This window comes from Carassius carassius, chromosome 10 (assembly GCF_963082965.1).
Source record: "Carassius carassius chromosome 10, fCarCar2.1, whole genome shotgun sequence".
NCBI classification, from domain to species: domain Eukaryota; kingdom Metazoa; phylum Chordata; class Actinopteri; order Cypriniformes; family Cyprinidae; genus Carassius; species Carassius carassius.
The window spans coordinates 23070320-23142408 of record NC_081764.1 but is presented as its reverse complement, the minus strand read 5'-3'; the positions used below and the strand labels follow the sequence as shown (position 1 = coordinate 23142408).

The 72089-nt window shown below is 36.8% G+C and overlaps 3 protein-coding genes and 1 long non-coding RNA gene across 4 annotated transcripts in view; 2 read left to right on the top strand and 2 right to left on the bottom strand.

Moving 5' to 3' along the window:
* Positions 1-8506, top strand: part of ten1 (TEN1 subunit of CST complex) — a 21765-nt gene extending 13259 nt beyond the window's left edge. Inside the window, exons 2-3 of the mRNA XM_059559434.1 lie at positions 8016-8173; positions 8338-8506. Of these exons, the coding sequence (XP_059415417.1) occupies positions 8016-8173; positions 8338-8465 (286 nt within the window). The 3' untranslated portion in view covers positions 8466-8506. The remainder of the gene's footprint in view (positions 1-8015; positions 8174-8337) is intronic.
* Positions 8507-15616: 7110 nt separating this feature from the next.
* On the top strand, positions 15617-16939 carry LOC132151332 (uncharacterized). Its single transcript, XR_009436384.1, has 3 exons — positions 15617-15666; positions 16448-16481; positions 16848-16939. It is a non-coding gene; the product is annotated as an uncharacterized LOC132151332 (long non-coding RNA).
* A 15990-nt stretch (positions 16940-32929) lies between these two features.
* Positions 32930-53382, bottom strand: evpla (envoplakin a). Its single transcript, XM_059560550.1, has 22 exons — positions 53175-53382; positions 49325-49424; positions 49074-49228; positions 48760-48883; positions 47697-47828; positions 46215-46256; positions 45849-46010; positions 43601-43708; positions 43291-43386; positions 43104-43214; positions 42804-42950; positions 42527-42681; positions 42353-42450; positions 40054-40226; positions 39426-39604; positions 39205-39343; positions 38433-38626; positions 38089-38239; positions 37912-37995; positions 36834-36941; positions 36659-36751; positions 32930-36499 (listed from the first exon to the last, which is right to left on the bottom strand). Exons 1-22 carry the CDS (start codon positions 53222-53224, stop codon positions 33158-33160), a joined length of 5943 nt encoding a protein of 1980 aa, XP_059416533.1. The 5' UTR covers positions 53225-53382; the 3' UTR covers positions 32930-33157.
* Positions 53383-58365: 4983 nt separating this feature from the next.
* Positions 58366-72089, bottom strand: part of srp68 (signal recognition particle 68) — an 87131-nt gene continuing 73407 nt past the window's right edge. Inside the window, exons 12-16 of the mRNA XM_059560548.1 lie at positions 65353-65447; positions 64974-65103; positions 63453-63528; positions 62558-62610; positions 58366-59449 (exon numbers count right to left, since the gene is read on the bottom strand). Of these exons, the coding sequence (XP_059416531.1) occupies positions 59222-59449; positions 62558-62610; positions 63453-63528; positions 64974-65103; positions 65353-65447 (582 nt within the window). The 3' untranslated portion in view covers positions 58366-59221. The remainder of the gene's footprint in view (positions 59450-62557; positions 62611-63452; positions 63529-64973; positions 65104-65352; positions 65448-72089) is intronic.

Below are 72089 nucleotides of genomic sequence, written 5' to 3'. Positions count from 1 at the left end.
AACTTGGTGTGTGTTATAGTAACCATGACCTGAGACTACCTGCAGCGTTTTGACGCAGCGCCACCTAGTGGTCAGGAGATATGAAAAAGGCATATTTTGGCTTATAACTTCTGAATGGTTTGGCCAAAAATCTCAAAACTGGTCTCTTTAGATTCAGTGAGTCATGTCGAGTCGTATGATATCCAATTTTCCCGTGTCGGCCATTTTAGGCGTCGGCCATTTTGAATGATGTTTTAAAATGCTGTATTTTTTTAACGCAGCATCGTATCGTTACGAAAATAATTACAAAAATATTCGTCTCCGTGCCCTGAAGGTACTCAAAAAGTTTGGTGGCAGCGCCACCTTGTGGTCAAGAGTTATAATGAAATATCACAAAAATGCTAATAACATTTGAATAATTTAGACTATTTAAATGAAAATCGTCTCTCTATATTCTGTGGGTCATGCCGAGAGCATCGATACCAATTATGCAAAAATTGGCCATACTTCCTGTCCGCCATTTTGATCAATGTTGAAAACCTACTTTTTCGAACTCCTCCTAGACCGTTAGTCCGATTTTCACCAAATTTGACGTTGATCATCTTCAGACCATGTTGACAAAAAGATATGGATTTCGTGTCGATATACGAAACGGTTCTCATTTAGCGCATCAACGAATTTGCTGGAAGGGTCCCAAAATGCATTTGAGGCTGTATCTCAGCAACGCTTTGACATATTTGCACCAAACTTTGTATGTGTCATCGGCACCTCACTTTGACCATGCCACATAAATTTGATAACAGCGCCACCTATTGGTCAAGAGTAATGAACCATTCATTAACTATGAATAATTACACTTATAAAAATGCTAATAACTTTTTAGTGCATTAGCCTATTGTAATGAAACTGGATTCAAAATATTCCCTGGCTTATGCCGACAACATAGATACCTAATATGCCAGTTTAAGCAGAACTTCCTGTCCGCCATTTTGATTTATGTTGAAAACCTACTTTTTCAAACTCCTCATCAACCATAGGTCCGATTTTCACCAAATTTGAATCAAATGATCTTCAGACTGTGCTGACAAAATGTTATGGATTTTGTGTCGATAGACAAAACCGTTTTTGCATACAACAGCGACGAATTTGAGGCACAATATCCAAAATGACACTTGAGGCTGCATCTCTGCAATGCTTTGGCATATTGACACCAAACTTTGTGTGTGTCATTGACAAGTCACACAGAGTGCACCAAATTGATTTGATAACAGCGCCACTTATTGGTCAAACTTGATAAGCCAAGTAATCATGCTAGTAGAGATTGTATTAATGTTTTTAGCCATTTTAATTACAATAATCCTAAAATTGCTTTAATTGCTCATTGTTACACTTCGTGTGATGCTTCAAGCGACGCTTAGCTACTTAACTTTCTGCTGGAGTGCTTGGCCCCGTAATTGCTGCTTGCAGCTATATTTATTATTATTATTCTTCCTTTTTCCGACTAGGAGTCTATGGCAGCCCATAGAACCGATTGCGGGAAAGTTGTTTTGGTTTGACATTCTGATAGAGGACAGTGTCAACATTAATTACACCAATTTTGGTGTGTCTAAGACATTCCCTCTAGCGCCACCAACTGTCCAAAGTTTCACTTTAATTTTTTTAATAACTTTTAACCGTAAGGCCAATCAACAAAATTCTTTTTCCCTCTGATTTCTGAGCTCATGCCGATTCGAATGCACCCTATTTAGTCCTTTTCCGTCATAGAAATATGGCCGCCATTTTGAATTTTTTGAAAAACCTACATTTTCGTCCTTACTTTTTGAACCAGATCATCTTCAGTCAGTGCTGACCAAAAGTTATGCAAATCAAATTGATTCGTCAAACCGTTTTCGATAAACGCTCAAACAAATTTTACGTAACGCTTACAAAAACGGTTGTAAAGCTGTATCTCTGCAACGATTTATCATATTCAGACCAAACTTGGTACATGTCATAACAAGCATGACCTGAGGCTACTTGCTGCGTTTCAGCGCAGCGCCACCTACTGGTCCGGAGATATGAAAAATTGCATTTTTTGCTCATAACTTCTAAAATTGGTCTTGTTAGATTCAGGGCAACATGCCGAGTCGACTGATATCCAATTTTACCATTTTGGCCATTTTTAATTTTGTGCTAAAATGCTGTATTTTCAGAACGCATCAACGGATTGTTACGAAACATGGTATGGGTCATCAGCACAATGTCCTGAAGGAGCGTGAGAAGTTTCGAAACAGCGCCACCTAGTGGTGATCATTTTTTTTAAATGCTTATAACTTTGAGTGTGGTTGACTTATTTTCACGAGACTCATCAAATTGGACTCCTGAAACCTTACCGAGTCCTACGATACCAAACATGCTAGGTTTTGCCTTATGGTTTGTGTAGCGTTGTGATTTAGCGCTTAAAAAACATTTGGCTATATCTTCGAAACCGCTTGTCTGATCGAGACGAAACCACCGTCAGAAGTTCGGAAACATAGGTCGATAGCCATGTGCCAATGTCCTAGTGCGAAAATATTGATAGTAAGGGGTAGTAAAATTCAATCAAAGTCAAGAGTCAGTAATTTTTTACGTGATTTTTCATATAAATGTCTATAACTCTGAAATGAATTGAGATATTTTCACCAAAATTGACACACATATGTATGGGCTCACTCTGAGGACACATTTAAAAAATGGTGGGACTGAGCCTCTTGTTGGCGCTATAATAGAAAAAACATGAAATTCCCATTGATTTCAATGCAGTTTTATGAAATAGAATGCTATACTAAACAAATGCATTGGTGTAATATTACGAAACTCAGAATGTCCCAACAACACCATTCCCTGAAGGTACTCAAAATATTTCGAAACAGCGCCACCTAGTGGTCAAAGTAATAACAACATCTCCAAAAAGGCTAATAACTTTTGAATAAATCTGGCTATTGAAATGTCGCTGTTTTTTTTTAGATTCCTTGGGTCAAGCCGAGAACATAGATACCAAGTTTTCCTTATTTGGCAAAACTTCCTGTCCGCCATCTTGAATTTCAGTCAAAACCTACTTTTTCGAACTCCTCATCAACCGTTGGTCCGATTTTCACCAAAATTGAATCATATCATCTTCAGACTGAGCCACCTAAAAGATATGGATTTCGTGTCGATATACGAAACGTTTCTCATTTAGCGCATCAACGAATTTGCTGGAAGGATGCCAACATGCATTTGAGGCTGTATCTCAGCAAAGCTTTGACATTTTTGCACCAAACTTTGTATGTGTCATTGTCACCTCACACTGACCATTCCAAACTAATTTGGTAACAGCGCCACCTATTGGTTACACGTGATAAGCCAATAAATCCTATTACTAGTTGTTGTGTTTATTGTTTTCAAGCCATTTTGCCTACAATAATCTTAAAACGGTTTTAATTTCTCATTCCTGCCGTACGTCTGAAGCTTGCTTCTGTAGTGCTTGGCCCCGTTATTGCTGCTTGCAGCTATATTTATTGTTGTTTTACTTCCTCCTTTCATCTCCATTAACAAACCAACATTTTACAATTACATTCAGTTCGCAATCCTTCCCTTTGTGCCACCTGGCGGTAGTTTCGCAAATTATTTTAACATGCGACTGACTTGCAGTTAAAGCCGCGACCCTGCAGCGGCTGTACATGTGGCAGTATTACCCATTCTGGTTGTCCACCTACTGTATAGATGCTCTGGCCCACGAATGGCCCAGGACCAATCTTTATGATTTTCCCCATGTATGGTTGCTCCCAATAATTCTGTTCGGAGTAAAATCAGACAGGGTGAAGCACTTGCTGCTGGTAGCCCCATGGTGGCCCACTCAATTGTTGTTCTCGGACCTGGTCAGTCTGCTACCCGGCCCTCCATAGGAGATTCCCCTCAGACACAATCTGTTAACACAGGCTTGGGGAATGATTTGGCATCCTCGACCGGAGTTATGGAGATTATGGTTGTGGCCCCTGAGTGGATTATGCTAATGTGTTCAGTTCTCTCGACACTATTGTAAATTGAAGGGCTCCCTCCACGAGACGCTTATATGCTTTCATGTGGAGGCTTTTTGCATCTTGGTGTAGACAATGCTTTCTAGATCCAGTTTACTGACCCATCAGTTCAGTACTGGAATTACTTCAAAGTGTTTTTTTTTTTTTTTTTTCAGGAGTTACCCCCTCCACTCTTAAGGTGTATGTAGTGGCCATATCTGCGGAACATGCACTTGTGGGAGGTGTTTCAGTCGGTTGTCACCGCTTAGTCTTCCGTTTTATGCTGGGTTCAAGGTGGCTTAGGCCTTTCCGCCCAGCACGAGTTACTTCTTGGGACTTATCGATTGTCTTGGGAGGCCTGACAGGCCATCCTTTTGAGCCATTGGAATCTGTGTCAGAGAAACTATTGACTCTCAAGATGGTTCTTTTGGTGGCTTTATCCTCCCTTAAGAGAGTAGGGGATCTGCAGGCTCTCTCCATCAGTCCTATGTGTATGGACTTTGCCCCAGGGCTGGTTAAAGTCTTTTTGTGACCTAGGCCTGATAACAGCAGGTGGTCTCAGAGGCCTTCTCCCCTGCTAATGCAGGGTCAGATAGCCCATATAGTCTCTGCCCAGTAAGGACTCTTACTAGGGGTACGTGCTCAGTCTACAGGAGTAGTTGCTTCTTCTCAGGCCTTCTTTAAAGGGTCCTCATTGGAAGATGTTTGTGCAGCAGCAGGATAGTCCTCTCCTAGCACCTTTATCAATTTCTACAGTTTGGACATGAGATCAACTCCTGGCTCCTGGGTCTTATCCGCTTGAGCAGATGCTTTCCTCGGTCTTCCAGCTACCTAAAGGTACACCAGGCGTTATGGTATAGCTTTCTTAAAGCAATGACGTCATCGCACCATTGAAATTAACCTATGAGAGGGATTGAGATGATGCAATGTGGGCCATTCCGTACATTCAATAGCGCTTCCTTCGTAAAGAAGTGGAAATCTGATTAAATGGGGCGCAGCACGCTGCTCACCTACGTGCGTATCGGGGCAGTGCTAAACGCTATTTTGCCAATGAATTGGTTATGATGGTATAAGGGCTTCAGACATTCGTCACACCGAATTTGTTCCCAAATCGATGACATCACAGCATCTCATTCCCTATTCAGGGAACCAAGGTTAAATATGTAACTGAGATGTTGCTGTGATTTATGGGTTATATTTTTGTTTACACATTTTTGCAAAATCAGACAATATTGTGTAATATATACCACAATATTAACTTTTTCTTATTGAATTGTTTTAAATAACATTTACATTTACACATTAAGCAGGTGTTTTTATCCAAAGCGACTCGAGAGTGCATTCAGGCCATACATTTTATTTTATTTAACCAGTATGTGGGTTCCTTGGGAATCCTTTGCACTGCTAACGCAATGCTCTACCACTGAGCCACAGGAACACATTTTCAACTGGTCAGTGTTTAAAAAATGCTGTGAAATCACTTAAAACAATAGTTCACCAGAAAAAAAACCATTGACACTCCTAATTGAGCTTGTTGATAGTAGTGTCAATGGTTCATTTGAGAGATAGGTGGCGGTAATGCACTTATAAGTCTGCGATCCACCATAAAGCAAGAAGACGATGCGCCTGGTGCTGAAAATGTGCACAGGAGGACACGCTCAGGAGAGTTCTAATAGTTCGAACATTGCGTGAATCAGAGGGAACAAATTATATAAATACTGTTCGGTTTGTTCAGTTTGTATTTTTTTTATTGTATGTTTTAGTCATGATTCCAATCAACCTATATTATAAGAGTGATAGACTGCAACAGAGTTAAAAATCTTGGTTTGTGTTCTGCTGAAGAAACAAAGTTGCCTACATCTTAATGCCCTGTGGGTAAGCAGATAAACATCAAATTTTCATTTTCGGGTGAACTGTCCCTTTAACATAACCCTACAAGAGTGATTACTGATAGGCTGCTTTAAAAAAAGGTCACATTTCAGAGAAGAAAAAAAATCACCCACTGACTTTCAAAGCTGCTACATAGTAACAACATCCAAGGTCCTTGATAGAAATGTAGTGGAGTGAAAGTATGATGTTTGTCTTTCAAATGTATTGAAGTTAAGGTCATACGTTTCCAGAAAAAAAAAAAAAAATTATACTCAATTGAAGTGCAGATACTCAAAAAGTGTACTTAGTATAGTACTCAAGTACTTCATTACTGTCCACCTCTGATTTTTGCAGATTCTCCAGAGGTCACAGCCAGCTAGATGATTAGCTAGACCAGGGGTTTTCAACCTGTGGGGTTGTGGGGTACTAGTGGGGCACTTCAGCATTCAAGCAGCAACCACACACTTAATATACTAGTCTTCTTTCTGTTTACGAACATGACAAAACCACACAAAGACAAATAACCAGTGTAAAACTGACATTTCCTACAGAAGCCAACTGACAACTCAAATTGTAAATCATTTTAGAGTGCAACAGTGCCTGCCCACTTTTTTACTGGCCTTGGTTCCAGAAGTGTTTTTACATTTTTTTCATAGGGATTTAATAAGTCTAGTTAAAGCTTAATAATCCATGAACCAAACCAGCTACGAGGTGAATCACAACATTACAAACTTTTATTTGAAGTAAAAAAGTATTTTCAATTTGTACCAAAAGACAAATGTGCAACACTGTGTACTTAACAGCCTTAATAAGGATTTAATTAATAATTCTCCAGATTGTATTTAATAATTATGTTATTGTTTATATGTATGCTATAAACATTGTATGTAGTGTTCCTGTAGCTCAGTGGTAGAGCATTAGGTTGTGCAAAAGGGGTTGCGGGTTCAATTCCCAGGGAACACACATGCTGGTAAAAATGCATAGCCTGAATGCACTGTATGTTGCTTTGGATAGAAGCGTCTGCTAAATGCATGAATGTAAATATATAACCGATTATTGTGCTGATGCTAGTAAACTTATGTGTGTTAAATAATGTTTTTAGTCTTTCCTTCCTTTGATCGGCAGCACAGCACAGACAAAAGCTACCTTACTGTATGTTTACATTGAATTAAATGCCAGTTTTGGACAACTTTGTTATAGCCCATTTGAAGTTTAATATACCATTAGCTGTTTAAATATTCCTGTTATTACATCCTTAAATGTAATTACCCAGATGAAAAAGAAATATATTTAATTGTGCTTTTTCAGACACTCTTACTATATTTGAATTACGCTATACTAGACAGCCAGCTGTTCAGCCTCCCTTCTGTATGCAGACTTGCAGCCATCCTGAATGAGGCTGATAACTTTAGTGTTCTCTGCAAACTTCAAAAACTTGACAGAAGGATCTTTTGAATGCAGTTGTTGGTATACAGGGGAAAAGGCAGTGGGGAGAGAATACATCACTGGGGGGCACCTGCACATTGTGCAGATGTTGGATGTGAATTTTCCCAGTCTCATGCCTGTCTGTCAGATGGTTGGTGATTCACTGACAGATAGAGCTAGGCAAAGAGGCTGGGTTAGTTTGGTCTTTTGTCTTAGACACTTTTGTTTTATAGTAATTTTCTAACTTCTAATATTGACAGACAATGCATTAGAAGATGCTGAAATTAATTATTCTGGTTATATTCCCACTTATAATTGTGTGCTATCAAATTAAGGTGGCTGAAACAAGTTCTGTTTTAGACTTTTACTTTATATAGTAGAAAGAAATTGCTTTCATGGTTTCCTAATTCCCCTTATTCTTGATATTCCTCTTGTTCCTTTGTTACCAGTTTTCATTGTCAAGTCCTTTCTGTTTGTTTTTGTAATGTAGGTGAGCTTGGTTCTGTTTCCTTGTTTCTTGGTTTTGTGTACTTTTATTCCTTTGTTATTATATTAAACCAGTGCATTTGGATTAAACTCTTTCTTGTTCCTGAGCCTTTCTTTTTACAATTTCCTAGTAAATATCAATTAATGGTCTTAATTATTTGACTTTTTAATTATCATTTATGTATTTCTTTCAGCTGAAAAAAACAAAAACAAATGTAGCTTGTTTATCTTTCTATCTAGACTTACAAGTTACAAGCCAGAAGGATCCAAAGCCATTCTAAGTGGTCAGCCATCTTCTGCACAGTGCCATGTGTCTGTACAAACAACGCTTGTTGAACCATTCCACCTCACACTCGGAGCTCAGTATTTTGTTCTTGGTGAAATTGAAAAAACTGATGGTGAGTTTATGATATACAGTAATATGAATAAACTGTAGTTGCCGCCTACTATAAGTCTAAATCTAGAAGTATTTTGATTCTGTTTGTATTCAGAATATGTGTTTTTATCTGTTGTTTTTTATGTTTGTTTTTTAACCAGAATTTCCTCTTGCTTCTTCTTCCAGGATTAAGTGGAGCTATTCTACATGCTCGTGCTTTGAGTAATATTGATGGTGTAGACCTCATACTAATGCAAAAGGCCATTATGGAACAGAGATGTTTCTTTAAGGAGAGAATGAGCCCTCATATGTAAAAAAATAAATAAATAAAAAAAATAAAAACTGTGAAATGTGATTGTGACAAATATTTTTACAATACAGAATAGTTTTTGTACAATTTGAGATTATATGACTGTGTGTCAACGTCTCAAAAGTAATGTTTATTTACAGCAAGGAGATGTGAATCATCAAATAATATATTTTTAATACAATAAGTGGAAAAAAAATCTACTTTTAAATGTTTGAAAATAAATACATTTATGTAAAATATGAAGTGTTTTTAGCAGAGGTGAATAGATTTTCAGTTATTCTGTGTTGCTGTATTCTGAATAGTATTTGTTCCAGACTTTGGCCACGTTCACACAGCAGCAGAAAAAAGTTATCAGTCCTGTATTTAAGTCCTTAATATGGTTACGTTCACACACAGTACAGTTATTTTCAGGCATGACGACCGCATTCTTTAACTGAGCTCACACCAGCAAATTTTTAGAACTCACAACTGCATTCTTGGCAAACCCACGCTGTGTGAAGTGAACAGGACAGGACAGCTAGTAGTCTGTTATGTCATACAGTGAGAGAGAGCCACTGATGTTTTCATGTGTGGTTTCAGTAATATATAGTGACAGAGAAATTAACTGTGTGTCAGTTGAAAGTTTGGAAGTTCAGTTGTGTTCTGTGTGCAACTCAAATACTCCTCTCTCCACCCAAATACAGGGTTTCTGGGTCTTAAAAAATTTACCTCTTCAGGTTTTGTTTATTTAAAAGAAAAATAATAAAATTATATATTTTGTGCTATTATAAAGTAGGGCTGTGTATTGCCAAGAATCCGGCTATACGATACGTATCATGATACCAGGGTTGCGATAAAGTATGTTGTGATACATTGCGATACTATAAGAAGGCGATATATATTGGGATATTTCTTATTTAAGGAATAGTATGTATTGTAAAGAAAGCTGTCATTAAGAACACACCACCATAAGCAAACCTTAGCAATTAATAAATAAAAATGGTTTAACCAGAACACTTCATTAATCAGTCCCTGTAACATTCAACGTTATTGAACAACTTTTTCTGCAGTGTAAGTGAAGGGGGAAAATTAAAGTGCTTGCAGGATCCTTTAGGTAAATGTATAATACGTATAAAATGTATTTTATAAAAAGACCATATATATTTTAGACCATGCTTTAAAAGTTCAGTTACAGTTTACAATTGTGACATTCAGTGTCATAACATTTTGATCTGAACAAAAGAATTATATCTGCTTAACCCTTGTGCATTGTTCAAATTCACTACCATTTCGTTATGTTCGGGATGAAAACATCCTCTCTATTAAACTGTTGTAAAAATGTATCAAAATGTACACCTCCGCTCTCAGAACTACATGGAGTAAACAAAAGTGTATTTATGCACCTGTTGCCTTTTAATGGTGGTGATAAGTAAGACTAAACAAAAGCGATTTAAAGTGTAACTAAACCCTTGCTCAGAGCCTGACTCCACCCACTGACAATATTTGAAAAATGCTGAAAAGTGGGCAGATCACAGCGGAGATAGAGGGGATGAACCTAGGGCGGGGCTGAGCGAGTGCGGCGTGATCCTGAGACTCGCAGTGACGGATTGATTGACTGCTGCTGTCAGAGACGCTAAAATGGAGAGTGACTGTAATGACGCAAGTAGCTTTGCAACAGAGCGATCATTTGAAGTAGAGGACTTTTCTCCCCCACTTTTACCTGAAGTGGAGGATGTCGAGGTGTCTGTTCATATCAATTCGAGCCGCTGCCTCAAACTGCGGTCTTAACTCCCGCACCGCGTCGCTTTTTAGCGGGACCTGTGTGGAGAAGCCCATTTCCACCTCCATTGCGTTGGAGAAGCAATCCCATGTAAAACGCAGTTTGCACACTCAAGCTCTAGGCGGGAACTTGCGGTCTTCCAGGCCAAATGCATGCAACCACTGGCGCTTAATTTTAAAGTCTGCTGGTAAACTATGCAGTCCAGCAGTGCTGTCGTAACCAGCAATACACCTCCGTACCATCCTGACCACTGTACTAAATGCAGATAAATCTACGCTAACTCGAAGATCTAAATAACTATATAATTGCTATGCTAAATAGATGCTATATTAGTCTATCCTGGTCGTTACCAATACTCGCAATTCCAGCTCCTGACTCACTACAGTGATTTTGATGGTTTTATACTGCCAAGGGCGTGGTAGCTCGTACCAAGGGGCGTGGTGAGCTGGAAACTGCTTACGTCACCTGCCATCGCTTACGTCACTTGCCACCGCAACATCCAATAGGAAAAATCAACTGCAGTAGCCACCGTTCAACCTTAAGAGGGCAGCACTCACACGGTTTACACCATATATTGTAGAATTAAAACACTTTATACTCAAATGTCAAAAAAGTTACTCGAATCAATGAACAGCACTAATAAAGCCCCATTCTTATAGATCATTAACTAAAAAAAGTTGGTTTAGGGTTTAGTTACTCTTTAAACACTTGCATGCCATCGTGCTGGTCATGTAATGGTGAGAAGAGCAGCAAGCAACATGAGAAAGGGCTGGACTTGTACTGAAGTTTTAGAAATGATTATGCAGCTTGACCCCTCCAGCGAGCTGCAGCTTATTTGAAGTTGGTATGGCATTTTGGTTCATAATACATTGTTCATAAATTTGATGCAAAGAAGATTTTTTTACAGGATTTTAAGGTTTTAAACTGGCTTTACCATCAAGAAAAGACGAGCATTTCACACATAGACCATCCGTACTTTTCACCATCAAACTTCAATTTCAACTTCAATTTATTTGTATAGCACATTTAAACACAACTTTGTTGCCCAAAGTGCTTCACAGTGTAAAATAAAAACAAAGTAGACATACAAAATTTAAAATACAGAATTAAACAAGAACTAGTTAAAAAGCCAACCTAAACAGATAAGTCCTAAAGACCTCCACTGATGGAGCTTGTCGAATATAAAGATGGAGATTGTTCCACAGTTTTGTGCCTGCTACTGAGAAAGCACAATCACCTTTTGACATCTTTTTGGACTGAGGAGTAACTAGCAATAGTTGATTTGACGATCGTAAACTCCTAACTGAAATGTAGGGCTCTATAAGATTGGAAATATAGTTTGGAGACAAATTATGTAAAGCTTTAAAAACAACCAGTAAAATCTTGAAATCAATCCTAAACTTGACTGGCAACCAGTGAAGAGAACGCAGCACCGGAGTGATGTGCTCTCTTTTTTTGGTGCCCGTCAGAAGTCTAGCTGCAGCATTCTGTACAAGCTGCAGACGTGACAGTTGTCGGTGGCTGATCCCTACATAGAGGGAGTTACAGTAGTCCAGTCGCAAAGAAATAAATGCATGAACAATGGTCTCCAAATCATTAAAACTAAGAAAAGGTTTAAGCTTAGCAATAATTTTAAGATGATAAAAACTACTTCTTACAACTGAATTAATCTGTTTATCAATAATGACCCCAAGATTTCTCACATTGTCCTTCAGTCATCTCCAAAGGACCACGCACTCTTTAAAATGTGATGGCCCAAATATTATGATTTCAGATTTTCTTTCATTAAGCTGAAGAAAATTATTAGAGAGCCAAATTTTAATTTCATTCAGACAGAGTAACAAAGATTGCAAAGACTGTTCATCTCCAACTTTAAGGGGAAAATAAATCTGTGTGTCATCTGCATACATATGGTACAAGATGTCATAATGATGACAGATGGATCCCAAAGGGCGCTATACAAAGAAAACAATATAGGACTATAAATAGAGCCCTGAGGGAGACCATATTTTAAAGGAACCACAGAAGAAGAGACATTTGCAAAATTAACAGAATGTTCTATCCTTAAGGTATGAATGAAACCATTTCAGAGCAGTACCCCTAAACCCAACCTCGCACTCCAACCTTTTTAAAAGAATTGAATGATCCACAGTGTCAAATGCGGCACTGAGATCTAACATAATTAAAACCACAGCCCTCCCAGAGTCAGATGCTAAAAACAAATCATTCAAAACTTTTATCAGAGCAGTCTCTGCACTGTGACCAGCTCTGAAACCAGATTGAAATTCATCTAAAAGAGCATTAATAGATAAAAAAGGAGTAATTTGTGATAAAACAACTTTTTCTTTGACTTTAGATAAGAACGGTAGTAAACAGGTTAGAGCTTGCAGACTGCCTGCGAAGCGTGTCTCAGTTGAGCTCGAGCCGCGCGGAAAACGCGTGCATGCTAGAAATAGAACCGACGCCTATTTTTCACGCGACACGCTAGCGTGTTGGAAGCGTTTCCAGGCAAAATATAATAGGAAAATATGTTTGTCATTTTGTACACGAATACATATTAATTCATGACATTTTGATGTTTGAAAGTGTCTAGGTTGACATAAATTCAGATATAAATGTAATTTAAAAAATAAATAATTATCGATTTTCAAATATTGCACCTGTCAAACATAGTATATTTTGCCGTCAAGTTTTGACGGTGTCCTTTATCAGTAGGCGTAGTTGTAGGTGTGTAAAAAAAAGTTTATATTGTTGTCATGAAGACAAGATCCTGGTCTGTCGGTGGCCTCCCTCTATGTCACCTACAGCAGCAGCAGCGCCGCCGCGTCAGGCACGCTTCTGGTGTGTAAAGACCATAGACTGTATGGTAAAGACACTGCAGAGCGGGCCGTCGCCATCTTGGCAGCGCGTCACCGACGGCAGTGTCAGCAGCGGCAATCCACCTGTCACTCAAGTGGCCACGCCCTTAATTATGCAGTGGGAGGTTGGGGCTCGGTATGATAAAAAAAATGCGAAGCAGCCGCCACGCAACTGATACGCAGCAGAAACGCCACGCTCACACCACATAGCCAGTGTGTCACCGGCCTTAGATAGAGAGCTGTTCACAATTGACAGTATATTAGGGCCCATAGCTTTGAACCCAGCTTTTAGAAACTGTGGAGGAACGGCATCCAGTGAAGTGGACGATGATTTTATATGCTTGACTAAATTTGCAAGAAATGGAAGGGAGACATGATCAAAAGAACTTAACATGGGGACTTCCAGAACAAAATTGGAGGGAACAATATCTTTTCTAATATGTTCAATCTTACTTACAAAAAAGTTCAAGAAATCCTCCAAGTATATAAAGTGGAATCTAACAAAGGTGCTAGCGGTGGGTTTAGCAAAATGTTTATTGTGCTAAACAAAACTTTTGGGCAATGGGCCGTTCTATTAATTAGGTCTGAAAAGTATTTTGTTCTTGCAGCTTTGACTGCATGCTGGTAAGTTCTAAGCGTATCTTTTAGCAATTCATAAGAGATCTGCAATGGGTCTCTCCTCCATCTGCGTTCAGCCTTCCTACAAGCCCTTCTAAACCCACAAATTTCATTGTTCAACCATGGCTGAGACTGAGGTTTATACCTTTTATATCTAAGTGGAGCAATATCATTCAAAATGTCCAAGCAAACAGAATTAAAAACAGCAGTCAACTCCTCTGTGTCTAAAGAGGGTCCAGATACCTCAATGGTAGAAGACATTGAATTTGCCGCATAGGCCTCAGCAAAACAATTTGCTGTAGTCTCATTTACTGGTCGGACACAACGGACTACAGGTTTGCTTTTTGAGATAACAGATGGAAGATCAAAGTGAAATAAAACAGAACTATGATCAGATATACAATTGTCAACTACAGACACATTACTAACAGATAACCCCCAGGACAGAACTAAATCAAGGGTATGAGCATGCCTGTGACTAGCATCACATACTGACTGTATTAAGTTAAAAGAGTCAACACGGTCAGAAAACTGCTTTACTAAAGGTTTAGACGGGCAGCAAATATGAATGTTAAAGTCCCCGAGAATTAAAATATTATCAGCAGTTGGCACAATAAAAGAAAGAAAATCTGAGAAATCCTGGATGAAATCCTTGTCATACTTTGGAGGGCGATAAATAAGAGCACAATAAACTGTGAATGATAGCTCCACTTTAAAGAGCTGAAGTATAAAGCTTGTAAATTTCTCCAGTGGAATTAAGGTGCATTTGAAGCTGTCCTTAAAAAGTGTGGCGACACCCCCGCCACGACCAGAGGATCTGGGAGTTTTGGTACCATTCTTTATTCATGGCTGTGTTTTTGGGCAGAATTGTGAGTGAGCCCACTCCCTTGGATGAGAAGCAACCCCACACATGAATGGTGTCAGGATGCTTTACTGTTGGCATGACACAGGACTGATGGTAGCGCTCACCTTTTCTTCTCCGGACAAGCCTTTTTCCAGATGCCCCAAACAATCGGAAAGGGGCTTCATCTGAGAATATGACTTTGCCCCAGTCCTCAGCAGTCCATTCACTATACTTTCTGCAGAAGATCAATCTGTCCCTGATGTTTTTTTTTTGGAGAGAAGTGGCTTCTTTGCTGCCCTTCTTGACACCAGGCCATCTTCCAAAAGTCTTCGCCTCACTGTGCGTGCAAATGCGCTCACACCTGCCTGCTGCCATTCCTGAGCAAGCTCTGCACTGGTGGCACTCCGATCCCGCAGCTGAATCCTCTTTAGGAGACGATCCTGGCGCTTGCTGGACTTTCTTGGACGCCCTGAAGCCTTCTTTACAAGAATTGAACCTCTTTCCTTGAAGTTCTTGATGATCCTATAAATTGTTGATTTAGGTGCAATCTTAGTAACCACAATATCCTTGCCTGTGAAGCCATTTTTATGCAACGCAATGATGGCTGCACGCGTTTCTTTGCAGGTCACCATGGTTAACAATGGAAGAACAATGATTTCAAGCATCACCCTTCTTTTAACATGTCAAGTCTGCCATTCTAACCCAATCAGCATGAAATAATGATCTCCAGCCTTGTGCTCATCAACATTCTCACCTGAGTTAACAAGACGATTACTGAAATGATCTCAGCAGGTCCTTTAATGACAGCAATGAAATGCAGTGGAAAGTTTTTTTGGGATTAAGTTAATTTTCATGGCAAAGAAGGACTATGCAATTCATCTGATCACTCTTCATAACATTCTGGAGTATATGCAAATTGCTATTATAAAAACTTAAGCAGCAACTTTTCCAATTTCCAATATTTATGTAATTCTCAAAACTTTTGGCCACGACTGTACGTTTTAGTAGGAAAACTTATTATCTGATCTACACTCCGGAACAGAAGAGGGCGGTAATGCAAGCTGGATGTCAACCGCCGTTAAACTGGAAAGAAGACGAATATGACAGCTTGCTGTGAGAGACAACGGTGAGAATATATTTTTTTTCCCGAAATAATTATTTAAATTGAAGTGTATAAGTCATTTTCATACATGGTATTGTTTTTGGAGTTAATAATTTATTAAAACTAAGGCGTAAAGTAAGAAACATATAAGCAAAAGGTCTAAAGGCGCTATCCCCAGGTTTCACAGTCTTAATCTAAACCCTGTCTGTGACCTAAATAATATAGCATATTTGTAATTTTGCTGTAAACATGTTTTATAATGCATAACTAACAGGGGAGCTCCATTAAGTACACGGCTCAATAGTGGCTCTACATAAACCATATATACAAATGTCTATTTATCATCTGACAGGATATTGTTTGATAAGTATTGTAGATGAGCACATCTAACAGACATGAAACAGGAATCTGACTGATGTGTGTGTGATATTGTTTATAATTTACTTTTGTCAACACTGCTTTAGATGAGTGTAAGTCATGTAAACAAACAAATCTACGTAATGTAACTAAACATAAGTTATCTATTTTATTTGTCCATTTGCAATTTGATAATATAAGGAACATTTGTGTTGGATAAAAAGCGAGTTACATCAGTTACTAACTCAGCATGTAAATGCAGCATATCACAGATATCTGGTTAAGAGTGACTGATGAAGGAATGCTGCCATCAAAGGATTTGTATAAGTGCACTACAAAAATAAATGAAACATTTTAATTCTTAAGTTTTAGTTTATTTTAATTAATGTAATTTTAAACAACTATTACAGCTCTTTTCTTATTCTTGATTTCTGTGCATTTGCTGCAGATCTTTTGTGGTGGAGCAGGACCTGCAAGGAAAGGTAAAACCTGAAGCAAAAGAATAATGTAATGACTTTTTGTATTGTGTATGTGTATTTTTGTAGGACATGAAAATGTCTGTAGACTGGTGTGTGCACTGAGGATGGAGAAGACCACAGCATCATCCTGGAAATGATCGAGAGTCCCAGATGCTGCTGTGGTGTCTTCATCCTCAGTTCGAATACCAGGGAACACGTTAGATAAAAACTGTTAGTCTGAATGCAATGTAAGTAGCTTTGGATAAATGTATAATTTATTTATAAATTTGAACCACTTCAGTGGTTTAGCCCACTACAAAAGTAAGAAATTAATGCATGTACTTGTAAACTCTAAATGTAAACTCTAAAGTACTTGTAAATGTTTTTCAGGTAGTCGTGCTCATGGGGTGCAGGCACACGAAAGTTTGGAGCAGACACAGCAGTCAGATTGTCCTGCACGTGTTCTTCTGCTCTCACTTCAACAGGGTTCCCACGCGTCCTGGAAAACCTGGAAATCCTGGAATATTAATGACCAATTTTCCAGTCCTGGAAAACACATGGAAAATGAGAGAAAACATAGATTGTTCTGGAAAAAATCTTGTTGTCCTTGAAAATTATTATTTTTAAAATTTCTTGATCATTAAAGAATTGGCCGACAACTGGTTGAAACAATTAACGTAATACAGAAAGTGCTCTGTTCAGGGATGCTGAGTTTTGACACGTGAGCTCACGCTTTTTAAGCTCCCTGTGACGTATGACGCCGTCTCGTGTTGCCGGTTTTCAGGTGCTAGAAATTAAGTGCTCGAATGTTTGCAGCAAATGTTCACTGGTATGGAGGTAATATTTAATTACATGTTAATATTATTGTTAAGTAATTATTTTGATACGCATGTGCAAGGGGTCTGCACGGTGAATTACAGCATGACTGACGGCATTTGCCTGAGAAAAGGTTATCGATTTGTTAAGTCTATTTTATTTAGAATCGTTGGAACATCTTGCATCCCCATGACACATCAGACCAAAATTTCCCAAACCTGTTTTATGAACGATATAGGAAGTGAAAATGAAATGCTGACGCGATGCACAGCGATAATTGCATGTTCATAGTGCAGCACAGACTTGTGAACATGAGGCGGAGGCCGGTAGTATATAATAGTACTTATATAAACGTATATATAAAGGCACGTTTGCTATGGTACTATTGTCTGTTTGCTCTGTTTCACCAACCTAGTAGTTCCAACAGACGTTTCTCTTAGCAACAAACAGTACAGTGACGTTTCTTTGCCGACTGAATCTTTGAGAAACGATTCATGACCCATTCATGATTCAATGATTCACTCATTAAGACTGTTATTTGCTGTCATCTGCTGGTGGTAATAGTTTAATTTTTAAAGCATCTTACCTTTCCTCTTTCTGTTCTAAATTGTATTTATTTTAAAACATTAAATTTGTTGCATTATTTATACAATTGTGATATACTGTTCGTTGATATTTTATTAAAACACTAGATTATTACTAGAGGTTTTCTTTATTAAATAAGGAACATTAACACAAGGAACATCCTGTAAAAATTCAGCTGTTCAAAAAAGATGTCTCCTTCCTTTCCATGACTTGCAAGAAATTAATGGAGAGAAGTCAAGTCACCTTTATTCATATAGCGTTTTAAACAAAATACATTGCGTCAAAGCAACTGAACAACATTCATTAGGAAAACAGTGTGTCAATAATGCAAAATGATAGTTAAAGGCAGTTCATCATTGAATTCAGTGATGTCATCTCTGTTCAGTTTAAATAGTGTCTGTGCATTTATTTGCAATCAAGTCAGCGATATCGCTGTAGATGAAGTGACCCCAACTAAGCAAGCCAGTGGCGGCAAGGAACCGAAACTCCATCGGTGACAGAATGGAGAAAAAAACCTTGGGAGAAACCAGGCTCAGTTGGGGGGCCAGTTCTCCTCTGACCAAGAAGTCCCCTAATGTACCCAGCTGTGTGGCACTTGAGCTCCCTTGACCCTGTGATCATGGTTGCAAACAGAGATAATTAAAGAGAAATGTTTCAAAAACTCTTGCAAGTTTTGCTCAATGCTGGTTGGTACACTGCACCTCAGTGTGATGAGGTTTTTGCACAGTACAAAATGTTATTAATACACGTCTACACACACCATAAAGCAGAATTCCAAAATTTTGCTTACACTTCCAGGCTGGACAAGTTTCGAAAACCAAGCATTGAAACCATGCAGAAAGAGGCAGATGAAATGGCCGTCAGGGCAGAGAGAAAGCATGACTTCACCTAACTGACAAAATCAAATGCCTATCGAAAAACTGTCGCAGACAAAAGTGAGGAGTTAACAGCTCTTAAACAAAGCTTGGAAAAGTTGCAAGAGAGTTTGAGCCAACTCAAACAGTAAAAAAAAATCACAAGGTTACTGTGGAGCTTAATGCAGTAAATATTTTGGACAGACATTTATTTGATGTTTAGTCTGTTTGGGACAGATGCTTTTAGCAAACTATTTTTTTTATAATGCCTTTTACATAAATTGTATGCTTTTTTTAAGAGAGGAGAGAGGAATATATTACTTTAGGCTGTGAATATGTGATCCTTATATTTTATTCCCATCATCATGAAATTTGAAATGTCCTGGAAAAGTCCTGGAAAATGATCTCTGAAAAAGAGTGGGAACCCTGTTCAAGGTTGTGTGGTTCAGAGAGCCGTCATCAAGGTCTTCCTCATCCTGTTGCTCAACGACATCCCTATTGAAAAGAGTGAGATTGTGAAGTGCAGCAGCAGAACTGTATCAGCTGTGTTCAGATGGCAGGAGGATGTTGGGTTCACCATTTGTAAATACATGTTTGTTAGAACATTTAGGTTGAATGAAGCTTTGTTTCATGTGTTGTTGACTTGTACATGTATGCATTTATTGTGATGCTAACTTTTATACATTATGTTAATCACTTAGACATGTTTTTTTGTTGTCAGTAAATAAAATATAAATATTTTATTCATTCATGTATTAATTGCTTGACTGAAAATTTATGTATTCACATCGACTGCATTTGTTTAACTAGTATATATTCATGTATAGCTGTCACGAGTTGACTCAGTATTTTGTTTGTTTTTGATGAGAGACATTTGGGCCTTATTTTGTGCAGTGTCATGTGTGATGGTGTTTACTGTGTGCATTAATATATTGGCACTCTGAATTGTAGTGGTTATTTACTGTGCATTTGCATCAAATTTGTAGTGGGTTTCTATTTCTTAATCTGCCCTGCTTGACTCTTTATAGACACCTATTAATGGACAAACCTGGCAACCCGCTTCCTGTTTTATTATTCTGCCCATATTTGGACTGTGCTTCCTCCCTGCTAATGTGACTTAATTAATTCATTAGAACTTGTCACCATGCTCCACCTTTTTGCCCATATTTGGACGACACTTCCTGTGATTTGAGTAACTTTATTATTGCCTCTGCATTGCTGCTGATAATGGCAATTAGTGACTAATTCTCTAACAGCTGGCCATGCCTAGTTTGAAGGAGATAAAAACTGACTCTTTGAAACAGAGAGGAGCCTTGCTTGGTGGCTGCTGTCATTTTGTGTTCTATGCACTTCCCTGCTCTGTACACGAAGCCCAAGTTCCCAGGCATCTCTGTTTGACCACCGGTATACTGCAGCTGGATTTTCTCAACGCTCTCTAATGTTGCCTAAAGGGCCATAAACAGTGTTGGGAAGGTTACTTTGGAAATGTAATAGGTTACAGATTAAAAGTTACCCTGTTTAAAATGTAATAGTAGTGTAACTTTTTCAATTACTTTATTAAAGTAATGTAACTAATTACTTTTGAGTACTTTTTGATTACTTTTCTAAATTTGTGAAAATTAAAGAATAATAAATGAAAGCATATACATCAACTTAAATACAGTTATCTAATAAGCATGTGACGTATTCTGTGTACTAAACTCCTGAAACATTGGTGTTTTTTTTAAACTGCTGTCTCTTTGTATTGCAGTTTGTACTTTGCAGTTCTAGAAATTATGTTTATGTGCTCGTGTACTCCTATATTGAGATGGCAGAGGTTGAAAACACTGTGAGCTTCAGTAGGCCAATGTGTAGTAAATGAAACAATGTCTTTGCCATTAATTTACAGGAGGGGCGGACTGGGAAAAAAATTCTGAAAAATTCTAACTCATACAAACAAATTCATGGACAAAACTATTTTTTTGTATGGACCTGACATAAAAAAAGGTTTAAATCTTTAATTTGGGGACATGCAAAATAATTTAAAGTTCTCTCCTGAACTGCACGTTCACTTCCATTTTTCTCTTCAGTCTCTTTATTTTGCCCTGTTATCCATCTCTCTCATGACTTTAATACTCAAGATTGAACAAAACTATACTTTACAATACAATACTCTACAATACTATAATATCTTTAAAGAAAAATCCTAATACTGTACACGAGTCATGTTTTTCCCTTACAAAAATTAACAATGCTTTTATTAGCCTATATAAAAGTAAAATAACATTGTTTTGTTTTTGTTTTTTTGCAAATGGATTTGTATTTATTTTTAAATAAATACATTTGTAAAATAATTTTACATTTTTGGTTACCACAGTTAAACAATAGTAACCATTTTCTCTGGATTTATAGTTAAATATTAAAATGTAAATTTTCGTAAGGGTTGTGTTGTTGTCTGTTGTAGCTCCCCCTAAACCTATAAAAAAATTTGAATTTTTTTCAGCTAAATTACTACTGTAACATTAGAACAGATAATAATGATGTCCTTTATATAGTATTTTGAGTGATGACTGATGAGCAACGTGCTGCTGCTTGATTAAATAAATAAAAAAACAAAGACAAAAAAGCATCTTTACAGATGAAACTGACCTGAAACCCTGAACAGTAGTTCTGCTTCTCTGCTCCAGCTGTCCACTCTATTCTCATTCTCTCATTCATTCATTCATTCTCTCTCTCTCTCTCTCTCTCTCTCTCTCTCTCTCTCTCTCTCTCATTCTCTCATTCATTCTCTCTCTCTCTCGCATTGATTACTCTGAGTCTGATCCAAACCGTTTGGCGGAGGCGCGGAGAGCGCGCGAGTCATGACTAACACTTGATCGCTTTAGTATACAATAATGATATTAAATAGTGGGGCAAAATCGGCTGCCAGGCCACCGGGAATTGTCCCGGTTCTCCCGGTGTCCAGTCCGCGCCTGATTTCCACAGACAGGCAGAATGTGCAAGTCATATATTGCATTTTTGGGGCTTTATATTCACAGACACTAGTCCATGTCATGTTTTGATTCAAGTGTACTGACCTACTTTTGATTTAGTCATCCAAAATGTGGCATATTCCGTCCGCGTTATGCATTTCGTTTTTATGACTGGATTCTACGAAACAGACTGTATTTCCGCATCCCGGAAATTATTAGGGCGGTATGTCTCAGAATAGTCAGTGCAATTTGGGAAAGAAATCAGTTAAATCTGTATGTGGATGTGTGTAAATATTCAAATGTAATCCCCTTTGTAATCGTTAAAAATTTCATAAGTAACTGTAATTTAATTACTCATTTTTTCGTAGTAACTGTAACTAATTACAGTTACAATAATTTTGTAATTAAATTACGTAACGCCGTTACATGTAACTAGTTACTCCCCAACACTGGCCGTAAATATATTTTATTACCACACATTGTGAATGTGTGTCCATTTTCTGTGGTGTTGGTGTTCATTGTGGTCGTTTGCTTTTAGCCTCAGCAATACCTGTCTTATGGTTCCAGTGGTTGGCATTGTCCTGAAGACTGTGGCTATCCTCGAACCTCCCTCAACGCTCTCTAATCCTCGAACCTCCCTCAACGCTCTCTAATGCTGCCTGAAGGGCCGTAATTATATTTTATCGTACTACAGTGTAAGTGTGACCCGCTATCTGTGATGTTGGTGGTCATTCGTGGTGCTCCCTTCTAGCCTCTGGATTATCCACCTTGGATCCCTGGGCCCAGTTTTGCTGTGAAGACTGCTCTGGTTACACCGGAATCTCCCTCAGCGTTTGCTGTTTGCCGCCGAGAGTACCGTAACGTTTCCCTTTGGGGTCGGACGACTGCCGTGACCTTCTGGACGTGTCCGCTTGACTTTTTGGAGGGAGGACCGCTGGAGCGAACTGTCGTGAAGCCACCGAACCTTAGCCTCTTTCCAGACGGCTTCAGAGACATCATTTTAGTGAACTCTTCCCCCTACGTAACACTATTTCTAGTTAGTGCTTGCTGTCCCAATAAAGACTATTTGTTGTATCCGCACATTGACTGTCTGTTTTGTTTCTGTGGCTGGGACCTGATTTATTTTATGTAACGTTGGTCACTAGGTGACATAGCTATGTCACAAAAGAAAATGCAGATATTGCAGAGTCGTTTTGAGGTGTTTGTGCACCTGACCCTCTTTTTTATTATTATTGCCAAATAATTACATAAAAGATCACGGTAAGACGGTTGTATCTGACAATAAACAATCATAACGCCATAAAACAGTAAATAAAAAAATTTATGTGTTCATCATAGTATGAGATACTATACAAAACCATTTTTCACGTAAAATAATTGAGAAAAATATTCAAGAGATAACGATTTTGGGTTTTCTAATAATGAAAAAAATGCTTTAAGGATAACACTTGATCACATTAGTGGAGTTAAAAATATAAAAAATTAAAATCCACAGTAGGCAATCAACAATTGGACGAGCTTTTGGGGCAGACACTTCGTCACTTCCTGTTTGTTGTTGGCGGCTGTACTGCGTTTGAGCTCCGTCACTATATTCTTTTCATTGACTATTTTTAACTCAAAAATCAATTTTATACATCATCGTTTCCGTTTATATAACGTGTGAATATATCCTCTATTGTATTCTGCAACAAAAACAATCAGAGCGCCTCGCTATCACTAGTTTTATTTTGATCTCCCGGGTCCACTATTAGCTTTTAGCCCGTTAGCATCAGCAAGCGTGGTTGCAGCTAACTGCGCTTACATTGCTAATACTCTATTCACACACATTACCACTGCTGTACTCACTGTTACGTGCTTTAATGGCGGATGAATGTCTCCACTCTGTGCAGCTCGAGCTCGAGGCCGTGGGAAAGCAGATTCGCGACCTGGAGGTGAGGCAGGCCCAGCTGAGAGAGCGGAGAGCCGCGCTGGAATCATCCCGGGCTGACGCTCACAAGTCCGGGGTAAGTATACCACGTGCTGCTAACAGTCCCACCACGTCTACTCCGTGTGTTTCTCTGCACAGGCCCGGTGCACCCAGGACGCGATCTTCCCAGATGTCCTTCACTGCGACGCCGGGACACCACGGACCCTGGGTGCATCCACAGCGGAGGACGCGAGCCGGGTCTCGGGCGACGACTTCTCCCCCTCCTGCCTTCGACATCTCCATACGGAACTGCTTCGCTCCCCTCCGCGAGACAGGACGCGACGCTGTGATCATCGGAGACCCCATCGTCCGACATGTAAGTGCTACGTTAGCCGAAGGTAAAGTTTTGTTCCACCCGCTTAAATGATAAAAGTACTTTCACTGTAAAAACTATTAAGAATGTGTCTGTTCCTCGAATAGTGAGGTCAAAATATAATGTAGGATCTAAAAAAAATCTTATCGTAATTAAACCAGAAAAATGTAAAGTAAATGAACAAAAACAGTTTTTAAAGTTTGGGCTCATAAATATTAGATACTCTGGAATAGCCTTCCTGATAATGTTCGGGGTTCAGACACACTCTCTCTGTTTAAATCTAGATTAAAAACACATCTCTTTCGCCAAGCATATGAAAAATTTATCTTTTAAATTGTGAGTGTAGTTGCATCTGATCAAATGTGCATTTTTATTCTTTAGCTTGTGTTAAACTAATTTTACTTTGTTGGAACATCAGCTATGCTAATGATGTCTCTATTTTGTTTCTATGTTTTGCCACGGCTAGGATTTACACAAGCTCCAGTCTGGATCCAGAACACCTGAGAAGAGATGATGCTGACCCTCAGAGGACCCCAGATGATCCTAACCTTGAATCAACAACAGAACTAAATAATTATTGCTACATGTGTGACTGCATCATATGATAACTATTAATTAATAATATTGATAGTTCATCGTCTAGCTGACTACGTCTTGTATTATTATTATTATTTTTTATTTTTTCTAAAATCCTGTCAAACGTGCACAAACTACTAGCTACTACTAAATATTGTAGAAACATAATTTTCTGTAAAGTTGCTTTGTAACGATTTGTATTGTAAAAAGCGCTATACAAATAAACTTGAATTGAATTGAATTGAATAGACCTGACCTGTTGAAAAGAGATGGTCTTCATCCCTCCTGGGGTGGTGCAACTCTTCTCTCTAGAAATATGGCAAATAGTCTTAGAGTTTATACTTGACTAACTGGGGCCCAGGTCAGGAAGCAGACAGACTGGCTAAACCGACCATCTGCTAGCTGCCTCACGTCACAGAGGTCAGCTAATTCTCAGCACATAGAGACTCTTTCACCTAGATATCACACTATAGAGACTGTGTCTGTTCCCCAAACTAGAAAATACAAAAAATGTCCAAACCAAGTTAAGATTAACAATTTAATTGAGGTTCAACAAATAAAAAACAGATGCAATATGGATAAACAAATGATAAAGCTTGGCTTATTGAATATCAGATCCCTTTCTACGAAAACACTTTTTGTAAATAATATGATCACTGATCATAATATAGATGTACTCTGTTTGACAAAAACCTGGCTAAAACCTGATGATTACATTATTTTAAATGAGTCCACCCCCCAAGATTACTGTTATAAACATGAGCCGCGTCTAAAAGGCAAAGGGGGAGGTGTTGCTTCAATTTATAACAATGTTTTCAGGATTTCTCAGAGGGCAGGCTTCAAGTATAACTCGTTTGAAGTAATGGTGCTTCATATAACATTATCCAGAGAAACAAATGTTAATGATAAATCCCCTGTTATGTTTGTACTGGCTACTGTATACAGGCCACCAGGGCCCCATACAGACTTTATTAAAGAGTTTGGTGATTTTACATCCGAGATAGTTCTGGCTGCAGATAAAGTTTTAATAGTTGGTGATTTTAATATCCATGTTGAAAATGAAAAAGATGCATTGGGATCAGCATTTATAGACATTCTGAACTCTATTGGGGTTAGACAACACGTTTCAGGACCTGAAATTATTCAGCCAAGTGATGATATCTCAGCAGTGGCTCAGGGGTTCATGTAGGTTGCCTACAAATCGGAAGGTTGGTGGTTCAATCCCCGGCTCCACCTGACCAAGTGTCGAGGTGTCCTTGAGCAGGACACCTAACCCCAGCTGCTACCGACGAGCTGGATGGCGCCTTGAATGGCTGACACCGCAGTCGGTGTATGAATGAATGGGTGAATGTGAGGCAAATTGTAAAGTGCTTTGGATGGCCATGTGGTCTGTGGAAAACGCTATATAAATGCAGTCCATTTACCAGATCATTATTTAGTTCTGTGCAAACTTCATATAGCCAAAATTGTAAATTCTACTTCTTGTTACAAGTATGGAAGAACCATCACTTCTACCACAAAATACTGCTTTTTAAGTTATCTTCCTGATGTATCCAAATTCCTTAGCATATCCAAAACCTCAGAACAACTTGATGATGTAACAGAAACTATGGACTCTCTCTTTTCTAGCACTTTAAATACAGTTGCTCCTTTACGCTTAAGAAAGGTTAAGGAAAACAGTTTGACACCATGGTATAATGAGCATACTCGCACCCTAAAGAGAGCAGCCCGAAAAATGGAGCGCAGCTGGAGGAAAACAAAACTAGAGGTATTTCGTATTGCTTGGCGGGAAAGTAATCTATCCTACAGAAAAGCATTAAAAACTGCTAGATCCGATTACTTTTCTTCTCTTTTAGAAGAAAACAAACATAACCCCAGGTATTTATTCAATACAGTGGCTAAATTAACGAAAAATAAAGCCTCAACAAGTGTTGACATTTCCCAACATCACAGCAGTAATGACTTTATGAACTACTTTACTTCTAAAATCGATACTATTAGAGATAAAATTGCAACCATACAGCCGTCAGTTACAGTATCGCATCAGACAGTGCACTATAGACCCCCTGAGGAACAGTTCCACTCATTCTCTACTATAGGAGAGGAAGAATTGTATAAACTTGTTAAATCATCTAAACCAACAACATGTATGTTAGACCCTATACCATCTAAGCTCCTAAAAGAGGTGCTTCCAGAAGTCATAGATCCTCTTCTGACTATTATTAATTCCTCATTGTCATTAGGATATGTCCCCAAAACCTTCAAACTGGCTGTTATTAAGCCTCTCATCAAAAAACCACAACTTGACCCCAAAGAACTAGTTAATTATAGACCAATCTCGAATCTCCCTTTTCGGTCCAAGATACTAGAAAAGGTGGTATCCTCACAATTATATTCCTTCTTAGAGAAAAATGGTATATGTGAGGATTTCCAGTCAGGATTTAGACCGTATCATAGTACTGAGACTGCTCTCCTTAGAGTTACAAATGATCTGCTCTTATCATCTGATCGTGGGTGTATCTCTCTATTAGTTTTATTGGATCTTAGTGCTGCATTTGACACAATTGACCACAACATTCTTTTGCATAGACTTGAACACTTTGTTGGCATCAATGGAAGTGCATTAGCATGGTTTAAATCGTACTTATATGACCGCCATCAGTTCGTAACAGTGAATGAAGATGTATCATATCGATCACAAGTGCAGTATGGAGTACCTCAAGGCTCTGTGGCAGGGCCGCTACTCTTCACGCTTTATATGTTACCCTTGGGAGATATCATCAGGAAACATGGTGTTAGCTTTCACTGTTATGCTGATGATACTCAGCTCTATATTTCTTCGCAGCTCGGTGAAACACACCAATTTGAAAAACGAATGGAATGCATAGTCGATATAAAAAACTGGATGACGAGTAATTTCTTGCTGCTAAATTCTGAAACATTTTTGTTAATTATAGGACCTTAAAACTCTGCTTGTAATAACCTAGAACACTATCTAAGACTTGATGGTTGCTCTGTCAATTCTTTGTCATCAGTTAGGAACCTAGGTTTGCTATTTGATCGCAATCTTTCCTTAGAAAGCCACGTTTCTAGCATTTGTAAAACTGCATTTTTCCATCTCAAAAATATATCTAAATTACAGCCTATGCTCTCAATGTCAAATGCAGAAATGTTAATCCATGCATTTATGACCTCAAGGTTAGATTATTGTAATGCTTTATTGGGTGGTTGTTCTGCACGCTTAGTAAACAAACTACAGCTAGTCCAAAATGCAGCAGCAAGAGTTCTTACTAGAACCAGAAAGTATGACCATATTAGCCCGGTCCTGTCAACACTGCACTGGCTCCCTATCAAACATCGTATAGATTTTAAAATATTGCTTATTACTTATAAAGCCCTGAATGGTTTTGCACCTCAGTATTTGAATGAGCTCCTTTTACATTATAATCCTCTACGTCTGCTACGTTCTCAGAACTCAGGCAATTTGATAATACCTAGAATATGAAAATCAACTGCGGGCGGCAGATCCTTTTCCTATTTGGCGCCTAAACTCTGGAATAACCTAACATTGTTCGGGTGGCAGACACACTCTTGCAGTTTAAATCTAGATTAAAGACCCATCTCTTTAACCTGGGTTACACATAACATACTAATATGCTTTTAATATCCAAATCCGTTAAAGGATTTTTAGGCTGCATTAATTAGGTAAACCGGAACCGGAAACACTTCCCATAACACCCTATGTACTTGCTACATCATTAGAAGAATGGCATCTATGCTAATATTTGTCTGTTTCTCTCTTATTCCGAGGTCACCGTAGCCACCAGATCCAGTCTGTATCCAGATCAGAGGGTCACTGCAGTCACCCGGATCCAGTACGTATCCAGACCAGATGGTGGATAAGCACCTAGAAAAGACCTTGTCTCAGAGGACCACCAGGACAAGACCACAGGAAACAGATGATTCTTCTGCACAATCTGACTTTGCTGCAGCCTGGAATTGAGCTACTGGTTTCGTCTGGTCAGAGGAGAACTGGCCCCCCAACTGAACCTGGTTTCTCCCAAGGTTTTTTTCTCCATTCTGTCACTGATGGAGTTTCGGTTCCTTGCCGCTGTCGCTTCTGGCTTGCTTAGTTGGGGTCACTTCATCTACAGCGATATCGTTGACTTGATTGCAAATAAATGCACAGACACTATTAACTGAACAGAGATGACATCACTGAATTCAATGATGAACTGCCTTTAACTATCATTTTGCATTATTGACACACTGGTTTCCTAGTGAATGTTGTTCAGTTGCTTTGACGCAATGTATTTTGTTTAAAGCGCTATATAGATAAAGGTGACTTGACTTGAGTAGGCCTATTGGCTATACTACAATCACAAAATAAAAAGGCAGCCGTTTCTTCAAAAACATCAATGTATTCATTATCAAGATACTTACAAATACATTAATTAAACCTGTCACTTATATATTTTAAGTTTTTGTGCTTGTTTTAACTTTGTAGGTCACATGATCAACATAGTGGCTGATGATATACAAATTGCATTCATAGGCTGTATGTAGAGTATGTACTCTTTTAGCGCTCGTTAATTTAGTACTTATTGAAATTAAGTGCCTAATGGGCTAGGTGCACAAGATGGCGCCGGTGAGCTTCAGCGACGCGAGTGTGTGCATACTTATTTCCGGTCCTGCGACGCTCGCATTTACTATAGGGAAACGTACATACGAAACTTGGCTAGATGGATATAATTAATTTTTTTCAAATTTAATAGCGAATAGTGGTATATCAAAGACACGAGGAAACATCCTCCCTACATTTTTGCGCACCTCTGTGTGGTAATTCATCAAGATACAACACGGAGATTGCTTTATTCTTCTGTTGATCATGCGGATCAGCGTCAGCATCAGGTTAATCAGTCCACATGGATTTTATTATTCAAACACAAACCACTCAAATATGCAATACTTTACATTTTCGGAGAGCTGATTTTGTTCTGACTGTTATCTATAAGATCATAAGGTTTCTGACTGTCAAACGAGACAGACAGATATTTCTGATAAAGTATGTATGTTTTGTTAACTTTATTTGATAACAGTTTATAACTGTGTACAATTTAACGTAATGCTATTATGGTAGGTTTGCAATAATTATAAGATCGCTGTTTGCATTCTTGTGTGTTTTTATCAATGTTTATCTGTTTTGTAAAATATCTGCTGCAGATATTTTACAAAACAGATAAACATTGATAAAAACACACATGAATGCAAACAGATACAGATAATCTGCAGCATAAATAATTATGTCAATAAGCAGCGCATGTATTTTGTTACGAATTCTTCAGATAAAACAAATATTCCAATTATTCATGTATTAGTTGTAATATTTTACAGCCAGTTTTTTTCATTTCAAAATGTTTGACGCAAAGTTGCTATGTCAGATAATACAATATATTGTGAAAATGATGATGAAACAAACTAATGTATGTGCACAATTGAGAAATGTGAAGATAAATCACAGCCCATGTCTCACAAGGTGAATATTTCATTAAACAAAATATAATAATCAATGTAGTAAAGTACTGTATGTATCTGTATGTACACACCATGAGTTCAATTTTCATTTCGTGAACAGTAAGGAACATAAGTGTATTTAATTCATTCACCGGACCCAAACATACACAGTTTCAAATGCACTGGCTCAGTTAACATTTATAGAATAGTAATAATAGCAGTGTAAATCTTATTTGCATTTGAAGTGATATTATAAATCCTGTAAACATATATAGAAGGTAATATTTGGAATTCTCCGGTTCTCTGCACTGGCGTTTAGCACAACCAGAAGTATCAAAGCACACACTCGCAAGACCGGAAATCCAAGATGGTGGAGATATGCAACTAGCCCATTAAAGGGTATGCTGTTTCGAACGCAGCCCGACAAAATCTCATTTTGACATCTCGCGTGGTTCTGTGTGATTTGGACAACTTCAAGTTACGCCTCTTTCATCAAGTTACGCCCACTTCAAGTTACGCCCCTGTCAAGCAATCTGCAGACAGACCCTTCTCAGATTTCGCGTGCGTTTCTCACGTTCTTCACTAGCCTCCCGCTGTGCTTTCCCCGTCTTTTTTTGCCGCTTCTTTTTAAAGATTAAGCCGCAGTACAGACGAGATAGCTCTGGTGGTATGGACCATAGGAGCTTAGGGAAGTTGAAACTGTGCCCGTCAGAATCATGCTGATAATGCCGGCAACCCACAGCATTTTACGAGGCTTGAATATCCAAAAGTGCTAAAGCGCACATATCTCAACACGGATAAAGCACATTACTAACAAAACACAAATTGAAATCCTAAGGAAACAACGGCTAGCAGTGCAACACGCTGGCGCCATCTTTTTTTTTTTTTTTTCAAAAGGCAGCAGGTGCATAAACACACTTCTTTTTTTATTGTTGACTCCATGTAGTTCTGAGAGCATGAGGTGCATATTTGGATTTTTTCAGATACATCAAGGTAAGTGCACAAAGGTCTCTCTCACACCATCTCTCTCTCTCTCTCTCTCTCTCTCTCTCTCTCACACACACACACACACACACACACTATAATTTGCAGTTATACTCCATATAACTCCATATACAAGCCAGAAACTAAGCCTTTTTTTTTGCACAGGCCTATCTAAAGGCTTAATGGTCCCACCTAGTGATCAACTGTAAAAATAACAAATTTTACCTCTTCCCAAAAGGGAAAACCACAAACAATCAGGAATGCATGATTATATGGTGTCATGGCTTTGCAATCAAAAAAATGTCATTATAATGGAAGTCATTTGGGCAAAAACAGCCACCAACAACAAATCAGGGAGAAAAAATTAAAATCTAATGCTGCACAAAAACTAACAATGCATCAAAGCCAATGTTGCTACTAATCTTTCACATGCCCAAGACTGTGATAAAAGGTAAAAAAATATCCAGTCCAAAATCACTTTTTATATTGAAAATATGTAATTTTGTGTTTTTTTTTTCCCCAAATCAGTGACATCATTTATGAACTTGGTAATTAAAGAGTTAAAATCTTGGATTTTTTTTTAACATTTGGTAGTTTTGATCAGGACTGAGGTTGATTAATAGATTTATGCAAAACAAATGAAAAAAAAAATATTTATCTGATACATTTTTACAGCAGTTTAATTTAGTGGATGTTTTCATCCACAAACATAGTGAAAGGGTAGTGAATTTGCCCGGAGTGTACCGTTGAGTTTTTGAAAAATTTCATTTTTTTTGCATTTTCCCAAAATATGGGTCAAAATAAGATTTGTCACCAAAAATCATTCCATTAGCTCAAACACAGAGAATGTTGTGGCCAAAATAAGACTCAACTTTACCCTCCCAGTGGACGGAAACGTCCCAAACAACGCATAAGGGTTAATATCAATGAAAAATGAAGTGCTAACAGGATTCCTAAAGAAAATAAAACAATTGTAAAACAATAGAATAAATACAGATGTTGAACCTTTCCATTTGCATTTACACAGGTTTTTCAGTTTGTATTTATATTCCCCGTGGAATGTTGTTCAGAGATGAAGACTAGAGGTTGGGAAATTAACTCAAAATGAAACAACTGCCATGAATCTTTCTTTTAAATTATTTTATTTTTTCATATCAATATTCCATTTTGAGAATCGATAGAGTATCGCCAATCAAAATATCGCGATACTCACGTGTATCGATATTTTCTTACACCCCTATTATAAAGAAACATTGCAGTGTGTGTGCTGCTTACTAAAATGCCTTGGATATGCCTGTGCATAATATATCTGATACCACTCTTAAAATATATGTTTATTTTGTTTAGTAAAAAAACAAAAAAACAGAAGTCATTCATTTTTTTATTATTTTCAATGATTCTTGACAGCAGTTTCAGAAAGTACAGAGAATGTTAAAGGCATAAATAATATATAATGACTATAGTATAATATAGAATATAGTATAATGACTATAAATCAGAAATTGCACTTCTGGCCCATCATACCAAGGAAATAAAAAAATATGAATTGCATTCTATGTGTTACAGTATTCAGCCTCTTTACATACTGTATAAAATGAAGTAAACGTAAGCATCTCAGTGGTTGAGATTTTTCTAAATTCAATGTAATTTCAGTAGTGTGGTTAAATTGGCAGATTTTATAGCACCTGAGATTTACAGTGTGTTGTATTACAAGTACAGTTTGGATCAGATTAAATCTATTTTTTATGTTTTCATCATAAGTTTAAAAAGCTTTTTGTTTTCTAAACACACTTATTATACACTATATATTGATTATCTTAAAATCAGTATATATATATATATATATATATATATATATATATATATATATATATATATATATATATATATATATATATATATATATATATATATTACTATTTCATTTGACTTTTTCTGACGTGCAGATTCCATTTTTTATCTAACAATACATTGAATCAATGCAACCACTAACCCTTGCAATTATAAACTGGTGCAGGACTACTGTTTGTGTGTGTGTGTGACACATACTACAGTACTATAACAATGAGACATTATTGAGTAGAAAATGCAGAAACTTGAATGAATTACTTATTTTTTAAAACCAATGAGACTATGAGTGGCTATTTATGACTAAAATATGAGGAAGAATAGACAGAATCTTTTGAGGAAGCAGGAAGCATTGGAAGACCTGATCGGGGGTCTGTCTTACAACGAGCCAAGGCCTGTTTGTAGTTTATCTTCTCCTTTGTGATGGGGTCAGTCAGCTCTTTTGCATAGTTGATCTCTTCCTGAAGCTCTCTCATCATTGTGCTGTCAATCATCTTAGAGCTGACAGCATCAACAATGTTAACTCTTCCTGCTTTGTTCGGGTTGACCAACCCACCTGTCAGAAATTGTGCCTCCATGTATCTCATGGCATTCTCTTTGGGCATCCACCCTTTCTGTACAGCCTCTCCGAGTGACAGACGTTCTTTGGTCATAGGGTCCTCAACTCCAGTGAAAGCCTTTTGAGCATTTAATAAACGTTGTAGTTGACTGGACTCAATCAGATTTCGATCATCTGCTTTGTGGACAGAATATCTTATGCTGTTGTTGATGTCCACAATGCCACCAGTGGCTGCCTGTGCTTCGAGCAGTTTTTGGGCAGTGTTGGTGTCAATCATCTTTCGATCCATGGCATTGCGGACATTTAGACATGAATTAGTGTGTATATCATACACACCACAAATGGGGAACTCTTCATTAAGCTGTTGAGTAGCTTGGCTGGTAACTGGGGTGTATGAACGAGATTTTGTTTCACCAGCCACAAGAAGAGCAAACTCTGAGATTGGCATTTTGCCATCCTTGTACTGTTGTAGTTGGTATTTAGTTACCCTGCCTTCTTTTAGTGCATTATTGATGGAGTACTGCTTGCCACTCTTCCGATCTTGCAAGACCGATATCTCACCATCAGGTCCCATTTTGGTGATTTCTTCCCAGTCACACTCTAGTTCCTGTAATTGTATGTACTTGCTGCGATCAATGAAGCCTTGCATGTAGGCATCATATGGTGACATGTCTTTACCAGTGTTAGGGTCCAAGATGCTGATCTTTGTGGACACATTGACTTCTTTAGTGTGAGTTTCGGAGGAATCCTCCTTCCTCAAACTGTTCTTTAGCTCCCTGATTATGTTATCTCGCTTATGAATTGTGTCCTTCTCATCCAGGATCTCCCTTTCCAGCCTTTGAACATCTGATTCCATTTTAATGCTTCTTTGCCTGTTCATTTGATTTCTTTCACTCATCAGTCTAGACTGCTGGTGGAATGAAATGCTGATGTTTTGTCTTTCAGATTCCAAAGTTCTCAGCTCTCTCTGGAGGTTTTCTTTTTCTCTTTGCAGCTTATCCTGATCATGAATCAAGTTGGTCTCCTCCAGAGACGTGGTAGTTCTTTTGCTTGCTTGGCGCTGCAGTTTTTCATCTAGGCGGTGGATTTCATCCTCAAGGTCTCGTCTGGCATTTTTCTTCTGAATTAATTGTTGTCTAAGGTGAGACAGTTCTGCTTCCACAGCCTGATCTTTCTCTACACGAACAACGTCTTTATAGATGGTCTTCTCAACCGACTTCTCTCGCTGTAAGATTTCAATTTCTAGTGTCAATTTCCTGATGTCTCTCTCTAAACGCATAATGTCACTGCTCTCCTTATCCATATCTGTTCGAAGACCATTGGTCAGTTTATCTAGTTTTGGATCCCTTTCAACTTTCAGAACTTCCTCTATGACTATGTTCTCTTCAATAGGAGGTGGGGCAGTTTCTAGCTCATGGATTCTGGATTTAATTTGTCTCAGCTCAGTTTCAACCTGGATCTTCCGTTGCCTTTCATCACTGCTCCTGATGGCAATCTCCTTGTCCTCTATGAGTGCTCTCATCTGCTGCACCTCTAGCTCCAATTTTCTCCGATTCTTCACTTCTTCATCTAGACTCCTACCTAGTCTATCATGATCAAGGATCTGCCTTGGGTCCTTTTGTAGACGCACCACCTCTTGCACTAGTACTTTTTCCTCTGGTTTTTGTCTCTCAAGCTGGATATATTTATTCTGAAGATCGAACACCATTTCCTCTATAGTTCTGCGCCTCTGAGTTTCCTCACGGACTTCTCTTCTGAGACGATCTGCCTCCTTCTCCAGAAGTGGGTCATCAACATACTTAGTAACATCCTTAGTAACAATCTTTGTCTCCACTTTTGACTTTTCAGCCTTCCATTCATCCCTGTCTTTTCTAAGACGGATAAGATCATCCTGCAACGTACTGTAGGTTTTTTGTAGGGAATATACTTGATCAGACAGCCTCTGTATTTCTCTTACATTCTCTGGACTTCTTTCCTCTTTTACAACCTCCTGAACTACTTCCTTATACTCAATTTTGGGTTTCTGTGCATAAAGTATTTCAAGCTCTGTTCTGACATGGCTAATTTGTCTCTCAAAGTCTGAGGACTGTCTACTATTGTCTTGAAGCTCCCTTCTCAAGCGTTGCATCTCTGCCTCTGTCTCAGGGGCCACCCTGAAGTTCTCATTTATGATTTCTTTGACTTCCACTTTGGGTTTCAACTGTTGTATCTGGACATGGTGTGACTGAAGGTTGCTAAGCTCAGCCATGAGACTTCTGTTCTCATTTCTCACTTTTTCTATTGTAGTCAGAAGATCCTTAGACTCACTTATGAGTCCTGGGTCCTGCTCAACCCTTTTCACCTCCTTGGTGACAACTTTTGGCTCTAAAGTTGGGATGAGCCTCTCTAGAGAATTGATCTGGCTGCTGGTTTGGGAGATTTCACTTTTTAGTGAGTTGCTCCTCTCACCTTCATCTGAGATAGCCATCTCAAATGTCCTAACTGCCTTCAACATTTCTGGATCTTTTTCCAGTCTTAATACTTCCTTTTGCACCACCTTCTCTTTTATGTTTTGCTTCTTTTGCTCCAAAATTGTCCTCTCTGTTTGCAGGTAAGTTTTCTCTTGATCTTTAACTTTAAGTTCACTTCTCAATTTGCTTATGTTTTCTCTAATTTTTGATGCTTCTAAATCCAACTGAGGGTCTTTCTCTACCTCTGTCACTTCTCTTGTCACTAATTTGGGCTTGGTGTTCTTAAGTTCACTTTCCAGGCTAGTGATCTTTCTTGTCAGTACCTCAATCTCACTCTGTGTTTTGGTGCATTTCAGTGCTTCTTCATGAATTTTCTTTTGAAAGTCCTCCACACTGGCTTCAAGTTTAGGGTCACGGTAATACTGCAGAATCTCTTTCTCCTCCACTCGTTCTACACCTTTTCGATTCTTCAGAGATAAATATCTGTTCTTTATGGTGCTCAGGCTATTCTCTGCATTGGTACGTTTTGCCATTTCCTCCTTTAATTCTTTCTGGAGAACTTCAGTGTCCTCAGCTGATTTTTGCTGCATCTGTTGTTGTTGTACAGCATTTACTTTAACCACATTCTGTGTAAATGAAGGAAAGACCAGTTAATATTTCAAAGGTGATTAGTTTGAACACTTTACATGGATTTTACTTTTCATAACAAAGATAGTGGATTTTAATACATCATGGTACAAATGATCCCTTCTGATCTACAAAAAACTACAAAAAACGTTGAGCACCTCAGCCTTAATGGATTTTGCTAAGTTCATCTGGTTGAGTAATTGTTCACTCTCAGCAGCTGTCTCAGCATAATTGTTTGTAAGATCCTTCTCCTGTAGTACAACAAAATAAAGAATTAAGTATTTAATTGATATTAGTAAGTTTATGTAATGTTTTACATTTCAGATATCTCACCTGTTTTGCAACAGAGCTAGCTAGGGTGGAGGTGTGATTTCTCTTAGAATCTGTCGCAGGTATGTCATCAAGAGTAGCTTTGTACTTAACACAATTCATCTCATATTCCTGTCCAAAATAAATATCATATACAATTTCATAACACCATTTAAACAACAACAACAAAAAATGTACATTTAATTATTTTCACAATTTTATTATGACAGTGTTTTAGTGCAGTGTTAAATAAAAAATAAATCTAATATTATGAAATTAAATTCATAATACTTTGAGAATAATTTCAAAATTAGAATAAAGTTGTAGCAATATCAGATTACAGTTGTTATATTCTGAAAAATCTAAATTATCAGATTAAAGTCATAGAATATTTTAGATTAAAGTCAAAATAACAAGAATAAATTTATAGCAATGTGAGATTATCATTAAACTTTGAGAATAAAGACTTTTTTTTGGAATTTTCACATTACCAGTGAAATTTCCCTTACCAGTCACCCCCCATTTTCTAGCATGGAGACAGAAATGACATACCCAAAATAAAAAGGTTTCTGGTCATGATTCTTTGACTAGATACATAATCAACATTTGTTCACAAAGCTGACACTTCAACGTTTACTGGTCAGGAATCAGAATTACTCAGACTGTTATGATAATAGAGATATATATAAGCTCAAACATAAAAACTAAAATAAAAATATTAAAAACATATTTTTTAAATGTATTAAAAAATGTTGATGTAAGATATGAGTTTAGAAATGAGTTTGACTTTTTTTCAAGCAATATAGACTTAATTAACAAAAACTGAATTTATTCTTGTAATTTTGACTGTATTCTCGAAATACTATGACTTTAATATCATAATGCTAGAACTTTATTCTCAAAATATTACCACTTTAATCTCATATCACCACGAATTTCTTGTAAAAGAAATAAAAATGACAATCTCTTAATCTTAGATTAGTTTTTTTTTTGCACAGCAATAAAATGCTATCATAGTTTTATACCCCCATGTAAGTAAAACTTTATATGTAATTCTGGATAATTACTGTATAATATACTGTAGCACAATTATTTAACTTACTTTGAGAACATTCTGGAGATCCTTGGAGAGATCAACCACCCTGTCCATGTCATCGCCTTTCCTCTGTATATCCTCTATCACCCTCTTTAAGTAAAAGATAACCACATTGAGAGTTGTACTGTTTTATTCTATCATTTACAGTATTTTATATAATCTGATATAGTCTACAAATCTAACCTTCTGAGAGTTCTGCTTTGCATTGATCTGAGTCAAATCATCTGTGGGGTTTATCTTGTTGTCAGGTAGATTGTGTAAGAAGGAAGTTAGTGATTGGCTCACATTCTGGAAGTCCTGGTGTTTTGTGTTAGTTTCTTGCAAAAACCTCTCCCTGTGGAAATATAAAGACATATTTAAGATATTATTATAGCTAACAACATAAAAAAAAACACATTTAGATGTAAAAAAAAAAAAAAATAATAAATAAAAAATAATATATATATATATATATATATATATATATATATATATATATATATATACACGCTTTTTTAGATTTTATTTTTAGAGTGAGCAGAACTTACCTTTCATTCAGCTGGTTGCTCACATTGGCATATCGGCTTTGCAGATTCTTCACTTCTGCTGCCTGTCTGCGTATATCAGGACAGTACTCCTGGTAACCCTGCTGAAGTGAACTGCATATCTTTTTAAGTGCCTCTAGGTCCTCGCTAAGCTTTTGCATCTCACTTTGAGCTCCAACAACATCTTTTCTCATACCCTGGATGAAAGACGGGATATTTTGTTATTATGCATACGATTCCAGCATTTGTTATGTGCAGTGGCATTACTTGAGATGCAGTTTCCAATACACAGGTCCCAAATATTATTTATATATATGTGTGTGTCTGTGTGTGTGCATGTTTTTGTGACATATCAGGACACAACTTTGTATAATGACATGGGTATGACACAGGTATTACAAGGAGAGGGTGACTTATGAGGACATAACCCCTGTCCCCATTTTTCAAAATGCTTATAAACCATACAGAATGTTTTTTTTTTGTTTTTTTTTTTTGAGAAAGTAAAAATGCACAAAGTTTCCTGTTAGGGTTAGGTGTAGGGTTGGTGTAGGGCCATAGAATATACAATTTGTAAAGTATAAAAACCATTACGCATATGGGATGTCCCCACTTTTCACAAAAACAAACGTGTGTGTGTGTCTGTCTAAGAAAATCAAAATATTTTAATGTCAGAGCTGTGGTTGTGTAGCCCAGGTAAATGATTCCCCCAAAAAGGAAGAGATGAAGTATTGACGGGAATGCATTCTACAAAATTAAAAATGAAGTATGTCTTTACCTGAATCTCCTGTGTACGGATTTGAATGGCACTAGGTTTGTCTGGGATTGCACCATCATCACTGAGCTGTTTCTCAAATCCTGAGACAGTGTTGTCCATCTTTCTCAGCTGTCTCTCCAATACCATAGAAGCATTTGCTCTAATTTTAAAAAGAGGCAACAGAGTTGCAATATCTAGAATTTTATAATTTCCCATATTAATACATTCATAATAATACATACTTCTTTCTGTAGAGATCAATGAGAGCAGCTAGACTGTCTTGCTTGTTTTTGGAATCACTGAGTTTTTGAGGTAGAGTGGAAGAGGTTGGCCCATTAGAGTCCTTTGAAAGTAGAGGTTCCAGGTCCCTTTGGGCTGCAGCCCTCTGTTTTTCCAACTGCTGGAGAGCTGCAGTTGTTTTCTGTTTAGAGAATAATCATTTTAAATAAGCAGAGTATTGTTTAACATGGTGTTCTTGATCCACTGACAACTTTTTTTAAAAGCCATTGCTTTAGAGCAGTGATTCTCAACTCCCAACACTGCACATTTTGAATGTCTGCTTTGTCTGACACATCCATTTCAGGTCTTTGAGTCTCTAGTAATGAGCTGATGACCTGAATCATATGTGTTTGATTGAACATGGTTGAGAACCACTGCTTTAGAGATTATGGTTGTTGACAGCCATTAAACCTTTTATCGGTTTTATCACATAACATTAATTTTAACCAACATCATTCAGTTATCAACAGTCAGTAACATATTTGACAGTCAGTAAAATTCAGTAGCTAATTCTGGCACTTTGTTCTATGTGACAGTATAAACCTAGAGCCAAGGCAGTTTACCTCTAGTTGGAGGTAAAGCATGTCTCACCTCTTGCTCGTTCAGACGTTTAGCAAGGTCTGTGGCAGGGTCCATGCGGTTCAGTGGGGCTCTTAGACTGCTCAGTGTGTCCATCTCAACTTGAGCTAGATCTTTATCCATTTGGTTTAGGCGGCTAGCTAGCTCTACAGCTTTGGTGTTCTCCTCAGCTCTTGGAGCAGGAACTACAAATATATATAAAAAAAGACTTATTTATTATCTTAAAGGTAGTTCAATACTTATTTGTGACAAGCACAGTACATTCTGTGATCACCTTTTTTATGGGCTACTGTGTATTTTCAAAATAACCAGAATTTATAACTCTGTGATCTGACCCTAGCAAGAAAAACACATTTTTAATAGTTCTTTTTGGGTTAGCAAATTCAAATATTATTTTTTTTCCCCCTGTATATTATTTATTTTGCCATATTTTACATCATCATCAGAACTGGGTTATGTTTCCAACAAATAATTCCAAACAGCATTGCGAAGTTGTGTGGTTGGAACTACAGCTTTAAGCATGTGATTAGAAGCATATTTTCCTGTTAGCGTGATAAATAGATCATGCTTTTGAATCTATGTATGTATAGATTCCCAAAGAAGTTCAAAATCACTCTCACGGACCTTTTCATGGACTGTGGCCAGCTGGTGGAATGACCTCCCAATCTCAATTCGTACAGCTGAGTCTTTACTCATTTTCAAGAAACATCTAAAGACTCATCTTTTTCGCCTGCACTTAACCAACTAATACTAGCACTTTTCCTTTTCTTGTCTTTTCATAAAAAAAAAAAAAAACTTGGCTATGCGTTCTATACTAGACTAACTGAGACTTGTCATGGCGCTTGTATACTGTTGTTGTTCTCTTGTTGACCTGACTGCTTCTATTGTTCTCATTTGTAGGTCGCTTTGGATAAAAGCATCTGCTAAATGATTAAATGTAATGTAATATATATGTATACATATATATACAGTATATATATATATATATATATATATATATATATATATATATATATATATTATACATACATACACACACACACAGTACATTTTGTTGTACTACTTTTAGTTTGTAAAAAAAAAAAAAAAGAAAGTGTGATCTCAATCCCGGAGTATAGCATATGGGGGAACACGTGATTGAATCAAACATCTGAAAACAAAGCAAAGCAACAGAGAACAAAATACCCAAGTAGTCCTTATGCCATCATTATTTACAGCAATGATCTGACATTAATTTGATTTATGCTTGCATGGAATATTTGAAAATGTACCACCTGAATGTATTTTAGATTTTCTGTCTTAAGTTAAAATGGTTTATATAATGTAAATTTTATGGATTATACTGAATCTTTTTGCCATGTAAATAGCCATGATGCTAACATGGCGTAAAAAACTTTAAAAAAAACAAAACAAACATTAATTTGATTTCAACTTAATTAACCTAAGTTTGAGTTTATTTGGCACAAAAAGTAGCAATACACTGTTACAACTTTCTTGTCAAGGATGATAACAATAAAGTTTCATTAAATTATTTCCATAGTGGTCCTTGCTTTTAAATGAAAAAAAATGAAGAAATTCACAGTAAAAAATAAAATAAATCACTCACACCCCTAAAAAATTACAAACAGATCAAACAATTCCTCATACATCTAAATCATTTTATATAAAAACAGTCCTTTCTCCCTTGTTCTAAAACCCTCACAATCTGAGAATCTGATAATATTGATATCAGCATATGAGGCAGCATATTCCATTATTTTGTGCCTGAATATTTAAACAATCTTAGACCATATAGTGTTCTATAACTACCTAAATTAATATCCATAAAGCAAAAGTGTTTACGAAAACTACCTCCTAATCAGGGGTTAAAAAAGTGTTTGTTTGCTAGGTGAGTATTTTCATCTACTGTAGTATAAATCATAGATACTGTATGTATAAGTACTGTAGATGCCTCATTCTACAAGTTCCAAGCACCTAGACGCGTCCCCCTATCTTGCAATGGTCAATTTGGCGTAATTCACCATAATAATCAATGAATATTTGAAGATGCCACAATCCTGTACAGCCAATGGTTGTAAAAAATGCCGGGATTTTAATTCCAGAGGAAACAGGATAACCTTTTACAGGTCAGAATGAAATCAAGTTGATCCTTCCAACTGACGGCGGACAGCTTAGATATATCAGCCAATAGAAACAGTATATCTATGGTGTGAATAGCTTTGTTTGCGTCCATTTTTATTTTTGTTTTTTCAGAATCTTCACAGCACTGAACAGTTTGGTGTAGAAAGGCCTTAGAGAGCTCTTAAATTACCTGGAGCCTGTGAAACAGAGGCCTTTGATGGTTGATTGTTCAGCGAAGTTCTCAAAGCAGCCCGTCTTTTCTTTAGATCTTCCAACTCTTTGCCCAGCCTGCTCATACAAGCACAAATTATTGTTAGTTATTTTTATCTCTGAAGACTTTCTTTGGAGTATTTTTTATACTTACAGGTCAACTTTCTTGATGGCATCAGGATCAGGTGGAGGAATCATAAAGCAAACTCCAGGAAATGTTTTGATTGACCCATCATTGGACTGAACCTCCCAGTTGTCATTGTCTGTGTTGGACTTCAAATTAAAAAGCTCTCCTCTGTTCAGTGAAGCCTGAGAAGAATTCCATTGATTAACAAATGAATAGAAGAATATACAATTAGAAACTTTTCATGCTACATTTATTAATAAATAAAAATATTTAATATAATTGTTTTTTTTCTAGAGATTCTAACCTTGGGAGATTTCCAGTCACACAGAGACTCAACCGTGGTAGTTTTGCTCGGAGGAGTGCGACGAAGCTTTAATGGTGTGATAGAGGTGCTTCGCTTTCTCAGGTCAGCCAATAGCTGCTCGTTGCGCTGTAGAGGCCTTTCCTCTGCCTGCAGACACACAGAATACACAATATTGACACATACAGAGTTGTATTCATTTTTATATACAATGGCTTGGTACTGGAAAGTTGACATGCACTATATGTATGTGTGTGTTTGTGTGTGTGTGTAAGTATTTAATAGTTTAAAATGTGATTTCACCTCAAGCTGCATCTGAATTTCAGTGCTGGTTTTGCCATTGAGTGCTTTGGCATCAACAGTGGAGCCTAGCTTAGATAAAGCCTCAGACAAGGTATCTGCATCCAGTTGGTACTGTTGAGAAGAACGCAAACTTATGCTTTACAAATTAACAAAATATTTATAATTAAATGTGTTTAGCCCTGCCTACCCTTTTGTACTCCTCTAAATTGTCCAGATGTGTTTCCTGACAGATGCAAAGATTCAGAAACTTCTGCCATTCATTCCTCACATTGTCTCTCTGGGCCTAGACACACAAACAATACATCAGAGGTCAGATTTGATTATGCTAATGTTGTGGCACACTGAATACAATATTTAATTATTGAAAACATTATTTAAATAATTTTAATTAGTCAACTCAAATTTGCCATGTAAACAGAATAAAACTACAAATCCAATATAATTGACAATATCGCTGGATTTAGCTCACTAATGAAAGTATCACATAATAAAGCTACCTGAACAGTGCTGGCAGCAGGATGTTTCAGCTCAATCAGTCGGTCTCCATCGTCCTGTAATTTGTTGACCTCACTTTCATGGGACAGGAGACTGTTATTCTTGAAGTTCTGCAAAAGACAAGAGACAAGATGTCTAATACGATGTTTTCTTTAAAATGTGCTGTTGCCACTTTTGTACTTAACCAAAAAATGAGCAAAACCTCACATTATTGCTTGCCTAATGATCTTGTTTATTCTCATTGCTGTCATTACATTTACATTACATTTATTCATTTAGCTGATGCTTTTATCCAAAGTGACTTACAATTGCTATATATATGTCAGAGGTCGCACACCTCTGGACCAACTAGGGGTTAAGTGTCTTGCTCAAGGACACATTGGTGTCTCACAGTGGATTCAAACCCGGGTCTCTCACGCCAAAGACGTGTGTCTTATCCACTGCGCCAACACCACCCCATATATATATATATAACCCCATTTTCATCAAGGTTTCTTACATTTTTTTAAAGCTCTTTCAAACATTCAAATTGTTTGTGGAACAGTCTTTGCAAAGCATTGCAAATAAAGGACATTGGTTTTGCCCCGTTTTCTGGCATCTTTGCAATCCTACACTCTCAGTGCCTACAAAAGTGCCTCTAAAAAGTCTACACATCCCTTTTAAGTTTGCAGGTTTATGAGATGGAATTTTTTTTTTTTCATGTACAGGTTCTTATTGTTAAACCCAAGGACCACAAAGAGAGTACAAAAGTAATTACAAAATATTATGTGTTCCATGGAATTCTATAAACAAATGAAAACAATGGAGCACCACAGTAACACTCTGAAAAACGCTGCCAAAAGACTTTCAACGTAATTTTTTTACTGTTAGTATCTTTAGTAAATTCTGACACTAGATTTAATGCCAAAAGCTAAGAGCTACAAATACAGCAAAAACTTTAAGTTGTCATCAAATCAATCGTGTAGCATGAACGAAGCAAAATTGAAATAATTTGTGTGATACTTAACCCTCTGGGGACGGATTGGGCGGTACCGCCCAAAATGGCATACTTTTACAAATGTGTAGTTATCTCAAAAACTATTAATGCTAGAGAGATGCGGTTTTTTTTGCCGTCTTCCTCAGATTCCACTGAAAACAGCGGTATCCAGTTTGTATATTAAACACGCCCTTATTGCGCAATACCACTGCGTAAACAGGCCAATGAAAACTATTATGTTAGGCAGATTCAACACGCAACAACCAATGTAAAAACCGCTGGGAGGAATATTTTTCTAACCCAATCAGAGGAAGGTTACCATGACCATAACACTTTTGTTGTGTGAGGTAGGATTTTCAGTAATAAATGACAAAAATCTCATTTTTGTTTTTGAAATTCTCTAGTTTATTGTACAATTTTTCACTCATACTTCCTTTATAAACATATTGCATGCATGCTTATGGTAGCTTAGGGTCTTCTGAATCCATCGATACCAAATACATGGTGGTCCATCATCATTACGTATGGTTTATAAGCCGAAATGTAAAAATAGAGAAAACGGACCAAAAAGGGCTTAGTACCCTAAGGGTTAAAGCATGGCAATGCTGGCTCAATTTTGTGCTGTCAGTGGCTCATATGGATAGTGGTAGTACAAATGGTTTGCCAGAGCTACACTCTTCCATTGACTTATGCAACTTAATTCTCATGTTTTAATAGTATTTATAGCTCCTAACTTAAAACAGGTTATGTGACTATGAGGAATGATTGTCAAAAAATGTAAATTTGTATGCAGGAGAGATGTACTTTATTTTATATACCTCTCTTGGGTTTGCTCACATGTCAGCAATTACCCTCCATGTGCCAGTTTTAGGTTACCAACCCCTTCGCTAATGTGTTTAGAAATACAGCATTTTACTGCATAATTCAAAATGATTGACACTTCAAGATGGTAGACATGGGAAAACTAAGACATAGCTGAAAAAAAAAAAGATATATATATATATATATATATATATATATATATATATATATATATATATATATATATAGCCTTATGGAATGGTAAATATAATTCTGTAATAATAAATATAAAATTAATAATTAAATAAAATATTTGTTTTTGAAAAAAATACAAATTCCAGCTCCCCTGACTATTTACTATGACTGACTATGATCAAACCCAAGCGCCCCATTTTTGAGAAACCTTGTTTTATATCTGTCCTTCAGTCCGCTCCATTGTACAGATCATGTGATCAGTTCAAAACCTAGCTCACCTCGTACTGTCTGCGGATATCAGCATGGTCAACGGTTTGATCACTCCAGTCCTGTTTAAGGATCTTGTTCTGCTCCTCCCTCATGTATGCCACCTCCTTCTCACAGTCTTGCATGTAGTCGTACAGGCTGTTGAGATAGTGACGTCTCCATTTTGAGTTATCCTGTGAAAAAGTAAAAATGCTAAATTATATATATATATATATATATATATATATATATATATATATATATATTTTTTTTTTTTTTTTTCTCTCTTTCTGTTCTAATTAAAATTCACTGTACATTCCTGGTACTAACAGCTGTTGTATTTCTTACAATTTAAAGAGGCATGACAAGTCGACTTGTAAATGTGAATGTTTTCTTACCAGTAGGTTAGCATATTGCTTCTTAATGGCATCATATTCCTCCTGGAATGACATGGGGGATTTTAAGTTTTGTGAGAAAAAAAAAATGGTTAATGAATATGCATGGTATTGTTATCGTGGTCACTTCTAAATACAGTAAATAATTACATATTACAAATTATTAATAATTTGGAATGCATTTTAAGAATACTTTTCCCATTTACTGGGAAAAATATATGCGCACTGATGTAAACAAGCAGGCATGAGAAGCACATGGGGGAACACCTGAGAGACGCTGATTGAAAACACAGAAAATTAAGCCTTTACTCTAGAAACCCCATAAACTTTCTTAAACGTATTTAAATAGCCAAGTTTGTGGATTTGCTATTATGTTCATCACAGCGCCAAATAATTACATAATTAGATTTTATAGGCTATTTATTTTCAAACTTTTTTACATTTTAATCTGGACTACAACATGCTTTAGATTTTGTTTGAAAGTGTTTTTATTCTTTATTGTTCGTTCACACTTTACATTAGGGCTTCCTAAGTTAACATTAGTTAATTCATTAGTTAACAAACTGCCAATGAAAAATTCTTCTGAACATTCATCACTCTTAGGTATTCCGATATTTAATAACACGTTGTTAAAATCGAAAGTTGCAACTGTGTTATTTAATGAGCTAACATGTACTAAGACTTGTATTTTTTAACAAAGGTTAATAACTTCTGTAGCAAATGTAGCTATTGCTCATTGTGAATGTTAATGCATTAACTAAGATTAACTATGAGGTCTTATTGTAAAGTGGTACCTATTGGTCTTTATAGTTCTTTTACACTTTAATCTGTGTAAAACTTTTAACTTTATATATTTTTATGTATTGCTTTATTGTATTTAAATGTTCAATTATTTTGTTATAAGAGAAAAGTTATTAAACCTAAACTAAACTAAATTTCAATACTGTGATAAAAACATTAACAATTAACCCCAACATGAAAATTGGATACCGGCATTTCCATACTCTCTCTCATGTTTTTCTCGTAAGATACGTTCATTTTCCAAACATAAATGAAGAATATTTTAATGAAATCTGAGAGACTACAATGAAAATAAGTCATGAACAAAATTTTGATGATTCGAAGTGTGTGTAAATTAATGTCAGTATGTCAGTAAAAGCCTAAAATAAATCTATTCATCATACAACTCAATCTTATAAATCATATAAAGTGTGTCTCTCAAGAAGGTTTGGATTAAACCACTTTGTTCAGATGTATTACTTTTACAATGTTATCATGACCTTTTTCAAAGTTGTGGTTTTATGCATAGAAATGTCTCAGGTTTCATTACGAATATCTTCAGTTGTGTTTTGAAGATTTAGAATTGAAGCGTTAGAATGACATGTGGTGTGTTATTGATGTAAGCAAAAGCTGATCACTGAAATTTAAGTCTTAGTAACACACATACAAAAAAGTGCCAATTTAATAGGATTTTTTTAAGCTCACCTGGGAGCTGGTTGATCCAGGGGATAGCTGGTTGTTGTAAGACTCAATCTCCTTATGAAGGATGTTATGAGCTGCAGTCTGCTTCTTCAGGTCAGCCAGAGTGGGGCCATACTCCTCTTTGCTTGCCTCTTTCTGTAATATTCCAAATTATTCAGAAATACTAGTTAATCAAGACACACACAAATACTTTTGCAGCAATTAAATAGTGTACATGGGAAACCAGGGAGGGAATGCTGCAACACTTTACTTTTTTATTTTATTCAGACTGAGATTTTTTTTTTTTCAAATCTGCTATAAATAAGCGGTTTTAAAATGTACAGCCTACATGCAGACTGTTCAAACTGGTACCTTTACTGTTCAAAGTTTGTTGTTGTTACAACCTGATACCAGTTGTAACAATAATGCAAAACATGGACATCAGTTTAACCTCTGTATTAATTTAATATATTGAGATCATCCACTTCATGTATTTTCACTAATTTAATTACTAAAGATGCATTCGAAACCTGCTGAAGAGGCATTCCAGACTCAACTCAGCTAAGCGTAGATGGACACTGGTTGTTCATTTTAAAGTTAATGTTATTTTTGAAACTGAATTTGCATACATACACTAATCTTCAGTCTGCACTGTATACAAATTCAGTTCAGGTTGCAAAAGCTGAAAACCGATGTTGTGTTCTGCATTTTTTTATCATCAGCTCAAAATAAAAGTTCTCAATAGGAAAAACGGATGAATCAGCACTGGTGTAAAATTACATACACTAATCTTCAGTCTGCACTTTTTATTTTTTTTAGCTGAGACCTATTTAAATGGGCAATTGTAAACAGAATGAGCAAACTCACTCGTATAGCAGTCTGATCACTCAAGATGCATAAAGTTACTAAGTGTACCCCATGATACTTATTTTTTTCACTCTTTGGGTTCAAATTAAACCAAATTATCACCCAGAGATGTAATTTTGATTTAATCTCGATTTAATTCAGCATAGGGGTTTTGATTATTAGTACAAAGGTAAATGATTAGTTTCTTTCTCTTTATGTGCACATTAATGTGGTTTCTGACCTGTTTTTGGTTCAGCACCAGAGCCCAGTTAATTCTTGGCTGTAGTCCAACCTCATTCAGTTGCTCATACAGCTCTCGGTAAAGGGTACAGTCTTTCAGCCAACGCTCATGAAGACGACTAACACTGATTAGTGGGGAAAAATAAATTATTATAATTTATGGAGCTTGTGGAAATCATTACAATTATTTTTCTATATATAAATATCATATAGATGAGAGAAAATACACTGTGCAACCCTGTTAGCTCAGTTACGATGTGACAGAGCAACAGTCATGAACAACAGGGTGTAAATAATGCCTTTTGTGCCACTCACTCATTCTCTATTTCTCCAGCCTGAGGGTGTTTCATTTTCTTGGCCTTGTCCATATCCAGGAACAGATCTTTAAGAAGCCCCTCTGCCTGGCCTAAGAGGTCTGCTGTTTCCTTCTGATGTTGTAATTTCCTGTTATTTTTCTCATTGTCAGCATCCTGAGCAAAGGGCAGGGTTATTTATATTTACGTTGCATTTACTAACACAAACATACACACACACACACACACACAAAATAGAATGTGTTGTCTTACAATGAGTAGCAGCTCTTCTGCATGCAGTACATCTTTCTCAACAGTGTCTGCATTCTTCTGCATACGTGCAATCAGCAAGGCCAGGTTACGCACTTGCGATCTGCAGTTCAAAATGAAAAGATAGAATGACAATGTGTAAAAAATACTCAAATGCAAAATTAAGAAATAAAATGTTGCATTAAACATTAGGAAATATGTTTTGAGCATCAAATCACTCAGGATAATTACACTTATCAGTAGGATTTACTGTAAATGAAACCTATTAGTTTTTTTGATTTTGAAGAGTACGGTTTTGATTAGAGACACTGTAACAGTGAGAATGACAGAGAACATTTTTCTTTGGCTCATGATGTCAAAAGAGAATGGTCAGCATAACTGTTTCAGGCATATAAAAGGAATTCATCTGGAATTTTTTCAAGGCGGTCTAAGAAACTTCACTTTACAAACAAGGATTCATGTACCTTCAAAGGGTCCTAAACATACGTGAGGGGGTCCATAGATAAATTAAATAACACTTAATTTCTGCCAATATTGTCAGCTTGATTGCCATTGGAACTGAACTGAGCTGGACAATGACATCACTAAATCAATGATAAACTGACTTTAACTGAAAAATTTACTATTTACTATTGTCCTCTTGCTTAATCGACACAGTATTATCCTGTTTAACACTGCAAAGCTGCTTTGACACAATCTGCATTGTATAAAGCACTATATAAATATAGGTGATTTGACGACATAATACAAGTTAAATACATCGTAACTATGAACTAATCATCTGTTAAGCGTAGAGCTGGGTATCAATTATTATTATTTTTTATACATATATATGTATATATATATATATATATATATATATATATATATATATTTTTTTTTTTTTTAAGGGTCCTTTTTTAAACAATAGTAGGGCCAAATAAAATGTTCTTCTTAATTTTTCTGGTAATCAGATGAAGGCATAAAACAATTTAATTCATCCTAATCAAATGAAAAACCCTTTTATTTTTTGGCAAACAAAGTGCTGCACAACAGAGGTTTACTGTTCAAATTAAAAAGAAAACAAATGTGATTTTTCCTTTTAAAATAAATAATTATTCATATTTATTAGTAGTAGTAGTATTAGTAGCAGCAGCAGCATTGTTGTTACACTGAGTCTGTTGTAACATTGCGCAAGGTAAATAAGGGTGACATCTAGTGGAGAAGACTAATGAAAAGATTCAAATTAATCAAATCTTTTAAATGCTTGCTGAAGTAAATATCGGAAAAGATCGATTCACGGTTTTTGAGAAATCGATATCGAATCGACATCATTAAAACAAAAAAAAAAAAGATTAATCGAAAAAGCTAAAAAAATAAATTATATATATATATATATATATAATTTTTCCCAGCTCTAGCGGTATATCATGTACGGATGTAAATAATCCTTAATGAATGTTAATTATTAATGAATGCAAGCTTTTTATATTGTGGATCCCCGAATTGGCTAAGAATCTGGGTGAGGTATCTAGAAACTCTAGAATTATGTAGTTTTTTCTGTTCTTTATCATTCTATTACCTTCAGTCTTTTTCTTCCTCCCTGAAATAAATATCGGAAATATTTCACAGGGTAAAACACATTTTAAAAACATATTCCTACCTGTTAATTGGACTTGGAATTACTCATTAGTCATTATCCCAGTTTATTTAATCACCACCCCAATTTATTAGATAGTTGGTGGATATTGGTTATATCCATTCATTTAAGATGCTTTATTACATAATGAAAGAAAATATCTTACTCCGATTAGTGAAACCAAATTTTGTGTGACATTCATCTGAATGAAAACTAGTTCCACGCTGTCAAACAGATAAAATTGTAAAACATTCCCAGCTTCATGCCGTGCTAGTCTAGAGAGTTTCATCATTGTTCTTTTCTAAGAATGCAAACAATGTCACACCACCCTCCACACACTCGTACTCTCAACATCTCTTCACCCGCCCATACATTCACTTTTTATAGACAAGCTTCTAAGACAGAGACCATGCCCCTGCAATCATGTTAACATGTATAGAACAGACTGACCAAGAGAAACCAACTTGTGACTATTTTTTTTCATGTATTCATACAGCATCAATTGTTTTTGTTGTTCTAAAGCAACACAGGATGACAATGACCTCATATTCTAATAAATCCTAATATAATAAAAATCTAAGTCATAGGTAAAAGGAAAATTATGACACTTAAGGCAAATCATGAAAGTCTGAAGTCAACTGTCATCTAAACATTGGTTTGGTCAATGAAATCAACCTGTCTACACAGAAGCATCAGAAGATCACTGCTGACATCGTCAGCACTGAAACTGCTGACACTCTTATAGATGAGTCCTGAAGAATTCATACATTGTTTTGTTCCATTACATGGGTCAGAAAATTCCTTAATGGGTCAGATAAGGATCAGATAAGGGAGACATCCACAATGTTTACTGCTGGGGTGCCTCTAGGATTTTAAAGTAGGGAAACACATAATAAATCATTACATGTATATAGCACTTTTCTAAGCACTCAAAGCACTTTACATTGTGAGGGGGGAAAAACATAGCACAAACATAGCAATTACTAAAAAGTAATAGTTTTTCTGAACTGCTCTAATGTCTAATTTGTTTGTTTCTGTTAAATTACAGAACTTATAAAATATATGTTACTTTATGCTTTCTATAACATTTTACTTGAACTATATTGTGTTTGTCTTTGAAATGTCTGCTTGCGTGTCGAAACAATGGACCAACACCCAGCCTAGTGGAGGAACAAGAACGTCAGCCCTTACAGGAACTGAGCTTAGGCAGCCAGGACACTCCTTTCACTGTTTCTATCTTTTTTTTTTTTTTTTTAAATCTGATTTATTGGAAGACCCTGATTACTGCATGTTTGCACAACATGTTAACGCCTTTATTTAACTGTTCAGTTGTATGTACATTACACATGCATTAATCAGATTTCACTAGTGGTGACTTTAAATGTGACATCTGACCTCTATATTTAACAATTCTGATATCTAACAACATGTTTGCAGATGATCAACAGAAAGTCAGTTTGTCTGGCTTGCTTTGTTACAAATTAAGCTCTTGAACTGATCCCAGTTCTGCTGATACTGTACTGCAATGACCCAAATGTTTTATTTTTGGGAAAATAACAAAAATAAATAGATGGAGCAGATTTTGTATCCAGAAATCCATTGCCAGATTTGTATTTTTATTTTTTCAGAATTTGTTACTGTAAAAAAAAAAAAAAAAAATATATATATATATATATATATATATATATATATGATTAAATATTTTTGTCTCTGTTCTTCATCACCCATGAACAATTCTAACATCTTTAAACACTGTAGTGTATTTTTAACAAACCATAATAATTCCAACTTGTGTTTAGAAAGCAGAGATTATATTGTAGCCAAAACAATCAGCATAAGGGCCCACGGAACTAGTTATCCTTTCTGGAGTGTTTCCAATTCCTTCTTTTATTTAGGCTAATACATTCAATACATGCTGCAAAATTTTAAATGAGAATAAAATATCATTGACCAAGCAACCAATTATTTTCACAAATTGGTTGTTGTAGTCTCCAGCAAATAACTGTTGAAAAAATAACAGATAATTCTTTGATTGTAAAGGGTTAACCAATTTTAGATTTCAGATCTAATGTTCCCAAGAAAATATAGAGTTAACCATTTTTTCACCTTCACTCTCTGGGCTTTGGTTTCCCAAGTCTGTCTAAAACTGATCTCAGACCTGCCTGTCAACAGAACAGAACCAAAACAGCATAGAGGATAAAAAATATTATTAACAAAAAAACAAACAGCACTCACTTGCTTATCTTGGAATCTTCTTTCATCGTGTTTTCTTTCTTCTTAAACATCCTAAAAGGTGTAGTGAGGTGAGATTCACCTTCTCTGTCGTGGATGTGCTTGTGAATCTCTTACTTCTGATTATCCTTTATCTCCACAAACTTCTCTGTACACACTTTCTGCCTCTCTAGAACTGTCATACAACAGTGAGGTAAAGCTGTTCTTCTGTCTCCACTCCACCCAGAGTAACAGGTGTTGGGCGACACCCAGACCACCTCCTTTTGCAGAACCGGGCAGACCAGTTTCACCTTCCCATTTTTTTTCCACCCACACACACACATTTACATCTTGCTATCTATTATTCATCAGTTTTCTTTTCTTTTAGCCTAGTTGTTATTAATTAAAAGTTATAACAAAAGGAAGATATATGTCACAACATTACCAATTAGCCCTAAATAACATTGTGACTAGAAAGTCACTGTAATTTTCTCTGAATTATAGTGATTTTGTATTTTATTAAAACTGACCCAGTTTTGTTTGACATGTTGAAGAATTATATTTCATTAACAGAAGTTCAACATAACAAGGAGTTCATATGAATTATTTTTCAGACACTGTCCTTTTTAAGACTTGTTAGCTTGTTAAATGTGTAGAATCTGTGAATGGTGTGGAATGTTGTTAGGTCACTTTCTCTCTGTGGTAGTTAGCGCACATTTCTAACATGTACTGTCACATGGTAGGGTGTGACCACAGTCTATGGGTGTGACAGAGATGCAGACGTAATGTCTTGCCCTAGTCACTCCCTCTTTCTCTCAACACCTTTACCCAGTTACAGTTTTTCTCAGTCACTTTGGTGCATTTCTCAAATCAGAAATGAAATTCTCAAAACTACTTGTACAACCTCCACATCATCTAGTCTTTTATACACATCATAAAACCAGTTTCTCATTCTTTTGAACAAGTTGCAATTGCTTTTGTACATTCATGCAATTGATTATGCACATTTATCTGCGGTTTCCTACATTATCAGTTGCTAATGTCATGTCGCTCAAAAGTATTATACAGTTTTCTGTACAACAGTCTTACCCCCCAAAACATCTAGTCTTTAGTTCATCGTATAAGTCATTAAATGCAAAATGGTTCATCTAGTTGTCATAAACTGCCAAGCACACGGTTTATTTTTACAAATTATTATTAGACTTTTTGTAAATTTGGCATGAATTGTGCAAGTGAATCTTGACTAATGAATAGAATGTAGATGATAAACCAATGATAAACCATTTCTCTGAAATAGCTCAAAGGTTCATCTCATGGATCTTCAGTTGGATAGATTATACTGTATAGACAGAGGACTACACAAGAGTTACAAATTCTGAAAATGGACTTATTTTCATCTTTGTGCCCATATTTATTTTTCCTTTTCTATATCACAATGGCATTGTAAAGGTTTTTTTTTTTTATTTTATTTTATTTTGGTCAGACCACTAGTAAAAGTGTAACTGGGAATTCTATCCAGTCTCTTTCAATCAATATCCCACATACAGTAATGTGTAAATTTGTACTTTTGAAATGGATATATGGCATACTGTTCAATACAGTAGTTTATATCAGAACATCCCTCCAGAGTACACTGTTATATTGACAACATGACTAAGCAATTTGATTGTCTTAACCATAAACTATGACACAAGGACTTGTCATTCTGATGGCACGGACATGTTCATTGACACCGATATTTATTTTTGAGAACTAAGGATTTTGAACAAGAGACGGGCGTTTGCAGGTAATCCATGGTGTTTTGCTATTTGTACGAGTTGTTTTGAGAATTGCACTTACGGTTTTGAAAATCTCAAGGATGATTAGAGAATTGTACCAAAGCGACTGAGAAAAACTATAATGTATAGTCTCTCAATACAATGTTGTAAAAACTTCATATATAATTAAACAATCATAGAGCAATGCTTGAAGTAATTTTTTGATGTAATTTAAGATTACATAAAGCACATCATGTTCACTAACAAGTATTTCTCTGATTCAAATGAAATCTGTGTTCTGTCACATTACAGTCCTCATGCACTATGACAATCACGAGTGATGTTCCATACAGCTTGATACTTACAAAGAAAAAAAAAAAATCAACAGAACACTTAAGGAGTGGCTGGGATTGGATGAGGACAAGTCACATTGGGGTGTGGTACTTGCATGTATAGAGACACAAATGTTTTATTTGGGGCTTTTAAATGAGCTGTCTCCTTCAAACAAAAGAAACCAAACAATTGTTGACAGACACTTCAAGTTTATGTGCTTCACATTGATTAAATTAAAATTTTAGTTGACCATAACATTTCTGTGCTTTGATATACAGGTGCTGGTCATATAATTAGAATTTCATCAAAAAGTTGATTTCACTAATTCCATTCAAAAAGTGAAACTTGTATATTATATTCATTCATTACACACAGACCGATATATTTCAAATGTTTATTTCTTTTAATTTTGATGATTATAACTGACAACTAAGGAAAATACCAAATTCTGTATCTCAGAAAATTAGAATATTCTGAAAAGGTTTAATATTGAAGACACCTGGTGCCACACTCTAATCAGCTAATTAACTCAAATCACCTGCTAAGGCCTTTGAAAGGTCTCTCAGTCTAGTTCTGTAGGCTACACAATCATGGGGAAGACTGCTGACTTGACAGTTGTCCAAAAGACGACCACTGACACCTTGCACAAGGAGGGCAAGACACAAAAGGTCATTGAAAAAGAGGCTGGCTGTTCACAGAGCTCTGTGTCCAAGCACATTAATAGAGAGGCGAAGTGAAGGAAAAGATATTGTAGAAAAAAAAGTGTACAAGCAATAGGGATAACCACACCTTGGAGAGGATTGTGAACAAAACCCATTCAAAAATGTGAGGGAGATTCACAAAGAGTGGACTGCAGCTGGAGTCGGTGCTTCAAGAACCACTACGCACAGACGTATGCAAGATGGGTTTCAGCTGTCGCATTCCTTGTGTCAAGCCACTCTTGCGCAACAGACAGCGTAAGAAGCGTCTCGCCCGGGCTAAAGACAAAAAGGACTGGACTGCTGCTGAGTGGTCCAAAGTTATGTTCTCTGATGAAAGTAAATTTAGCATTTCCTTTGGAAATCAGGGTCCCAGAGTCTGGAGGAAGAGAGGAGAGGCACACACTCCATGTTGCAGTGTAAAGTTTCCACACTGATGGTTTGGGGTGCCATGTCATCTGCTGGTGTTGGTCCACTGTGTTTTCTGAGGCCCAAGGTCAACGCAGCCATATACCAGGAAGTTTTAGAGCACTTCATGCTTCCTGCTGCTGACCAACTTTATGGAGATGCAGATTTCATTTTCCAACAGGACTTGGCACCTGCACACAGTGCCAAAGCTACCAGTACCTGGTTTAAGGACCATGGTATCCCTGTTCTTAATTGGCCAGCAAACTTGCCTGACCTCAACCCTATAGAAAATCTATGGGGTATTGTTATGAGGAAGATGCGATATGCCAGACCCAAGAATGCAGAAGAGCTGAAGGCCACCATCAGAGCAACCTGGGCTCTCATAACACCTGAGCAGTGCCACAGACTGATCGACTCTATGCCATGCCACATTGCTGCAGTAATTCAGGCAAACGGAGCCCCAACTAAGTATTGAGTAATGTACATGATCATACTTTTCAGTTGGCCAAGATTTCTAAAAATTCTTTCTTTGTACTGGTCTTAAGTAAGGGTGCTTTCACATCTCTTGTTCGGTTCATTTGGTCGAACACAGGGCAAACAATTATACATTGTAGTTTTTTTCAGCTTTTTTGGTTCCTTTTCACACCACACTGATTGCTATGGTCCGAACCAGTTGAAACGAACCAAAATGCAGTCACATGACAACATCCACATCACTCATTAGCCATTAGAACATTGTTTTCAATCCGCATCTGCGCTTCATTATAGAAATGTATTGTTTGCATATTGTGGTGTATACAAATAATGTAATAGATTATGGCCAGGGACAAAACCAGCCCGTGCATGCACTCTCTCCATAGTTGTGTTGTCTTCGTGTTGTTTGCTGGCTTTCCCTCTTATGTTGGAATTTTCCCGCGCGTAAATTCTGACCAATCGAAAAGCAGTTTAGGAAATACGTCATGGCCAATGAGTGATGTGGACGTTGTCATGTGACTGCATTTTGGTTCGTTTCAACTGGTTCGGACCAAAGCAATCAGTGTGGTGTGGAAAGGAACCAAAAAAGCTGAAAAATGCTACAATGTATAATTGTTTGCCCTTGGTTCAGACCAAATGAACCGAATTTGAGATGTGAAAGCACCCTAATATTCTAATTTTCTGAGATACTGAATTTGAGATTTTCCTTGTCATTTATAATCAAAAGTTTCACTTTTTGAATGGAATTATTGAATTAATTTTTTTTAAAGATATTCCAATTATATGACCACCACCTGTATAACCAATTAACCCATTACTAAACATCACAAAATCCAAGCTGCAACCAAATTAGGAGAAAGCAGCCTTCTGACAACTTAGTTTAAACTCCCTTGTGTGTAACATTCCTCAGACCTGAAATGTAATCCTGCCTGGAACGCTGTGCATGTGGTCAGGAATGAAGATGAACAGATGACAACAGAAAGCTGTCAAGAGCTATGATAGAGATCTACTCGATACTTCTTAATCATATAGGTGGAAAGTGACTGAAGTTTAGTCTAGACTCATGCACTTGGTATGCTTACGGACCAGAGTTCTCCTAAACAGCAGGAAAATATTTTAGCTAAGAGTTTTCTTTTGAAACCTATTCACAAAGCTGCGGTTACAAACTTTTACTAAGGAATAGAGAGAAGTCTTAAGCTAAGAGAATGGGCAGGGTTGACCTCGTTGCTATGGATGTCAGCATGCTTACTAACAGCATGCTTATGTCAGAAAATTATTCATAGAAATATTGAAGCCCATTGAGTCCAATGTTATGTTGCATATAAACAGCCATTTAATTAACATGCCCTGATTTGCATGTATAGAAACACACAGGCAGACAAACCTTTAATATCGGACCCAGTTCAAATCCATTGTACATGCAGTGATAAAAAAAAAAAAAAATATATATATATATATATATATATGTTAAATTTCTTCTTCATACTAAAAATCATTCAGTTTCATCATTTATAACATCCTATCCATTTTAACAGGATCATCATAATGGTTTAATGTCTGTTTATTGAAGATTAAATGAATTCTAACCAACATTTGCTCACAAAACTAACAAAAGGAATAAAAAATAAAAAAAAGAAAAGAAAAAAACTTATCTGCAAGTTTAAAGCAATTAGTTAGAACAAGGGAATCTTTAAAACAAAAGATGCAAATTATATTAGGAAACAATCACAAAACACTAGCAAATCTTTTGCTTCCTCTTTATGGCTTTGTATTAAGACGATAGTTTAAAATATAAGTCATGATTTGTAAACAAAAATTTGCCAGTGTATATTTTTAAGGTACATTACAGATGACATATCATATAGTCCTTCAAGGTATCTATACATCAGACAGGATAACGATGAGGGTATTTCCTGTGTTATGTCACAGTTGATTGTTCAAGTGACCATAACAATCTAATACAATAAACATTGAGTTCTTCATATCATCATAATGGCTGATCACTAAAGCCCACAGTTGGAACAAATATTTTAGATTCTCAGCTGTGTTAAGTATAGACTTCTTCAGTGAAACAATCAGCCCAATTTTGTAATGTGCTAGGTAGACTGAAATCTAGGCAAACAAAGGCATCTTAAAAAAAAAATTCAAATAAAGATGGACTAAACAAACTCTGGATGATAGAGGATGTAGAAGCATTAAACATTACCACTGATTAATATACTTGGCAGGTTTTATATAACCAAACTTATTTTTTTACTTCCAAACAGGCTGCACTTACACCGCTTAAACCAATTATGGCATATTTTGGGGAAATGGTTTGACTGTGTTAGGATCCATAACTCTTGGTCTTGAGGAGATATTTATATTCAGATGACTTCAAATACAGACAAATAGGGCAAATTTAGCTTCCAAAGCCAAAGAAGCCTCTAAAATAGCCAGTGATGCCACCCTTGCCCTTTTGCTCCACCTTGTCATCAAGAGGTGGAAAAGCCACATGGTTGAGAGCCAGGTCAAAGAAAAGAGGCTTGCATGGAATTGGCTGGAAATCTGGAGGGAACTGCACCAGATTGGGCTGCTTGCTCAAGAGGGTGGGATCTAGCCGGAAATGATCCAAACGATCATATAGAGGCTATAGATAAAACAGAAAAAAAGCTTTAAAATTCATATACTTCTTACAAGACCACCTCATAATGCATTCACAAAACAACACACTCCCTGCCTTTTGCGTGTTTGTAATTTGTTAAATTTTCATGGAAACCAAAAACATTGCATGCTGATTTCCAAGAAGGGCTACTGTGAAAAGATGACTAGAAATTTAGGCTACAATAATCCATTTTCAGCAATTATTGGGTGAACCATTCCTTTAAATCATTAAAATTAGCATGTCATGAGAAAAGTGCATAACCAAATAAGTAGTTTTATTTCAATTTCTACACTACTTATATTTCTGTGTAGAGCTTAAATTCAGACAAAGCCTTAATTTCTGGATTTCATGTTATTTGTGTGCTTAACTCCATTCATGAGAATGGCATAGTTTTATGCAAAGGTTTGGGCACCCCTGATAATTATAAATGTATAATTTGCTGGGCTTTCGAAGCAACTTCATTTGGATATAATTTATACCTTATGGAAACAGCAACATTTCAGTTCTGATATAACATTTATTGAACCAACAAACAGTGCAATGTAAATCATAAATACAGAGAGGTGCAATAATTTGGGCAACCAATGTAATCACAGCAATATTTTGTAGAACCTCCTTTTGCTAAAATAATAGCATGTGGACACTTCTTATAGCCACTGATATGTCACTGAATTCTGACTGTAGGTATTTTGGAACACTCTTCCTTACAAAATGTCTCCAGAGGATCATTGTCCTGCTTAAACAACCAACACTGGCTTAAATTCAACCTCTTGACTGACTCTTGAACACTGTTCTAAAGAATCTGCTGATACTGGATGAAATCCATATTACTCTCAACTTTTACAAGGTTACCAGTACTTGTGCTTGGAACACTTTTTTTCTGCCATGCAAAATGCTTCTGGTTGTGACCAAATTACTCTTAGTTTCATCTGTTCACAGCACATTATTCCAAAATAGTTCTGGTTTGTCTAGATGAGCCTTTGGATATCTCAGACAGTTCTGCTTGAATTCTACGGTTCCTTGTGAAAAGTGCACTGGACTGTGGAATGATGTACAATGACACTACCAGCAGCAAGATGTTCTTGAAGCTCTTTGGAGGTTGTCTCGGGTTTGTCTGTGGCCATTCTAACCATTCTTTTCCTTTCTGTTTCAGATATTGTTCACGGCCTACCACATTTCCTTCACAAGGACTGTTCCAGTGGTCTTTCTGATAGTGGAGACAGAGACCTTAAACCTTTGTGATAATTTTCTGCATCCTCCTAATTCATATTTACAAATCATCCTAGTTTTTAGGTCATCGGGAAGTTCATTTGAGGTTCCAATGTTGCTTCTTTCCAGTAAAGAATCGAAGAAACACAACTAGAAAATATCAACCTTAAATATGCTTTTCATGATTGGCTGAACCCAGTGCTTGAAGTGGGAAAAATGAAGTGCCGGCACAGCTAATTCCAGCTAATTCTAATTCCTTTTTAGAATTTTAAATATAAAATAAATAAGTACTTTTACATTTTCATAATTCAATGTATTTATCATCAGAATCACTTAACCTCTGACCACTGCATAATCAAAAATACCTTCAGCCAGCATCCATTATAAAATCTTGCAATCTCGCTAAAAAAATAAATAAAAATAAAAATAAAAACTGACGTCTGGACCAGAGTCATATAATCTGTCTGTAATCTGATGAAATCGGATGCGTTTTCTCTGCATTATACCGCTGTTTTGAACTTACTGTTTGAATTTGCTTACTGGATCCATGGATTTTCCAGATTTTAACCAGTTTAAAATGTGATCGCAAAAACCTGATTTCAATTGGTATGGTTTTGTTTTCGTTATGTACTGATTTAAATAAGTATACTAATAATTATATTATTAATAATTATAGAATAAATTATAGAATTATAATATAATTATATTAATATTATAGAATTATAATTATATTAATAATTATAGAATAAATAATTATTATTATTATACCACTCTGCACTCCTCCCCTGACATTCTCATGCCCCACACATCGAAACCCACTGACTCAGCATGCATTCATTCACGTGTTGAGAAGAGAGGTGACGCCTCCTGGTAGTGTGATTTACATAGTTATTTCTAATCACCCAGACGCTTTGACTTAGCCTGACTACATCAGACTTCGTACTTCCACTCAATTTCAGTTTGCTTCTGTACTCAGTCAGATAGCAAACCATCTCCCAGTTTTCCCCCATCTCCAAAACAGCCGGCCAATCAACGAACAGAGGGCGGGCTGAAAGCCGTGATGTAGACGCTAAGCACCGAGTTTAAGATTCAACTTTAGGTTAGGGAAATCGAAAAACAACAGCGGACATGGAGAGACAGGATGCTATTTGCTCTGTTGTGGAGAATATTCCCAGCATTTGCCAACTGAAGCCCGAACAAGAAGAGTGTTTGTTTCACATTTTGAATGGAGGTGATGTTGTTGTACTACTCCTGACAGGTTTTTGGAAAAGTTTAATTGATCAACTGTTACCGATCGTCAGCGTGAAACTGGGGAGGCAAAAGTCCGGCAGGGCGAAAATTGTGATTGTGTCCCCCTTAGTTGCACTCACGGAGGATCAGGTTAAAGAAGCAGCTAAACTTGCTCAATGGTTTTGTTTTTGCAGCATACCTGTGTTTACAGCGGAAGTTCGAGGCAGCTGAGCCGGCACATAACACGTCATAACCAAATGTTATGTGATTGGCTTACGGGTAACCAATGATTTTAAACTTCAGACAAGCAAGTACAGACTCTGAGTACCGGCAACATATCAGAAGTGGTGGTATGCACGAAAAAGTGTCTGTATGCTAAAGACTAAAATATGGAAGTGCTGAAGTCAATCAAATAAATTCTATGTATTGCTATTAATACGATTAGCATTATGTAACTGCATGTATTCAAATAAACTCAAATTAAAACGATGCCCAAACTTTTCCACTGTATTTTTCACATTTGATTTGATTTTATAACTCAATTCTGCAACACCAAGAACTTCTATTATATATATAAGGTGATTTAAGGTAATTTATTTTAATTAATCTGGGGCAAACTAATAAAGCTAAACTCTTTCCATTTCTCTCTCTTACCGTGTTGTCTTTAATCTGCTGCTGTGGGGGCACCTCAGTAACATCCTCTGTGTCTAAAACACAAATACAATGTAACAGTCAGTTGCAGCTAACAAAGCTTTCAAAACCTATGGCAACCCTTTCTGCGGAAGGGCGGAAGGTCAAGACCTTTTCTGGCTCATTAAGGGGGTAGTTCACCCAAAAATGAAAATTCTGTCATTAATTATTACTCAATCTCATGTTGTTCCAAACCCATAAGGACCTTTGTTCATCTTCGGAACTCAAATTAAGATTTTTTGATGAAATACGAGAGCTTTCTAACCCAGCATAGACAGCAAGGGAACTACAAAGTTCAAGGCCCAGAAACATAGTAAGGACATCCTTAAAATAGTCCATGTGACATCAGTGGTTCAACCATAATCTAGCCGGGAAGTCATGGCATAGTGGTTAGAGAGATGGATTGGATGGGTTAAATGCAGAGCATGGATTCTGAGAATGGGTCACCATTTCACTTTTCACTTTCATAATCTTATGAACCTATGATACTTTTTGTGCGCAAAGAAAACTAAAATAAAGACTTTGGAAAACAATTCTTGAATAAAGAGAAGAATTGTTGAATAAAGTCATTATTTTTTGTGAACCACTGATGTCACATTGACTATTTTTACAAGGTCCTTACTATGTTTCTAGGTCTTCAACGTGGCAGTTCCCTTGCTGTTTATGCAGGGTTAAAGAGCTCTCGGATTTTGTAAAAAATATCTTAATTTGTATTCCGAAAATGAGCAAAGGTCTTATGGGTTTGTAATGACATGAGGGTGAGTAACTACTGACAGATTTTTCATTCTTGTCTGAACTATACTTTTAAGAATTACTGAATCCTTGTGCAATTGAAATGGTTGTGGTCATGCTCACCCACCTAAGATGGCTGCAGCTTGGAGGGAGTACTTTTCAGCACTGACCTCAGCAATCAGCTCCTGGACATCAGGAAGATCCTAAGAGAAATGGAGTAACAGTATGAGGACTAAACTGAGTGCCAAAAGGTTTATGTAGTGGAACTCATTTAATTATAGGTGTATCGTATTGTATTTGTCCAATAAAAATTTCCTTCGGGACAATAAAATTTATCTAAATGCATATCTCGTTTTCAACTAGAACTACATAGCTGTATGTAAAACTTCGAAACTACAAATATAATCTTATATGTTTTCATGATTTTTTTTACTGATCAAGCAATCTTGTGGCAGGATATGTGTTGAGAAGTTGTACAATAACACCAGAAAATTGCAAGATTATGATTTTAGGGTCAGCCAAATTGACATCTTAAAACCAACCAGAGTAAATGTAATGTAAAGCATGAATAAACATTTCTATAGCTATACCTTGCCCTCTTTGGTTTGCTGTTAATGCTGTTAAACTGCATGAAGGTATGTCTCCTTAAATAACCACAAAATTGACAAAACTGAAATAAGATTGCCGCTTATCTTTCAATAAGATGCATATTTAAGTTGTGTTCTTTACAATAGCAACAGGACGAACTCCCTTTACATTTTTCAGTATTGTCATTGGACAGCAGAAAAGAAAATAAGATAAAGACCCTTATATGATGAAGAATTGCATTTTTTGTTATGAACGGTTTATACCAAAAAAAAAAAAAAGCTTAATACATCTAAGACAAAGTATGTGCTTCAAATAAACATAAATTGATGATCCATTGGTGTGGATGCTAATCTTCTATAGATAACGTTCTTGATGTAAACATTTTTAAGTGAACGAAGACTTTAAGTTTAGCATTGTTTGGGCTGTTAAATACTGAGATGTTATTTAAAAGGCACCACCAACGCAAAATGATGTCCAAAAATTCTCTCTACACCAGTGGTTCCCACCCATTTTCAACTAGCGGCCCACACAACCAGACACATATGTTTGCGCTGCCCACTGGAAATTTTTTTTACTGACCCCGCTATTGTTGGGTGAATAACTTAGTACTCAGAAGCTAGATTGTTATCAATGAACAGAAAATAACTCGGGCTGGCACCGCTTGGTACAACTGCTGTTGTTCTGTAGCATATGCAGCAAAAATATCGAAGATAAATTGGTGGTTTATTCTTAAACCAATCAGCGAGCTTGAATAGTGGAAACATAGTTACAGTTTAATATTTGTTTTTTGTTATTGAATTATATATATGAAATGATGTTATTATGTTATGACATTTTTACATATCTGTAAAATTTATTTTATTTTATACATATTTATTTTAATAGTAATTGGCGGCTCACCTGCAATATCATCACGACCCACCAGGGGGCCATGCCCCAAGGGTTGAAAACCACTGCTCTACACAATTACACATGCTAACAAATTCTATAATACACTTAATATTTTTAGATTCGATGCCATCACAATTTTGTAAGGAAAGTAATGTGTAGTGTTTGGTACCTTAAGGCTGTTATTGAAGCTCTTGGCTTTGGACTGGATCTCTCTTGTATATTTAAGAACCCTTTCATACAGAACCAGAGCTTCACTCCATTTCTTCACCAGAACATAGGACTGAGCTATATAGAAACACCTGTCCAAACCACAAAGACAAATATTTCAAAAGTATTCCTAATTTTTCTACTTTAACAGAGGACTGGCAGAACATGTAAGCAAGCATATATGGTCTTGTTTCTGGTATTAAGATTTGATCACAAAACCTTTCAGCCCCTATTTCCACCTGAATTTAGCACTGACCACTTGTGATTAGATAACCAAACATGCATTATAATACCAGGTGGAATTAGGGCCATACATAAGCAGTCATCAACGACTAACTCACCTGTAAGCTTTGTATACCAGAGTCTTGAGTGCTACTTCTTTCTGGAAGGTGTGATCTTCCTCTAGACCCTGCAGTGATGACAGCTCAGCAAGACTCTAAAGAAAGAATACATAGAGTAAAAAAAAAAGAAATTAGAAGCAAGAGGCATACAGCTCAGGTGTGTGATGTTTCATGCGCTAATTACTCCTCTTGATCCTTTGCCTGCTACTCTGCTACTCACAATTCCTGCTCAAGACCATTACGTAAAAGTCAGTTTTAATCACTTTTGTCTTTTGAATGTAGTTATTTGCTGTGATGTAACAATTTGCTGTGATGTAACAATACATTGTGCCACAATATATTATGGTACAGAATGTTACAAGCCGCATATTGGATGATATCTAGGATACTCTATATTATTAATCATGGTATAGTGTTAAACAATGTTGAGTTAGTTGAAATGTCTTTTCAGTGATCTAATCATAAGCGATCAGATGCATTACCCTCTCTACCTGGTATTAACATGTATTTCAAATGCATTTTCTGTGACAATTTGCTTTTGATTTGATTGATTGCAGCTCTTAAATATTATTGAATAAACAAATGTTATGTAGCCTATGAGTGAACAGGATTAGAAGCAAAATGAAAACAAAGAGTGTAAACTTTGAATCACTTGTTTCTATTTCACAAATAGTTTGTTACCAGCAAGCGACTCATGGTTAAACTTTTTAAAAAGCTTTCAAACTACGTTCTTTTTTAATCTTTAAAAGTGCAGTTTGTAACATTTACATTTTTTTGGCACATAATTCTAATTAATGCTAGGAATTAATATACAATCAATTCATTTTCAATAAATTATAGTATTGGGTTTGAGTTTAACTTAACAAATCTGAGTCTTTAACCATTCAAGTTTGAGTCCAAAATGGACAAGAGTTGGATTTGACAGACAAAAATGTCAGAGTCAACTAAACAGTATGTCAATATATTTTCTTGTTTTAATCTTTAAGGGATACTTCACCCCAAAATAAAAATGTTGTCATTAATCACTTTCCCCCAATGTCATTCCAAACCCGTAAAAGCTTTGTTCATCTACGGAACACGATTTAAGATATTTTGGATGAAAACCGGGAGGCTTATGACTATCCCATAAACTGCCAAGCAAGTTACACTGTCAAAGTCCAGAAAAGTATGAAAGATGTTGTCAGAATAGTCCATTTGCCATCAGTAGTTCAACCATAACATTATAAAGTGACGAGGATACTGTTTGTAAGAAAACAAAAATAACAACTTTAAGGGACAGTCATAAGCCTCCCAGTTTTCATCCAAAATATCTTAAATTGTGTTCCGAAGACGAACGAAGATTTTACGGGATGAATGTGAATTACTATAGGGCTTGACTTTAATCAATTTATGGACTGAAATAAACATTTTTATTTTTTAAGTGAAAAATGCTGAGCATGCACAGTAAATGGGCACAAAATAAATGTGTTGGAATTTTGTACAAACTGTCAAATAAGTTTATGGAAATTACAGCAAAGTGAAGATTTATTTGAAAAAGAATCCAATCCGTTTTGTCACTGAATGAGCATACTATAGTGCAAATTAAATGAACAGCTCAAGACTGTCTACACTGAGCAAAAAGGCCATCGTTGCAAATCTATTTGCCATTCATTTTTAGAAGTAGTGTGAATGCTAAATTATAGAGCCCGACTGATATCATTTTGCTGATATTATCGGCTGATATAAGCCTGTCGTCGATCAGTGAATATGCCGCCGATATGATTTTTTTTTTTTTTTTTTACAGAACACAATGCAAATCAAATGCTTCTGAATGGTGTAATTACTTAGATTGCCAGCAGAACATGCTCCATTGTTTGCTACTGGTGACCCAGGTCAGTGTAGTGTAGAGATGTCACGGATGAGCTCAAACTTCACTCGAGTCTGCTGCTTCAAATTATCCACCCACCCACAACTATATTTAATTTTGTCACATTATAATGATCTTAATTCTTATTTTTGCCTGATGATATGATGAATAGATGGTTAATTTTTAACAGAAGATTCAGTGACGTTAGAGACTAGAGCTGATCTGTGGATCACGGCACATGTCTGCAGCACATGAAATCCTATGTTACAGCCACAGGAGCTGAACGAGGCCGCTCAGTCAATGCTGGTGTTTATACTGGCTGTGCCGGGGCCCAGAACTTATGCTTATCACATCGGTCACATCACGCAGCACGACAAAATACAATAGATTTCTATTTTATTTTGTTGCGCTGCACCGCTCGCATCCGGTGTAGAATAAAACCCATTATAATCAGTGGTGTTGTCTACACTGGATGCAGTAAACTGATGCATCATTCAATTTATGACATCCTGACACAAAAATTCAAATGATTTTCAATGGTTGCTTTGCCGTGTCCTGTTGCGGCGCAGATAAGTGCATCCATAGAATTATCACTAATAATGAGTATTTTGTCGCGCTGCGCCACTCGTGTCCGTTAGACAGGGTGTATTTAGTTTTCTTATTTAGGCTACTTTCTTGTTTAAATATATTATTTCTTCGATATTTATTTTAGTGTTTTGCAGGCTGCGTATTCACTGACGGAAGTGCTAAATAAAAAATTTATATATTACATGCATGCCTTTCTGGTAACTCCATGACTTACCATATTTTCCGGACTATAAATCGCACTTTTTTGCATAGTTTGGCTGGTCCTGCGACTCATAGTCAGGTGTGACTTATCAAAATTAATTTGACATGAACCAAGAGAAAACTTTACCACCTACAGCCGTGAGAGGGCGCACTATGCTGCTCAGTTCTCCTGTAGCCTCTCCCTGAAAACATAGAGTGCCCTCTCGCGGCTGTAGATGGCAATGTTTTCTTTTGGTTCTTGGTTCTAAATAAATGCGACTTATAGTCCAGTGCGACTTATATGTTTTCTTTGCTCGTCATGATGTATTTTTGGACTGATGCGACTTATACTTAGATGCGACTTATAATCCGAAAAATACGGTAACTGACAATGACACTGCATGCAATAATATTTTGCGTAATAGTTTATTTCGCGGTTTGATATGAAAGGATACGCATGAAAGGCAGCACGCAGCGGCAACTTTGTGCATGGAACTGAAGAGCATGCACTGCAAGCACAGGACCATTTCCACGCTCGCTTGACTTGTGCCTGGTCCTGAAGTGGAGCATGCGTCTGAAACATCTTTATATATTAGTGCTGGGCATAGATCATTTTTTAAATCTAGATTAATCTCACTGTAATCTTGGAATTAATCTAGATTAATTTAGATTAAAATGGCTCATTTGAATTCTGCCGAAGGCATTCAGAATATGTGTGTTACCCAAATAAAATAATGACCAAAAGTAACATTAAGTCTTTGAGAATGGGTTTCTCAAGACAGATGGTGCATTAGACCAGGGGCTCATCTCCTGTTTCCAAAATGCAAGTGCTTGAGAAAGCTGTAAACTAATTCCACATTGCACAAGGTGCAAACAACCTTACGCCTGTTTCACACATACTCCATCTGCAGTGCGTATGAGTTTCGTATTTTTTACGCACCCATGTTAACAGATTCCAGTGTTCAAGCGGTTGCGGTCCGTCAGTGTGTTCCAGGAGCGTAGCGTCTGCAGCAGTGCTGCTATCGTTCACGTACCGAGTAGCGGACTGCATACGCATCCTGTGTGAAAGCACAATGAGTATGAGTCTGCTGCATCTGCACCGCATACGTAAAGCACACGGACTGCATACGCACTGCAGACGGAGTATGTGTGAAACAGGCGTGCATCTTGTCGAGGTTTCCATTGGGAAGCTTCTTTAAAAAAAATTAAAATTCCCTGAAGAAAACTCGGCGGAATCTTAGCTGCATCCATGTTAGCACGTCACGTTTGATGTGGTAATTTCACAGTAGGCATACACACAGGTTTAAAGACTCGTTCTCACCCCTGTAACGGATATGCAGTTCATCGATTCATGGGTTCTGAACTAATAAATCACGGTTCATTGAATCTAAAACAATGCAAACCCAAAGCTTGTAGATTTTAAATTCAGGCATATAAACCCAACTCTCTGGCACCAGCCTGGCTGTATTTAAATTATTTACGACACTCTGGACGAGAAATTCCACAGTCACGTGAACAGCCTCAAAGGAGAAACGAAACCCATTCCACAACACACATATAAGCACACACACACAAACAAACTTTTCTTTACGCTCTTTATGTAAGTCCTTAATAATATGTATTTTGAATAGGTTTGTGTGTTGCATAAAATGGTTAATCCTTGTTATGCGAGGATTATAAATTGCTGACTTGTAAATTGGAAATGTTTCTCCTAATTTGAATGTTCTCAAATAGAATCATGAGTTGTAACCCTACCCCCCTGACCAGGTCGTAAAACTTTATGACCTAACAAACAGGACAGGTAAGCTAACTCTTTGAAAAGAGAATAGTACCCTTTTATTTTCTCAATGTATTCTAAATGCATTGAGTATTGCCTTTTAGTGCAGTAGATGTTTCCCCATATAAATTGGAGTATCTGCAGTTTTATCGTGTGTTAATAAAACTTTAAATGTGTGTAATTCTGCATATGAATGTAATGTCGTGTTTCTATCAGTTATATATGTCATTTATGGTATCTTTATAATCGTAAAAATCCGATAGTGTCAAATTACAAAAAGATGCATCGTTTCAGAAATACAATCTTTCTTAAGAAAAATTTTCAATTCTGTCAGCTATAACTCTCGCGAGGGAGTGTTTCCCCAGAGACAAAGGAACATTTTTCCCGCTTCAGATCGCGGACGTTCATTGGTTGTTAGCGCAAACAGAGGCGTGAACCAGTCAAGCCATAAGAACTGAAACCAGGAAGTCCCTCCCTCTCTTCTCCTGCTTCTGGTCCCTCTGGCTTCTCGGTCCTCTTCTATCTCTGATCTCAGCACGGCGGCTGAGAGAATAGCAGTTCTCATGGCTCCTTCGGTAGCTTTCATCTCCGTTGTTTTCATTTCTTTTACTTACTAAGTTAAGACTAATTCCGAATCCTTACTTTGTTGGACCGTTCAAATATCGCGCGAATCCGCAGCAGCCCCGGAAGACATGAGAGCACACGCCCAATCACAAAGAGACCACATGCAAGTATCATTCTCTATGGAGATTTAAATGCTGCTTAAAGTTTGTCTGATTTGATTCGTAGTTGTCTTTCAAGGGTTACTGTCTGTGAGTTTGCATAACTGAGCTTATTCTGTGATCGCGGCTATTCTCTCATCTCTCTCTCTCATTCTCTCTCTCTCCCTCATTTGGATTCCGTTATGTCTTGTACAAAGTTTACTGTCTGTATTATATATACACATACAGTAAAGACCAAAAGTTTGGACACCTTCTCATTCAAAGAGTTTTCTTTATTTTCATGACTATGAAAATTGTAGAGTCACACCGAAGGCATCAAAACTATGAATTAACACGTGGAATTATATACATAACAAAAAAGTGTGAAACAACTGAAAATATGTCATTCTAGTTTCTTCAAAGTAGCCACCTTTTGCTTTGATTACTGCTTTGCACACTCTTGGCATTCTCGATGAGCTTCAAGAGGTAGTCACCTGAAATGGTCTTCCAACAGTCTTGAAGGAGTTCCCAGAGATGCTTAGCACTTGTTGGCCCTTTTGCCTTCACTCTGTGGTCCAGCTCACCCCAAACCATCTTGATTGGGTTCAGGTCCGGTGACTGTGGAGGCCAGGTCATCTGGCGCAGCACCCCATCACTCTCCTTCTTGGTCAAATAGCCCTTACACAGCCTGGAGGTGTGTTTGGGGTCATTGTCCTGTTGAAAAATAAATGATGGTCCAACTAAATGCAAACCGGATGGAATAGCATGCCGCTGCAAGATGCTGTGGTTGGCATGCTGGTTCAGTATGCCTTCCATTTTGAATAAATCCCCAACAGCGTCACCAGCAAAGCACCCCCTCACCATCACACCTCCTCCTCCATACTTCACGGTGGGAACCAGGCATGTAGAGTCCATCCGTTCACCTTTTCTGCATCGCACAAAGACACTATTTCTGAGGCTGGTGACTTGGATGAATTTATCCTCTGCAGCAGAGGTGACCCTTGGTCTTCCTTTCCTGGGGCGGTCCGCATGTGAGCCAGTTTCTTTGTAGCGATTGATGGTTTTTGTGACCGCACTTGGGGACACTTTCAAAGTTTTCCCAATTTTTTGGACTGACTGACCTTCATTTCTTAAAGTAATGATTTGATTGTTTTCCTATACTTAGCTGCTTTTTTCTTACCATAATACAAATTCTAACAGTCTATTCAGTAGGACTATCAGCTGTGTATCGACCTGACTTCTGCACAACACAACTGATGGTCCCAACCCCATTTATAAGGCAAGAAATCACACTTATTAAACCTGACAGGGCACACATGTAAAGTGAAAACCATTTCAGGTGACTACCTCTTGAAGCTCATCAAGAGAATGCCAAGAGTGTGCAAAGCAGTTATCAAAGCAAAAGGTGGCTACTTTGAAGAACCTACAATATGACATTTTCAGTTGTTTCACACTTTTTTGTTATGTATATAATTCCACGTGTTAATTCATAGTTTTGATGCCTTCAGTCTGAATTTAATAAAGAAAACTCTTTGAATGAGAAGGTGTGTCCAAACTTTTGGTCTGTACTGTATATATATGTATATGTATATATATGTATATATATATATATATATATATATATATATATATATATATATATATA

Coding starts and splice junctions, on each gene's coding strand:
- evpla (XM_059560550.1), bottom strand. CDS start 53,224: ATGTTTAAGAAGAAAGAAAACACGATGAAAGAAGATTCCAAGATAAGC. Junction 49,425..53,174: donor GAAGATTCCAAGATAAGCAA/GTGAGTGCTGTT, acceptor TTTGAACTGCAG/ATCGCAAGTGCGTAACCTGG. Junction 40,227..42,352: donor CTCTGTTTCACAGGCTCCAG/GTAATTTAAGAG, acceptor ATATATTTGTAG/TTCCTGCTCCAAGAGCTGAG.